Source organism: Oryx dammah, unplaced genomic scaffold (assembly GCF_014754425.2).
Source record: "Oryx dammah isolate SB20612 unplaced genomic scaffold, SCBI_Odam_1.1 HiC_scaffold_13, whole genome shotgun sequence".
Classification (NCBI taxonomy): Eukaryota; Metazoa; Chordata; class Mammalia; order Artiodactyla; family Bovidae; genus Oryx; species Oryx dammah.
The window spans coordinates 53,757,664-53,828,742 of NW_024070197.1; the positions used below are offsets into that span (position 1 = coordinate 53,757,664).

General features: G+C 48.6%; 1 protein-coding gene across 1 annotated transcript; it reads left to right on the forward strand.

Moving 5' to 3' along the window:
• Window positions 1-14,137: 14,137 nt before the first annotated feature.
• Window positions 14,138-58,391, forward strand: COTL1 (coactosin like F-actin binding protein 1). Its single transcript, XM_040253987.1, has 4 exons — window positions 14,138-14,447; window positions 14,716-14,798; window positions 39,571-39,728; window positions 57,120-58,391. The coding sequence occupies exons 1-4, from the start codon at window positions 14,371-14,373 to the stop codon at window positions 57,228-57,230; spliced, it is 429 nt and encodes a 142-aa protein (XP_040109921.1). The 5' UTR covers window positions 14,138-14,370; the 3' UTR covers window positions 57,231-58,391.
• The last annotated feature ends 12,688 nt before the right edge of the window (window positions 58,392-71,079 follow it).

The following is a 71,079-nucleotide window of genomic DNA, read 5'->3' on the forward strand; positions in this document are numbered from 1 at the left end:
CAGAGATGCTGCCCTAGAGGAGCTCTTATTCACTGCATGACTTTGAGTAAGTTACTTGTCTCTCTGGGCCTCAGGTTCCTCATCTTCAAAATGAACACAGATAAATAAAATGGTGGGACTTCCCTGGTGGTCCAGTGACCAAGACTTCACGCTCCCAATGTCAGAAGCCTGGGTTCCATCCCTGGTCAGGGAACTAGACCCTACATGCCACAGCTAAGTGTTTGTATGCCCCAACTAAAGATCCCATGTACCACAACTAAGACCTAGCGAGGCCAGATAAATAAATAAATATGAAAAAATATATAAGTAGGTAAAATTGTGACTCTTATAGAGCTGCCATAGGGGGGGGACCAGAGTCCCTAAGTCTAAGAATTATCTTGAGGATTAAATAGAACAGGCAAAGCATTTAACAGGACACATTCCAAATTCTTGAGAAATGTTCGTTCTGTTATGACTACTGATCTGCCCAGCCCCTTCTCCCACACCCCTGCCACCTGATGGTAAACAGATAGCATGCATACCTCTACGTCTGGTAGAGTACGCATAGCAGATATTGCTAATTGATCATAGCACTTTCCCACTGAGCCCAGAGGTACTGATGGGATTCTAGGAACAGCATGGAGCAGCACTCTCAGACATCCTTTTCAACATCTCTTCCAAGCTCCCCCATGAGCTGCAGGCCCCCTTAGTTCCTGTCTATAGAGTTCAAGCTCAGACTTCAGGCCCAAGCCTGACCCTTCTTAGGGAAAAGAGCAAGTGCCTGGTTGATACCTTGTCAGCCAAGCAGTTGGTCCTGCTTTGACTTCCTGCCAGCAACTGGCTTCTTAAGAGCTCCAATGGTTCTTGGAGTGGGGTCCGGCTGTGTTCTCACCAGGGCTCCTGCAGTCTTGAATATCGTTTGTCTCCTTTATTCAAGAAAAGTGGATTGTCCCAAATAGTCCTGGCCAGAAAAGTTTGAGTGAAGCCGGGCCCGGCATCCGAAGTGGGAGAGAGACACGTGAACTCGCAGTTGTAATATAGTGAGATAAGGGGAGGGTGGAGGCTGGCACCCCATCGTCGGGACCCAGCGGAGGAGGAACACTAGGTCCCCAGGGAAGGGGCTGCTCCATGGGAAGGGGTGTCATCCTTCTCCATCTTTGAACTGCCTGTCCCTGCCTTGTTCTCCCCCACTGCAGGGACTGACCTGGACAGCCCACTCTGACTCAGCAGGGCTGTCCTCTCTCTGGATCGACCATCATTTTGGTTCTGGTGGTTGCATTCATTCAATCATTCATTCAGTATGCCACGTGGTTGCAACACGCGGTGTGAAGATACCAGAGTTCAGCCCTTGCTTCTACCACTTGCCAGCTGTGTGACCTTGGGCAAATTACTCAGCCTCTGTACCTTGCTTTCCTCCTCTGAGAAATGAGGTTTACAGTAGCGTCTACCTGCCTCCCCTTCCATGGAGAGGGCTTAGCATGATGACCTGTGTGTGATAACTGGCTCACTGATATTTTCATTCACACATACATCTTCAGATCCCCAGAGACTTTTTTTTTTCCTCTCTCTATTTTTTTTGCTCTGTTGGCATGGTTAATTCCAGGAATGAACAATTTTTTTTTTCAAATGCTAAACTTCCCTGGCACCCCTGAGATAAAGCTTTTCTGTGCATGACAAAACTGTGGGGCAGTGACACCTGAGCTGTGTTTGAAAGGGTAAGTGGGAGATTCTAGGCAGATGAGAGTGGTGAAGGGGGTCCCAGGCAGAGGAAGCAGCATGTGCAAAGACCTGGAGGAGTGAAGCAGTGGACAGTTGAGGAGGAACTCTGGTTTGCTGGACATGGGGTGCTTGCAGGGGTCCATGGAGGGGAAGCTGGACTCTATGAAAACAGAAACCCTTTGGCAGTGAGCTGGGTGCCTGGCTAGGGTGGTTGAAGTAGCTTTACTTGTGTATATATGTATGTATTATTTTATTGAAGTATAGTTGACTTACAATGTTGTGTTAATTTCTGCTGTACAGCACAGTAGTTCAGTTATATGTGTATGTACTTTCTTTTCCATTATAGCTTATCACAGAATATTGAATACAGTTCCCTGTGTCTGCTGTAGGACCTTGCCCCTACCCTCTCCCTCTGACCCCCTTGGTGAGCTGGTACCAATACGGCCCTGGCTAGAATATCCTTCCCCTGCCCCTTCCTTCTGAATCAGTCTCAGAGAATTCTTAACACCATAAAGGAAAAAAGAATTATATCAGTGATGCCAATTGGCAAGTGGGGTGGGCTCTGGTTGTTACCCATCTGCTTGTGCTCAGATTCATTCTTCACCTTCTCTGTGTCCTAGAAGTCTGACCCTGATGGAAAGCATCACCTGGGCTCCCTTCCCTGTGACTTCCTATTGGGTTCAACCAGTGGGAGGCACCAGATGGAGACTGGAGGGCAGGAGGAGAGAGGTGGGGAACTCCCTATAGTCCCTAGATTCTCTTCAGGGACTTCCCTGCTGGTACAGTGTCTAGGAGACTCTGCACTCTCAATGCAGGTGCCCCGAGTTAGATCCCTGGTTAGGGACTAGATCCCACCTGCGCAACTAACGGATCCTACGTACAGTATGAAGCCACAACTCCTGAGCCCCTGTGCTTAAACTACTGAAGCCCGCACGAGAGTCTGTGCTCCACAAGAAGAGAAGCCATCGAAATGAGAAGCTCATGCACTGCAACTAGAGAGTAGCCACCTGCTCACCACAACTGAACCCCACGTGCAGCAATGAAGACCTTGTGCGACCAAAACTAAAGTTAATTTAAAAAGGGACCCTGCGTGCTGCAATGAAGACTGAAGACCTGAGTGTCCCTCCTAAGACCCAGGGCAGCCAAATAAATAAATGCATTCTCATGCTCAGTCGTGTCCGACTCTTTGCGATTGCATGGACTGTACCCACCAGGCTTCTCTGTCCATGGGATTTTTCAGGTGAGATTACTGGAGTGGGTTGCCATTTCCTCCTCCAGGGGATCTTCCCCACTCAGGGACTGAACCTGTAACTCCTCTGTCTCCTGCATTGCAGGCAGATTCTTTACAGCTGAGCCACCTGGGAAGCCCTAATAAGTAAAACAATACAAAAGTAAAAAAAAAAAAGATATATACATACACACTTATTTCAAAAAATAAATCCTCTTCAGAATACATCTAATGTGCCTTCTGTTTGCTGTCAGCACTCTGACTCCAAACACTGGGAAAAGTTGCCTTTCAATCTATTTATCTGTCAGTTTTCCAAAATGGCTTATAGAATAATCTGCTTTCTCCCTCATACTGTCAACATAGAGAACCTGAACTTCTGGTTTAAGGGGAAGAGAAATCTGAACCCTCCACCTTACCTGGTAGGAAGTACATGAGGATGTACAACCAAAAGACCTGGCACTTGTCCTTAAATGTGTGTGGCAATGTCAGCTGGCTGAGCCTCAGGCTCCCCACCAATGAAATGGGCATAATAGAGTGACCCTACCAATCAGTCTGTAGCCAGCAGTATGTCTAGTATTGTGAGATCACAGAAGGACTATTTATTGAACAAAAGAGCACATGGTGGATGACCAAGTAATATGAGCTAATACACACACACAAAAAGGCACTTTGAGTTTCAAAGCTTTTAATTTTTTTCAAAGCTTTAACTGAGTTTCAAAGTTTTAATTTTCATAGTTATTTTTTTAAGACACTCTCTTAACTAGCTTTCATTTAACTGACTCACTAGGTTAATGAACTTGTCCTATTTCTTCTGTGAAACACATGTGCACAGTGAACTCTCCACCTACATACTTCTTTCTCACCTTTCTCCTCTACCCTTAGGCAGAGTCAGTGTGTTTGCTCCCAAACTTGTGTATGGCAGTTGTGTTTATTATCATCAATTATTGATTTCATTAAATGTTACAGAAATCATGGAAACATGAGGGTAAAAAGAAAGCATATTGTCTCTATGAAAACTGAAATGAAACTTGGGAAAACTTGAAGCCACTGATTAAGGAAATTGATATCAAATGAACTGTAGAAACCAGGGAAGAGAAGGTGGAAGGGACTGTGAACTCCAGGTAAAGGGCTTCATTCTGCACATTGAAGGTTTTGAAAGATTCTTTAGGTTCTCTAACCACCATAAAGAATGGGAAACAAGAAATCATAGTAGAAAGTTATAGAAGGTCCATGTAAGAAGAAAGATACATGGCTATAAACAAGAATGAAATAACTCCATTTGCAGCAACATGGATGGGCCTAGAGATTATCACACTAAGTGAAGTAAGTCAGAGAAAGACAAATACCATGTGATATCACTGATCTGCAATCTAAAAAATAATACAAGTGAGCTTATTACAAAACAAACTCAGGCATAGCAAATGTATAATTACCAAAGGGGGAAGAGGGAGGAGGGATAAATTAGGGATTTAGGATTACAGATATGCACTACTATATAAAACAGGTAAACAAGAACCTACTATCTGGTACAGGTAACTATATTCAATATCTTATAATAATCTACAATGGAAAAGAATCTGCAAAAGAGTAGATATAAATATAACTGAAGTACTTTGCTATACATCTGAAACTAACACAATATTGTTTTTTTTTTTAAACTAACACAATATTGTAAATCAACTATACTTCAATTAAAAAAAATACACTGGTGTATTTCAGCCAGCCTGTGCTCAAAGAAGAACGTATACATATACTTATTGCTGCTGCTGCTGCTAAGTCTCGTCAGTCGTGTCCGACTCTGTTCAACCCCATAGATGGCAGCCCACCAGGCTCCCCTGTCCCTGGGATTCTCCAGGCAAGAACACTGGAGTGGGTTGCCATTTCCTTCTCCAATGCATGAAAGTGAAAAGTGAAAGTGAAGTTGCTCAGTCGTGTCTGACTTTTCGGGACCCCATGGACTGCAGCCTACCAGGCTCCTCTGCCCAAGGGATTTTCCAGGCAAGAGTACCGGAGTGGGGTGCCATTGCCTTCTCTGGCAGGCTGCTGTTACGGGGTGCTAAAAGCCAAAAAGATGCTTATTTTAACAAATACCCCAGAAAATTGTGGCTTTTTATTTGCATGTTGTTCACATTTATTTATTCTTCTCTATAGACCTCCTCTGGATAATAGTTTCCCGTAGCCAGCATAAAATAAACACTTCGGGAAAAATTTTATTTGACCCTGAAAGTATATTTTAAATGTCCTAGGGAAAATTATTGTTTAAAGGAATTAAATGATAGCTTTTTGTTTGTTTGTTTGTAGTGGAACCAAGAACCAAAATTTTCACATATTATATTTGCTTAAAGTCAGGCAGATCTACATACATGTTTCTGTCTGTGAGAAACTTACAGCCTGTGAACGACTAAACACATCATACCACACCAGGGGAAATAAAACAGGTTTTCACAAAGCAAGTTTAAAAGCTTAACTGATAATACCGGATCCCCTGGGTTACTGAAACTTCTTTGTCATGTCAAAAGTAGAAGCTAGTTCAAAATAGCAACCGTCACTAGACCAAGAATTAACTCTCACAAATCCTTTGCTGTGATGGGGAGCTCACTACCTTCCAGGAAAGCCAAATTCAGTTCCATCAGAAAAGAGTTTTCTTCTCCTTTTTTTTTTTAATCAATATATTTTGAAAATTGAAGTGTAGTTGATTTACAATGTTGTGTTAATTTCTATGAAAGAGAAGGAGCTTCTTTATATTGACTCCAACTCTGTCTTCCTGTAACTGGGTTAGATCTGCTCCCAGGAGGGTCATATAAGACTACCTTCAGGACTTCCCTGCTGGTTCAGCGGTCAAGAATCCGCTTGCCAATGCAAGGGTTGTGGGTTTGATCCCTGATCTGGGAAGATCCCACATGCCACAGAGCAATTAAGTCCAAGTGCCACAATTACTGAGCCTGACCTCTGGAGCCTGTGAGCCACAACAAAAATCACCACAGTGAGAAGCCCATGCACCGCAATTAGACAGAGAGCAACCCCCGTTCGCTGCAACTAGACAAAGCCTGTGCGAAGCAACAAAGACCCAATGCAGCCAAGTCTTTCTTTCTTTCTTTTTTTTTTTAAAGAACACTATTATCTGCTGTAAGAGGGACTTCCTCCCAAGGAAAGGGGCAGTTCCTCTATCCTCCACAAAACCGCCTTCCTACAGGATAAACCACATCTGTGGCTTCTCATCCCTCCCAGTGTCTGCTGGGGTCCTCCTTTAAGCACAATCCCCACATCAGAATACAATTCTCAAGGCATGGTCTGACCAGCTTGACCATGTCTTCTTCCCTGGTTCTGGACATTAGAACGCCTTCTCCTAACTACCCTCCGCCTCCTCCTAACTACCCTCCTTGACCCTGAAGGGCTAGGGGGATGGTGGTGGAGTGGGAGAAGGGGGTCCCCCTTGCAGGTTGCTGGGTCTGATAGTGGGAAACCCTGGTGAGAGAGAGGAGGGCAGGAGGGAAGAAGCGGCAGGGGCATTTCTACCCCTCTCTGGAGCAAATCTCCAGTAGCCATGCCTTCTCTGAGCTGCAACGTCCCTTGGGTGATCTCAGCTCTACTCTAGTGTCCCCCGACCCTGTCTCCCTGACCCAGGGCTGGTCAGCCATTTCTGGGCTGTGGCTGATTTCTTGGAGTGCTTCACCAACCTGCTGGACTTCTCTGCTCTGTGCTGTAGTCGATATCCTTCATTCAATTCTTCCTGCTTATATACTTCTCCACTCACTGAATGAGATCTATGTACACAGTTTCTGTTTCCCGGTGGAGTTTTGTGTGCCACTTCTAGCAAGGCAGTTTAGAGTTTCATACTGATTGGAAAGGGGAGGGGGAGGGTGGCTGGCACTTAGAATATCAGCTGCTTTTTGGGACTTGCCTGGTGGCCCAGTGGTTTAGACTCTTTACTCCCAATGTAGGGGGCATGGGTTTGATCCTTGGTCAGGGAAGTAAGATTCTCATGCTGCACGGGTGCGAATAAAAAAAAAAATTTTTTTAAGTAGTTGTTTTTATTGCCTTTGATATGATTTCCCACATGTGGTCCTCACTTCATGGAAGAGGAGACTGAGGCTCAGGAAGGGAATGGCAGAGCCAGGGTTTGGGAGAGAAATTTTCTGAACCTTCAGCCATTAGACCACACTGCCCCACTCAGAGGCTTGGCCCCACCCTGCCCTTACTCACTAGGAGATAAAATCCTAGATCATGTTGCCCTTCCAGTGTCTTCTTGCTGGATTTCTGGAGTCCAAGCGGAGTTCTCTCTGAGTGACTCACAGTTCCTGAGAAAGACCATTTGGGAGGAGGTAGGTATTGCATTCCCTCTGTCAATAGCTCAGCACCTTCACTTCCCAAAAGCTCCAGGGGCCCTCTTTTCAGAGATTTGACAATGAGTGAGCACAGCACTGATTCTATAAATACCTTTTTCTATAAATATCTATTCCATGTAAGGCACCTGCTTCAGAATGACAACCACCTTGCTGAGAACAGCAAATTTCAGGCTTATGTTTTATTTCCATCTCTAATTACAGCTGAGATGGGATTTCTTCCTTCCTTTCCTTCTTTTAATGTAGAGCCCCAAGGAAAATGTGGGAACCAGGACACTGACCTCCAGAATTTTGTAGGTTATTATTTGCAATGACAGAAACAAAGTGCATGCAAAAATGATGGTCTTAAAAAGTCAGCATGGTGTTTCCAGTATGGAGCACACATAGCTGAGCTGCTCTGGGTCAGTTTCACTGTGTCCAGACTCTGCCTCTTCCCGGGGAGGCTCAGACCCCTGACATCACGCCACCTGGGTTCTAACAGTGTCTCTGCAAGGTTCTTGCTGTGTGACCTGGGGAGATGGTCCACCTCTTAGCGCTTCAGTTCCCTCCTTTATGTTGCGGCGGTTAGTGACACTGTCTTCTTGGGCTGATGTGAGAATTACTTGAGAAAATGGTTGTATAGCACTTAGCATGGTGGCTGGCACAGAGAACACAACCCATAGGAAGCTATTAGTCATTCTGCATGAGTGCTAAGTCTCTTCAGTCGTGTCCGACTCTTTGCAGCCCCATTGAAGGTAGCCCACCAGGCTCCTCTGTCTGTGGGATTCTCCAGGCAAGAATACTGGAGTGGGTTGCCATGCCCTCCTCCAGGGGATCTTCCTGACCCAGGGATCGAACCTGTGTCTCTCTTGTCTCCTGTGTTGGCAGGCAGGTTCTTTACCACTGAGCCACCTGGGAAGCCCCCTGATTACTATCCCTAATACTGCATAATATAGTTACTATATCATGAATAGGGTATATAGGTGCTGTATTAATAATATACCAATATAAATTATATAAGTTGCCCATCTGGCTTAATGGTGGCACTCAAAAGAGACAGTACCAGTGAATTGCTGGGGAACCCGCCTGCGCTGGTCTCTGACCATTGTCCATTTTCTGGGTCATGAACAGACTTAAGAATTTATTTGTCTACTGTCTCATTGCCCCTCACCACTTGCTGTCCCCTTCTTCTCCCCTGCCTAATATCACAGGGATGGGTCCCAGCTTGTCCCATTTATAAATATAGATATTTATTTATTTATTTACTTGGCTGCATTGGGGCCGGGCTGACACATGTGGCATGTGACCTTTAGTTGTGGCATGTAGGATCTAACTCCCCAACCAGAGGTCAAATCTGGACCCCTTGCTTTTGGAGTGTGGAGTGTTAGCCACTGGATCACCAGGGAAGTTCCCTTCCTTGTGTATTTTTATTATTTTAAAAACTAATTTTATTTGTTTGTCTCTGGCTGTGCTGGGTCCTCACTGCCGCGTGAGTTTCTCTCTAATTGTGGTGAGCGGGCTTCTCCCTGAGGTGGCTTCTCTTGTTGCGGAGCAGAGGCTCCAGGGCACAAGGGCTCAGCAGTCTCGGCTCCCGGGTTCCAGAGCACGGGCTCAGTAGTTGTGGCCCACAGGCTTAGTTTCTCTGTGGCATGTGGGAATCTTCTGGGATCAGGGATCGAACCTGTGTCTCCTATACTGGCAGGCAGATTCTCTACCACTGAGCCACCAGGGAAGTCCTCTTTCAATAATTTTAAATTTGGTTACCTGTCTTTTATTTTTATTAAAACATGCCTGAATTCTACTAACCCTGGGCTTTCCCTTCACGGAGTCATTGCTTTCTCTCCAGTGTCCAGGCCTATTTGAACTGAGTTTTCATTTGAGCCTCCCTGGTGGCTCAGATGATAAAGAATCCCTCTGTAATGCAGACAATGCATACAGGAGAACTGGGTTGCATCCCTGGGTCAGGAAGGTCCTCCGGAGAAGGGAATGTCTACCCACTCCAGTATTCCTGCCTGGAGAATCCCATGGACAGAGGAGCCTGGTGGGTAGAGTCTGTGGGGTCACAAAGAATCAGACATGACTGAGCGACTAACACTCACGTGTTAACAAGAAGACTATCCACACCAAAGTGGCTTGTCTCCCTCCAAGACGGTAATTCCCATGAGGGCACGGAGCATGTTTGTCTAGTTCAAATATGCATGCAGGCAGCTCTTACGTGTAACATTGTTACTGCTCAAGTTTAAGAATCTAGAGATGAGATTTCACAAAAAGATTCAGATTTTTTGCTTTTCTTAGACAACTGGAAGCCTTGGCCTCATCATGCTAAGATTCCTGCATAGCAACTGGGACAGATCTGAGAACCAGCGGCCCCCTTTAAAGGGCAGCTCTGAAGATGAAACTGACACCCAGAGGAGAATGACATTCAGGAAAAAATGTTCTTAGACTCTGTACTTGGCTCATTGACATTACGTGCCTGCCCCCTACAGGCAAGTGTGTTTGTGATCCCTTTAGACACACAATGGGCCCGGTGCCAGGAATAAGTGAATGAATGGATGGATAGATTTTGAATGAATAAATGAATGAATGAATTTATGCCTGCTCTCAATTTTTTTTTTTGGTCCCACCATGTGGCAAGTGGGGTTTTATTTCCCTGAAGTCGCTCAGTCATGTCCGACTCTTTGCAACCCCATAGATTGTAGCCTACCAGGCTCCTCTGGCCGTGGGATTTTCCAGGCAATAGTACTGGAGTGAATTGCCATTTCCTTCTCCAGGGGATCTTCCCGGCAATAGTACTGGAGTGAATTGCCATTTCCTTCTCCAGGGGATCTTCCCAACCCAGGGCTCGAACCCAGGTCTCCTGCATTGTAGACAGATGCTTTACTGTCTGAGCCACCAGGGAAGTCCTTTATTTCCTGAGCAGGGATCAAATCCAAGCCCCCTGCATTGGAAGTACCGATCTACTGGGTCACCAGGGAGGTCCCTCTCCCAATTCCTAACAGAGTAGCTAGCACATTGTTGTTGTTCAGCCCTTAAGTTGTGTCCAGCTCTCTGTGACCCCATAGACTGGACTGCCAAGCTTCCCTCTCCTTCACTATCTCCCAGAGTTTGCTCGGACGCATGTCCATTAAGTCAGTGATGTCATCCAACCATCTCATCTTCTGTACCCTCTTCCCTGGCTGCCCTCAATCTTTCCCAGCATCCGGGTCTTTTCCAGTGAGTCAGCTCTTCGAATCAACTGGCCAAAGTATTGGAGCTTCAGCTACAGCATCAGTCCTTCCAATGAATATTCAAGGTTTATTTCCTTTAGGATTGACTGGTTTGATCTCCTTGCTGTCCAAGGGACTCTCAAGAGTCTTCTCCAGCACCAGAGTTTGAAAGCATCGATTCTTCAGCACTCAGCCTTCATTATGGTCCAACTCTCACATTTTTACATAACTACTGGAAATGCCATAGCTTTGACTATATGGATCTTTGTGATGGTTTGGGAAAATGATGTCTCTGCTTTTTATTACACTGTCTAGGTGTATCATAGCACATAATATATGTCAAATATTTTGATTTGATTTTTTCTAAGGAAACGTGAGTGATTTTTATATTGTGTGGATCTCAGATTTAAACAAATATTCACACAGCGCATTTATTACTGGTGTGCAGTTTATTGTTCTGCCTTAGCTGGGCATGTTGACTTCACAATGCTGAAAATCAGGTTTTGTTTACATTACACTTTCAGTCCAGTAGAGGGCGACAGCAACTACGAATAGGAGAAACAGTTAAAGGTGGAACTGTCAAGGCACCCAGGCAGGGTCCCTGAACTCTAGAATCAAATTCAGGCTAGAAACCACTTTGTTGTTGTTGCTTAACATTCTTAATATATAGTGCATTCATATGCTCGAAAACAGAACAGAATAGATAGAAGTAAAATGGTATATGGTAAAATCTCTCTCCTTCTCCTCTTCCCTTTGTACCTGGCTTCCTTCCTCATCTCGATCTCAGGTACAACTCTTTTTATTTTTCTTCCGTGTGTTCTTCCAGAGGTATTTATGAACAAACACAAATATCACTGTACTCCCTCCCCCGACTTTAAAAAGGTAGCCGCACAAGAAGCTGTTTTGAGCATACTGTTCTGTACTTTGCTTTGTTCCATCATGATGTAGACTGTCTATCATTAATGTAGACTACTGATCTATCAATAACAGTGCATAAAGAGAAGCCCCCTACTCTCTTTGTTTTTCCAGCTTCAGATTTCTCCATGGCACACCTGTATCATTATCTCTTCATCCAGCCCCCCATCAATGGGGGGGCTTCTGCTACTAACAATAAAGCTCCATGATTCAGTTCAGTTCAGTTGCTCAGTCGTGTCTGACTCTGTGACCCCATGGACTGCACCACTCCAGGCTTCCTTGTCCAACTCCCTGGAGCTTGCTCAAACTCATCCATTGAGTCAGTGATTACTTGAATGATGATTACTCAATGATTACTTGACTGTGTCTATAGCAGCAGCCATCAGCTACAGTTGCACATGAAAATGATGAAAGGGGATTTAAAACATCCCACCCCTTAAGTCATACTTCAGATGAACTACATCAGAATCTCTGAGTGTAGGACCAAGGCACACGGGGCGCCCTATGTCCTGTTGATGTTTCTAGGGGAAACTGGCCAAGAGCATAGAGATTTGCAACTTTGCTAGATATTGACAAGTGGCTTCCATGCCTGGTTGTGCTAACTTGCACTCCCACCAGCTTGTATGAGATGGCCTGGGTCTTCATGGCTTCATCAACAAAGCATGCTTGTCAAATTTTGCTTTTTGCTAAACTTTTTTTTTTTTTTTTTTTTTAAAGTTATCTCAGTTTTGCTTCAATTTGCATTTCTCTTATTAGGGCTTGAGACTGAGCATCTTCTCATTGTTTAAGATCCTTCTGATTTGTCTGGTCATATCCTGTGCTCACTTTTCTTTTCTCTCCCTTCTCTCTCGCTGTGCCAGAGGGCTTGCAAGATCTTAGTTCCCCAAACCCAACCCTCCTCACCTCCCCAGGAGTGGAAGCATGGAGTCCTAACCGCTGGACTGCCAGGGAATTCCCTCTTTTTTCTAGGTTGGTTTCTCTACATGTCAGCAAGATAAATTCTTCCTGATTTGAGTTGCAAATACTTTCTACTGCTCTACTGCCTTGTTTTGTTTTCCTTTTTTTTCCCCCTCGAAGAAGACTTTTTACATATATGAATGTATCTATCTTTCGTTATGGCTTTTGGATTTTGAGTCATGGTTAGTTTGGTTTCCCATTCCAGTCTTATAAAGGAAGCTTCCAATGTGTTCTTATGGCACTTTTGTGGCTTCCTTTATTTACAGGCAAATCTTCGATCCTTTTGGAATTTACCCTTATCTGCAGTGTGAGGTATGGACCCATCTTTGGTTTGCTTTCTAATAGCTAATTATCTCATTATCTTCATCAGGGAGTAAGATAGGAGCTTCTTTGAGCTGTATCCAACTGGAATTGTTTTTGCCTTTTAATTTATAGCAATACCAACTCCTACTTTTCCCACTCACCTTCCCCCATGTGTCTGTTCAATGCTTGATTGATTTTTGTTTGTTTACCATTGAGAATTAATTTTATTATTAATTAAACATTGTCCCTGACCTTTGGGGTTTCTATTTACGATTTATTTTAGTTGATAACCAACAACAATGACCTTTTGTTGAATGTCTAACATATTTGTTTATAAGTTTCATTAAACATTAATCATAAAGCAAACCTGTGATGTCAGTTGTAGTTGTTGTTTAGTCACTAAGTTATGTTTGACTCTTAGGTTGTCGGTACTATTACTATTCCATTGGAGGAAAGTAATCAGAGAGTTTTTGAGGCTTGTCCAAAGGCCCACAGTTAAGAGGCAACACTGGATGCAATTCAAGGGCCGGGTCTTGGCGAGTCCAGCCTTTTTACTTGCCTCAACCCTGTAACTGGTCTTTGTGGAATGATTGCAGGAGGGAATGAATGAGTGAGTCAGTGAGGGAAGGAAGAAGACAGAATGAGTCAGCTCCTGCCCTCAGTGGAACCCAAAGGGGGAGATAAGATGTGAATGCAAATAACCAGAGCACAAAGTAAACAGTGATCCCACCCGTGTTTTGGAAGCAGTCCACTTTCTATCCCCTCTTATTTAATAATCTTACTTCTTTCCAATTTATCCCTACCTAGAAACCACGGAGCCCAACACTGGGGCAGGGCAGTTTGATGCAGTAAATCACCCATGTGGAGCTTCCCTGTGGAGCTCTGCAGCCCAGGAGCCCTGGTGGGGAGGAGGAAGGTAGAGGAAGGGATAGGGCGGAGGGGGGATGCAAAGTGAGAGAGAGAGGAGGAGAGAGGACAAAAGCTTGAAGACAAGGAATAGGGAGGAGGTAAGCGAGTTGTTGTTTGAGGGGGATAAGGAGGACTAGGGGTAGGAGATGGGGGAAGGGAGGGGAGCTGGGAATAGGGAAGCAGGAGGGAGAAGGGGTTAGGGAAGTGGGAAGAGCAAGGGGAGGAGGTGAGGTGAGGAGCGGGTAGTGAATGAGGAGGGAGACTCAAGGAGGGAGGAGGGAGAGGGAGTAGAGAGAGGGAAAGGAGAAACAGGACTTGGGGAGGAGGAAATGGGGGAGGAGTTAGGGGAGTGGGAGAACAACGAAAGGGTTGGGGGAGGGAGAAGAGAAGAGGAGGAGGGAGGAGAAGAGGGGAGGAAAGAGGGGGAGGAGGGGGAAAAAGCCCCCCTCTCCAGCCCTCCTCGCAGGGTTGCGCAACCCACTAGGGCTGGGATTGGCCGCTGGTGAGTAAAGACGCCACGCCCCCGACACGCGCTACGACCAATAGCAGTAGGGGGCGGGACTTAATGCGTCCTGAGAGGCCAATGGGCGGAGGGGGGCGGGACTGTGTGGCCTGGGTCTCGCTCGCGCTCCTCGCGCACTCGGAGCCACCGCCGCTCTCGGAGCTCGGAGCTCGCCTTCTCTCGCTGCTGTCGCCAACCGCCCGCCCGCCCGCCCGCTTGCCGCCCGCCTTCTGCGCGTCCCCGCTCCGCTCCGCTCCGATCCCTGCAGCCGGCCCCAAGCGCGCTCATCTGTCGCTGCGAGCACGGTATCCCCACTGCGGCCCCGCGGCGATGGCCACCAAGATCGACAAAGAGGCTTGCCGAACGGCGTACAACCTGGTGCGCGACGACAGCTCGGCCGTCATCTGGTGAGGAACTTTGCATTGCTCTTCGAGCCCCGCTGCCTGAGCTCGCGAGGGGCCTGGTGCGCTGAGCCGTCTTCCAGACGGGACGGATTAAGGGTCATCCCCGTGCGGTCTCCCCGCAGCCTTAACCCGGGACAGCGTGGAAAGCCAGCGCTGGCTTTTCGCTAGCCAGAGCATCTCTTAGATTGTTCTGTAGAAGCTCGGCACCGTTCAGGCACCAACGCTGATGTGTATGTGTATGTGTGTGTTTTTCTCTTCTCCCAATCCAAAGGGTGACTTTTAAATATGACGGCTCCACCATCGTCCCCGGCGAGCAGGGAGCGGAATATCAGGACTTCATCCAACAGTGCACAGGTAGGGAGACGCGCCTTCTGGGGGACTCCCGGTCTTTTGGAACAAGGTCAATGCTAGGGAGGAGCCTGAGGCTACCCTGGGCGCCCCCAGCGCTGGAGGAACCAGATTGGAGCGTTCTAAAGCCTCCACACGCCTTCTCTTCTCTGGGCATCCAGAACAACCAGAGGTGACCGGCAGCCCGCTCCCTCTCACAGTAACCTTTTCAGGCGGGACAGCTCCTTTGCCCCCATGGTCACTAGCTTTCCATCGTTAACTCATGGAGTTCCAAACTCCAGGGTCCAGCCCTCCCGGGTTTCCCCTTTCATCAGTCAGAGAGCCAAAATAAAAACAATCCTGGTGCTTATTGAAGGAGAAAGGAATGGTTAGCGACAGCCCCCTCCTTTCTCCTGCCATCATTGTCCATGTGCTGGTGATGTGTTTTTGTTTGTAGAATATAGAGCAGAATATGAACATGTACATACCATATGATCCCATTTATGTGAAATTTTAGAAAAGGCGAAGCTAATCTGCAGCGTGAAAAGTCAGAAGAGTGGTCCCGCTTGTGAGTGGCTAGCCACTGACTGGGGGAGGCACATGGAAGGTGGGGTGGGGTCTCAAGGGGTTGGGAATATTCTGTACTTTGATTTGGGAGGCAGTTACAGAGGTGTGTACATATAAGAAATCTGTCAAGCAAAATCTTTAGGATTTGTAAACTTTGTGCCTTTCCCTGGGTTGTCTTGAATTATTAAGTGGAAAAAACACATGCATGTACAACCGCAACCTCCAATCCTTGCCCCCCAAAACACACCATTGAAGCAAAAGGCCCAGCATCACTGGTAATAAGGCCCTTTAAAGCTAAGATTGGAGGACGGGCTCTTTTTCTGGGCTCTGGGCTCTAGCTTGGAAATAGATATTTTCAGACAAAGGCAGTACGGCCTGAAAGTTAGGGTGGGGACCTAGAGTCAGCATGGTGGGTTTGAATCCCCTTGTGGCCGCTTTCTAGCTGTGTGGTTTGGGGCAAGTTACTTAACCTCTTGGGGCCTTGGTTTCCTCCCCTGTAATCTTAGAGGGCTGTCGAAAGATAGGTGAGTCAGTGCCTGTACAAATGACATGGTTGTTTGTGAAATTAAAAAAAAATACAACACTATGCTCAAGACCACGCAACGGCCCCTTTCCTTTATTCAAATGACTATTTTGAATTTATTCTAATTCGAAGAATATCTATAAAGTGTCTGCTGCGGGCTGGGTGGTCCTGAGATTTACCATCCCTGCCCCCCCCACAAAAAAAAATCTCCCAACTAAAACATCTCCCAGAGCTACCTCTAGACCTTCACTTACTGCTTTTGGACAGGATTGTTTAAAATGTTGTTTAGTTAAGACGTGTCCAACTCTTTTGTGACCCCCATGGACTGGAGCCTGCCAGGCTCCTCTGTCTGTGCAATTTCTCAGGCAAGAATACTGGAATGGGTTGCCATTTCCTTCTCCAAGGGATCTTCCCGACCCAGGGATGGAACCCAAGTCTCCTGCATTGGCAGGCGGATTCTGTACCACTGAGCCGTCTGAGGAACCCTTTGTTTAAAAGCAGATGTGTAAAGTACTATTGCAACTCACATCTACTGAGGTGCACGGGGCCAGGATTGAAAGCCAGGCCTCTGACTCAGGAACCCTGTCTCTCAGCCACCTCTGTCCTTTCACCACCGTGATGCCTGCTTTCACAAGTGGGGTAAGTGCAGACTCCTGGGGTTTGGTGTATAACTGGGAGGTTCAGCAGTATTTTTTGCCTTGCCGGCTCTGAGCTTTTCTCACAAGCCAGCTTCCTTCCTCTCTGGACAGTAAAGTAGCAGTTTCCTCCTGCTAGCCATCCATCATCCCCACCCCCAGCCATCAGACTGGGGTCTTCTCCTCCCACCTACCCCCCCAGCTTCTGAAGCTATTGTTCTGTCCATTGAATAGGAGAAGGTGACCCCAGGAATAAAGAGCATCCTGTGAGTGGATTCTGAATTGGGGAGGCTGTGGTCAGAGAACACTTCTTCCCTCCCTGGGGCTTTGTGGTTTGCTATTCCAACCCTTCCCCCAGTGATAGGGATGGCAGTGGGGAGGGCCTGGTGGGAGAACTAAAAATGCTTTCCCTGCTGCTTGTTGAGATTATGAATGGGCCGTGGGATCTGAAGGCTCCGTCTGCTCTGGCTGGAAGTCCGCCTTCCTTCCCCAGCCATCTGTTGGACAAATGTATAGGCGAGCTATGGTTGCCGTGTCTGCTCCTGTTTGTCTTAGGAAAGCCTGTTCCATGCTGCCACTGTGTCCTCCTAACCCAGTGACCAAGGATTCGGAACGCTGACTAGTAACTTTCTATGCGCAAGTCACTGCACTGGGCACACCTTGTCTCCGTTTCTGAGCTTGCTTCCTTTCCGTAGGTGGGGAAACGGAGACCCAGAGAGGTTAAGTGACTTGCCTGCAAGTCACAGCAAGGTCGTGGCAGGCCCGGGCCTTGAACCCGGGCAGGGTGGCTTTGAGGCCTGTGCTCTTGACCTCTTCTCACTGAGAAACTGGTTTAGAGGCTCATTTCTGAGTCGTGGAGCATCTTTGCTGTACAGCAGGTTCTGGTCGGGGCTGGTGGGATTGTTGGCAGTTAGAGAAGGCACGTTTGCCCATTCCTGTGACGCGGGGAGGCCTCTCCGTGGCCCTCATCTCTGGCCAGGTGTCCTGACAAGCCGGAGGGTCTAGTGCTCTTGGTCTGGCATAGCTTTCCTATTTCCAAACCTCTCACAAGGTCACTGGGGACCTGGGAGCCTAAAAACAGTACCTGGTTGCTCCTCCGTCTGCCCTGGGGGAACGAGGGGGTTGGAGGGCCCCCCACCGCCACTGTGGGCTTTCTCTCCTTCTTGACATCCTCACCCCCCCCACCCCCATCCTTGCTCTGAAATACCCTCTTTCTCCCCTCCTTTGCCCTCTGGCTACTATCTTCCTTCTGTCCTTCCCCTGGGTTCTTCGGAATGGAATCTGCCCATTAAGCCTCTCCCTGTCACCCCTCCTCCAGCCCCCTGGCTGGCCTGTCCTTGTCCCCAGGCGCTGGTTCCTGAAGATCATGACCTGGAAGGCCGCTGGGCCTCCTTTGTCCTCCGGTTTCTTGCTGACAGGATCTGGAGCCCTCTGGGCCCCGCGCTGGCTCTTCCGGCACCGGCCTCACCTGGCCCCTTCCTTCTGTACTGGCCGCTCCATCACCGCCTCTGCTCTTGCTTCTTACCCCAAACTTCAGTCCCTGTGGGATGGTTGGGTGTGTCAGGCGCAGTGAGAGGAGCCCAGTGCAGTTAACTTACCCACTCCCCCACCCTGTGGTTGGAAAATCCAGGTAAAGTACTAACTTCAGTTAAGGCTGTCCGAACTCACCCCCCTGTCCCAGCCCTGTTTTCCTCCTTGATCGCTTGTCTTGGGGGCAGGAGGGCAAGTTCTCCCTGAGTGGTGACGTGATAACCTTTAACCACCTGGCTTCCAGGCTTCGGGGAGGAGAGAGAGAACGACTGCCACCGATTTCCGCAGAGGTCTCCAGACTGATAGACTCTGACTGGGTTCATGTCCGCATGTGAACTAATGCCTGCGGTTCTGGCTGACTATACCTGGATCAGTGCCCATGCCTGGAGTGGGGGAGGGGTAGCCCCACCAAACTAGAGGTAGAGTTGGGGAGGGTGGGTTCCTAAGGGAAGAGTGAAGGCGACGGCATGCTGCTTGCAGAAGAGGGGCAGACCCAAAAGAGGCCCATGGCTGCCCTTTATTGCAACAGTCTCTCAGCCCATGGTCTTTCTTGTCTTAAATTCATTCTATCCCCCTCCACCCCCCAAAATGGGAGTGAAAGTGAAAGTGAAGTTGCTCAGTCGCCTCTGACTGTTTGCAACCCCATGGACTGTAGCCTACCAGGCTCCTCTGTCCATGAGATTTTCCAGGCAAGGGTACTGGAGTGGGTTGCCTTTTCCTTCTGCAGGGTATCTTCCCAACCCAGGGATTGTGTCTTTTGAATTGGCTGGTAGACTCTTACCACTGAGCCACCAGTGGTAAGCCTACAAAGTAACTTTTCCTAAATCGTGGGTCTCTTCAAGTTCCTTCTCTGCTCATTAACCATCTATAGCTCCCATCTGCCCACTAAGTACAGGCTATCTACTTGGCCTTCCAGTCTGTCTGTCCCCAGCTGCATCCCCTGTGCAGTAGCTCTCACAGCCTCCTTTGTACACCTGCAGCCTGACCCTGTGTAACACTCTCAGCCTGCAGGTCAGTGATTCCCTCTGGGTGGAATTCCTCTCCCCTGTATCTGTCCATCTGGGACTGAGCCAGCAAACCCACCTAGTGCAATCCCTTTTGTATTTCAACAGCCAGGACTTTTGGAATCAGGGAAATTCTAAATTCGCATCCCAACTCTGTCTCTTGCCATGTGACCTCAGGCATTTCTTTGTCTGTGCCACAGTTTTCTGGTCTGTAAAATGGGGGTTCTGATGGTGCCTGCCTCTGATGCTGACTGAAGGTTCACTGAAGTTATATGTCTAAATGGAGAGCCCAGATATAGTGAGGCAGTTGGCTGTTGTTACTGTTACTTTTTTTTTTAACTCTCCTAGTCATATTGGTTGTTGTTACTATTACTTTTTATATCATTATTTCTGTTCTCCTAGCGTTTAGGATGGAGAAGGCGATGGCACCCCACTCCAGTACTCTTGCCTGGAAAATCCCATGGATGGAGGAGCCTGGTGGGCTGCAGTCCATGGGATTGCAAAGAGTCGGACACGACTGAGCGACTTCACTTTCACTTTTCACTTTCCTGCATTGGAGAAGGAAATGGCAACTCACTCCAGTGTTCGTGCCTGGAGAATCCCAGGGATGGGGGAGCCTGGTGGGCTGCCATTTATGGGGTCGCACAGAGTCGGACACGACTAAAGCGACTTAGCAGCAGCAGCAGCAGCAGCGTTGAGGATGACAGTGTCCTTTCTGCTCTGAAGTTTCTTGTGCATGCCCTAGCTCAGCACACAGTCAGCACTCAACTCTGAGTTCACTTAGTAGAGGTGCTAAACTCCAGACTGGCACATAGTAGGTGCCATATGGGCATGCTTGAGACCTTTGACCCAGGTCTGCATGCAGTAGGTGGTCAGGACAGGGTAAGAGGGGTTAGCACAGTGGTTAAAGGTCTAGGCTGCTTTGAATGGTCTGGGTTCAAATGCTTGCCAATCATGTGACCTGAATTATTCACCTGCTCATCCTTTTGCTATATATAATGTGATTAGGAGGATTAAGAAAGCAAGTTCATGGTGCCAAGGATGCAGTCTGTTCTCCATAAATGGTAGTCACTGTGATTGTCATTTCATTGGTGGAATTTAATTGATGTGGAAGTAAAGTATGTAACCAGAGAGATGAGGGGAGGGAAGAGATGATGGGGAATGGGTACTGAGCTGTCTGAGGGTCTCTGGTTGCCCTGACAGAGCCATGGGGAGTGGGGAGGAGCCAGGGCTAAGCTGGGAAAGGAGAAAGGAGTCATTTGCCAGACTGCCTGGCCGTATGATCTCTCTGATCTCTGTAGGAAGGGCTTACAGAGCATGTGTATGTGTTGGGTCAATGGCTCAGGGTGTCTTTAAAATGTTTTTTTTCTTCACCTTACAAGTAGTACAGGTCTGTTGCAGAATATTCAGAAAGCAAGATTAAGCAAAAGGAAGAGAATAAAAACCAGATATAATTCAAATGTAGTTTAACACTCAGAAATTTGTTCATTCATTCATTCATTTCCTCCTTCCTTCCTTCGATTGACTACTCTGTAGGTTACTGTTCTAGGCACTGAGGGTAAATCTAGAAGCAGAGAAAGCCCCTGTTCTCATGGTGCTGATGTTTTATTGTCATCATCCAGCCCTTAAAGTGGCTCCTAATCCATCTCTTGTATAAATGTAACATTGTTTACCAGATCTTTTATTGATAAACTGACCCCAAAATACTCTGTTGCAAGCATTTTTATTTTAGAAAGAATCTAGGCATCTGGGAATGAATCCAGTTTTCTGTTGGTACAGATTTTAGAGCCAATCAGTTACGAGCATCGATGGTAGAGCCAGGGTGTCTTGCTTTGACTTGTAGCCTTGCTGTGCTGTGTGACCTTGAGTAAGTCTCCAGATTCTCTGTTTCTTCATCTGTAAGATTCAGTTAGTGATTGCACACAGGGTACAGGATTGCTAAAATTGAGGATAAATTGGCATGATACACGTAAAGCTTATAGGCAATGCCTACTGTACAATGGGTACTCAATTAATGTGGTTATCAGTAACATAGAACCTTGCAACTGCTTCTCAGGGACTGAGTTTGGCAGCAGGATGGTTAAGGAAAATGGAGGTGTCTTTACTGTTAAAGGCAAAAACATTCATTCTAATGCTTGTTAAAGAACAGTAAGGCAGAGACTTCCCTGATGGTCCAGTGGTGAAGACGCCCACCTTCCAATGCAGAGGGCATGGGTTAGATCCCTTGTCGGGGTATTAAGATCCCATATGGTGCATAGGAGAAGGCAATGGCACCCCACTCCAGTACTCTTGCCTGGAAAATCCCATGGATGGAGGAGCCTGGTAGGCTGCAGTCCATGGGTCGCTAAGAGTCGGACCCGACTGAGCGAATTCACTTTCACTTTTCACTTTCCTGCATTGGAGAAGGAAATGGCAACCCGCTCCAGTATTCTTGCCTGGAGAATCCCAGGGACAGGGGAGCCTCGGGGGCTGCCGTCTATGGGATCGCACAGAGTCGGACACGACTAAAGCGACTTAGCAGCAGCAGCAGCTTGGTGCATAGCACACCAAAAAAAAAAAAAAAAACCAAGAACAATAAGGCAGACTTTATTCAGAGGACTGTTGTGATAGGTGTAGGGACTACTACAAGGGAGAGAGTTCAAATTCAACTCTGAACACCACAAGGAAAAGTGGGAATTTGGAGTCAAGGAGCCAGGTAGGGATCAATGGCTGGAAAGTTACCAAGAGGAAGGGTCTGGGGTGAAGGGAGAGCTGGCTAAACTGACTTAACAGGATTCTTGCTGAAGGCATGCCAGGAATCAGACATCACCGGGGAAGAGTGAGAACAAGGAGTCTGATTAGATATTGAGGGGTGATCAGATATAGCGGACAGGGAATTCTGGCTCAGTTGACTTGGTGGGATCCTTCCCAAAATCAGTGAAGGCTGAGACGAACACAGAAGTCCAGAAGTTGAGACCCAGGTGAAAAAGAGCTCAGAAGAGCGTGGTTAGAGTTCAGTCAAAGAGAGACTCTTCGCTATTATTGCAAGAAGGACAGGTTGGGAAAGAGACAAATTCGGCCTCTGCGTGTGCCGCTGTACAGCACACATACGTATGGCGGTCTCTCTATTTTGCTCTTCTGCACTGGATTTTTTTCCCCCAAGCTGCACATATGCATTTTTTCCCCCTCTAGCTTTACTCAAATTTCTAAATTTGAGTGAGAAAGGAAGGAGAGAAATTATCTAGTGAATCAAAGGGAATATGAGGTCAGAAGAAGCTGTAGATCTGTGACAGGGCTTTGGACCTTGTAAAGTGCTAAACAGTCTGTCTGTCATGCAATCAACAAACGGCTATTGATTGACACATCATTTCTGTTGCTCCAGAAACAATGCTGGGTGGTGATTCTTCAGTGGTACCTGAATTGCTCTGGAAACATTATTTTCACAGTTTTCTGCAAAATTCAGTCTCCCGCTGCCTTCTTGGCTCATGCATGTGTTGTTGGGGGATCCTGAGCCATGTTGCGTGGCTTCTTTGTGTCATAAGATGCGTAGGCTTTGTAACAGCTCTTCTGGGTGATATTTCCATTTGCTGTGGAGTTTGTGGCTATACCTCCGTGGAGAAGGTTACTAGATATCCCTTTTCCTGCTAAGTAGGGTGTCTCTGCTTCAGCGAAAGTGTTCAGTTAGTTGAAATGAATTGAGTTTTCCCTCCTTGAAAGTCTTTAGATGTTAATGCAAACTTTTAGAAATTATTGCTGGTGAATCATGTAGATGTTACATCCATCTCCTCATCTCCCACCGTTTCTTCACCTCGTTACATCCTGGCATCCCACCACCCCACATCTGGAGCCTGGCACCCCATGCCCAGGTCTTCGGTCACCTCCTGGTGGTTACATGGAGTGGACGTATCTTTGTATTTGTTCACTTTCTCTCCTTCTAGCCTTCGGCAGTGACCGCTAGTTACTAAAAACATGGTTTTCCCTTCCGTCTGCTTCTGTAGTGCAAAGCTCACCTACTTCTCTTTTCCTGTTTCTCATCTCCTGCTCTCACTTCTGTCTGCTGGTTCTGCTTCCCTTTCGTGCCCCAGAAGTGTGGGTGTTTCCCGGGCTCCACCCATGACCCTCGCTTTTCCTTCTCCGAAGCATTTCTTGAGTGCCAGCCCTTTGCCCAGGACTGAGTTGACTCCTTCTGAACCTGGTGACCTTGCAGTCCAGGTAAGGGTGGGGAGGTGGGGAGAGCTTTTCTCTCCCCTTAACCTTTTGTTGCTTTTGCCCACAAGGTCCAAATGCTTAGAAATGACCCAGAATGCCTGTTAGGATGGGATGCTCAGCAGCTCACCCCTCTCATGCACATCCCAACACATGATTCTGACTCCATGGATGCCAACTGCCCTGCACTAGGTAGGCGCTTTGCATGTATTAGCTCATCTAAATTTTCTTACCCATGAGTGGTGTGTATGTAATAAGAACAATGACACCAGAATAGGAGTCATCTCCATTTTATGGATAAGAAATCTGATTGTTTCCTCAGAGAGTCCAAAGTCTCTTGTTAGACTCACAGATGACCAAGAACAAACTAGTAGTTGCCAGTGGGGAGAGGGGAGGGAGGAGGGGCAAGTGAGGGGTGTGTCCCAAGTCGCTCAGTCGTGTCCAACTCTTTGCAACCCCATGGACTGTGGCCCGCCAGGCTCCTTTGTCCATGGGATTCTCCAAGCAAGAATACTGGAGTGGGTTGCTGTTTCCTCCTCCAGGGAATCTTCCCAACCCAGAGGTCAAATCCAAGTCTCCTGCATTGCAAGCAGATCCTTTATCACTGGGGAAGATAGGGGTAGTGGGAGAAAAATGATTATTATGGGATTTTATGAATCATGTGGGGAACTTTTGAAGATTGTAAAGCACTACAGAAGTTAAAGAATCTTTCATTCAATAATAAAATAATAAAAAATCACTTGCTTGTGATGGTTCAGTAGGTAGAGAAATTGGACTTTGAATCCAGGTCTGTGTCTGAGGCTGCACCGCCCTGCCCTCCCCCTTCCTTGGAACTTGTGCACAGTTTTCCTTCTTTTGGCCTGTCCTCATTGGTCTTGCTTTCCTGGAGGACTTCTATACATCCTTCAAGGCCCAGTGTAAATATCCCCTCCACTCAGATGGCCTCCTTGCCTTTGTGATGTTCATCCCATTCTGCGGTGATTACATGTGCATCTGTTTCTTCAATTCAATGGTGAGATCGTGGAAAGAAGGACTTTTGTCTCTCTGGTGGTGGTAACCTCAATGAAGCATCCTCACCCCTCACGGTTACCTAGTCTTAATCTCTTTTCCCCCAGTGGTTGTGTCACTCTCTTGTGTGGACCCAAGTCATGGGTAGCAAGCCCTTAGCAACTCCCCAAGCTATATCCAAAACAGGAGCTTTCTGTTATCTGGTGTTTGACTCTGCTGCTAGATAGAATCTGAGCTCCTGGGGGTAGAAACCTGGTTGGCCTGGTTCTCTGCTGTGCTGTCAGCACCTGGAACAACACCTGATCTCCCCAAGTGTGTGTTGAATAGATGAGTGAACACGGTCCCCTGAGATGTTTGAGAGCTGAGCTCACCCCTGGACAGTCCATCGTGCCCTCTGCCAACGTAACAGCCCAGTGGCCTGTATGGAGAGTCTTTAGGTGCTGAGGCTCTGAAACCCTTGTTCCCCTCTGGCCTCTGGCCCACATTCCTGCCCTGGAGCCCCTAGGTATTTTCCTGTTCATCTGAATTTGATGCCTTGGCTTTTCGGATTCTGCTCATGGCCTCAGCAGGGCCAAGTCCCCAGAGGCTTGTGTGTAAGGCAGGGCTGTTAACCTTAGCATTTTCTGTTTTGTTTCATCAGTGCATTTGAAATTAACTTGCCTGACATCCTGTTTTAGTTCTGGACTTAATTTCCGGTCACCTGTCTCATTTTTCTTCATGCACTTATTCTTTTTTTTTTCCTTTTTTTAATCATTTGTGCATTTCTGTAACTGTCCTTGCCAATCATAAGTTATCATAATCCTTAAAAATAACAACTAACACTGGGCTTTTATTGTGTCAGAAATTGTGCTGAGGTCATTGTATCAGTTTCCTGTGGCTGTTATAACAAATGACCACAGCCTCAGTGGTTTAAAACAACATAACTTCTCGTCTTAGAGTCTGGAGGGCAGAAGTCCAAAATCACCCTCACTGAACTCGCATAAAGGTGTGGGCAGGACTGTATTCTTTCCAGAGGCTTGAAAGGATCTACAGATTCTGCATCCCTTGGCTTGTGGCCCCTTCCTCCATCTTCAAGGCCAGCAGTATCTGGATGAGTCCTTCTTATGAAGTCGTCTCTTTGATCCTTCTGCTTTCCTCACTTCCATATTTGAGAACCCTTGTGGTGACATTGGGCCTACTCTGGTCATCCAGGACAATCTCCCCATGCTGAGACCCTCAATTTAATCACACCTGTAAAAGTCCTCTTTGCCATGTCCAGTCACAGAGTCACATGTTCTGGAAATTAGAGTATGGACATCTTTGGGGGCCACTGTCTTGCCAGCCAGAGTCATTTAATCCTCACTTTATTTCATGACACCATGGCCCCATGTGGTACCAGGGTCCTATTGTCATTCCCATTTCACAGACAGGAAAACTGAGGCTCAGAGCTGAGAAAGCACCGACCCTGGGTTGCGTGGGGGTGGAACTGTGTTCCTTACCCAGTGTCTGCCCTTCTGGCCACCACTCCTGACACCCTGCTGCTTCCCAACACGTGCAGCTGAAATTCTTTTGAAACAAGGAGGGAAGACCATGGGTGAGCTCTTTTTTTCCCTTCTCCTTCCTCCCTCAGTTTTGTTGAGAAATAATTGGCGTGCACCACTGTATGAGCTTAAGGGATACAGCATGATGGCTTGGTTTCCATTTATCATGAAATGATGAACTCAATAGGCTTAGTTAACATTCATCCTCTGATATAGATACAGTAAAAAGAACAGAAAAAATATTACTTTTCTCCTTGTAATAAGAACTCTTAGGAGCTATTCTCTGAACAGTTTTCCACAAGCTCTTTTTCTGAAAGCCAAGGGGCAGACCGGAGGCCTGTGCCTCTGGCTGGAGGCACATTTCTAAGAATACACAGCTCAGAGGTAATTTTTCTGCCTTTGTTCAAGTGGAAAACCTGTGATGGTCTCTGGGGAGCAACACTCCTTAATCAAACGTCTCCATTTTTCCTAGGAAAGATTTCTGACTCTGCTGCTTTTGACTGAAAGGATGGCCCTTGGAGGTCATCTGATCTGACCTGGAAGTAGTTTTCTTCCCTTTTTTGGGCTATAATTCTACCCTGACTCTAGAATGGAGTGTATTGTTTAGGATTTGAAAATAAAGGAAGCTGCTGGCCAGGGGCCCCTCTGGGTCACATGCTGGGGCTTCTGGGGAGGAGGGAAAAGAGTCAGACTTTGTGCAGCCCCTGTGAGCCCACTGCCTGATCAAGGAGGGCCTGTGTTCACTCTGGTGAGCTCTTGTAGCCCTGAACTGGAATGCCACTTGCACTGTTTTTTAAATTTTATTTATTTACTTTTGGCTGCGCTGGGTCTTGGTTGCTGCAGCTGCATGCAGGCTTTCTCTAGTTGCGGCGAGGACGGGCTACTCTTTAGCTGGGATGCGAAGGCTTTTCATTGTGATGGCTTCTCTTGTTGTGAAGCATGGGCTCCAGGTGCATGGGTTTCAGTAGTTACAGCATGTGGGCTCCGTCGCTGTGGCACACGGGCTTAGCTGCTCTGTGGTATGTGGGATCTTCCCGAGCCAAAGATTGAACCCATGCCCACTGCATTGGCAGGTGAATTCTTATCTAGTCTTATCTGGACAATCAGGGAAGCCCATTTAAAAAATATATATTGAATATATATATAAATATATTGAAATATAGTTGATTTACATCACTTGCTCTGTTCTTGATTTGGCAAAATCTAACTGCTATGTGTTTGATTTGGGGAAAGTAACTTTTCTTCTTTGGCACTTGTTACACTCACTATCCAACAAATGTACATTGAGGACCTACTATGTGCCAGGGACTCTGGACACTAGGGAAGTTGAGCGATCCAGATCACAGAGCTTACATTCACAGAAAATGCAGGGGAAGCTAATAGAGAATCTAGCAAATGTGATCATTTCAGAATGAGATGAGTGCTAAGAAAATGAAATGAAGCAATGGGCCAGAGACACATTGTGGGGAGGCCGCTGTTAGCCAGGGTGGTCAGGGGAGGCCTGAAGTGGAGGGGACACGAAGGCATTCCTGAATGAAAAGGAACTGGGCATGAGGGTACCTGGGTGAGGAGTGACCTCAACAAAAGGGGAGGGCCTCAGACCATGCATCCTGTAATGGTCCAACTTCCAGAATATGTAAAGAACTCATACAACTCAACAAGACCAGTAACGCAAGTGGAAAGTGGGCAAGGGATCTGAATGGACATTTCTCCAAAGGAGACATACACATGGCCAGTAAACACAGGCAGAGATGCTCAGCATCAGTAGTCGTTAGGGGAATGGAAATCAAACCACAATGAGATGTGACTTCACACACACTAGGGGGCTGTGATAACAGGTGTTGTAAGGTGTCGCGAGTCAGAACCTTCGTGCATCGCTGGAGGGAAAGAGAGCTGGTGCAGGCACCGTGGGAAACAGTTTGGCAGTTCCTGAAAGGCTAAGCCTAGCTCTTTCACGCCTTAGTGTCTACCCGAGAGAGATGAAAACACACAAAAACTTGTGCATGAACGTTCACGGCAGCATGATTCACAGTTGCCCCAAAGTGGAAACCACCCAGTGTTCATCAACTGTGAAGGGATACACAAAATGTGGTCCATCTGTTAATGGAATATTAATCACCCACAAAAAGGAATGGAGTGCTGATTCATGAGACAACATGCTGCTGCTGCTGCTAAGTCGCTTCAGTTGTGTCGAACTCTGTTCGACCCCAGAGACGGCAGCCCACCAGGCTCCCCTGTCCCTGGGATTCTCCAGGCAAGAACACTGGAGTGGGTTGCCATTTCCTTCTCCAATGCATGGAAATGAAAAGTGAAAGTGAAGTCCGCTCAGTCGTGTCCAACTCCACGACCCCACGAAATGCAGCCTACCAGGCTCCTCCATCCATGGGATTTTCCAGGCAAGAGTACTGGAGTGGGGTGCCATTGCCTTCTCCAAGACAACATGGGTGAACCTTGAAAACATATTGCTGAGTGAAACATTATGCTGAGAAGTCAGACGTGAAAGGTCTCATGTCGTGGAATTCCATTTATTTCAAGTTTCCAGAGCAAGCAAGTCCATGGAGATATAAAGCAGGTTTAGTGGTTGCCAGTATTGAGGATGAGGGACAAAGTGTGACTATTCATGGGCACCAGGTCTCCTTTTGGGGTGATGAAAATATTTTAAAATAGACAATGGTGATGGTTGCACAATCTCATGGATATACTAAAACCCAGTGAATTTTACACTGAAAAGGGGTGAATTTTATGGTTTGTAAACCTCTCAGTTTTAAAAAAGTAAAGAAGAAAAAGGGTGGGAGGAGGGCAGAAATCCAGCAGGGCGATGGCCTCACAGTGTGCAGGGAATGGGGTCAGAGGTGGGGCTCAGGGCCATGGCCACGACTCTGATTTTGCCTGAACAGCCTGCATTTTATTCCCATGACTTTTGTCCACGACCTTGTGGAATTTTGCCTTTGGCCTTCCTGTGGTTCATTACCAGGTTGGCATCTCTGGTTCTGCCATTTTCCTCTTCATGTCAGACTTGCCTTTCCCCAGGGCGGCTGTCTAGGTCCGTGTGCTCCAGATGCGCTCAGCCCCGCCACGTGCTCGCGCGCCTGAACTTGCTCTCGCGCGCTCTCGTTTCCCGCCTCCTCTGTGCGCTCTGCCGTTGCCGTCCACATCCTTATTGTCACCCTGTACCATTTTTAGTGCCTCTGGCTCTGTGCCAGGTTCAGTTCTGAGCTTTCCTTTCCACAATTCAGATGAGGATTGATGATGAGACCCGGCACCAGTCCCCACGGCTGGGTTTTCATCTTCCAGTCCAGTGCCTGGCACCGAGCTGGTGTCCAGGCGGGTATTATGTTGCTGGCAACCTTTCCTCAGAAGTGGGTCCTTAAAATGGGAAAGTCTGTCTTGGATATTCTTGTGGGTTAGTAGCTATGTGAATCAATAAAAGAGTGGGATGAGTCAGCTGTAAATGTGTGGGCGAACTCGAGGGCTTCAAGTGTCAATAGCCACAGTGGGGTGAAACCCACTTGTATGTTTGTCCCCACCACACAGGGGGCTCTGAGACAAGGACTGAGAAGCTACCCCTCCCACCCCCAGCTTAGAACATGGAGGATCAGAGAGGGGATGCCATGGGTCCCTGGTCACATAGCAGAGAGAGGCAGAGCCAGGGCTTGAACCCTGGCCTCCTGCCTCTCTGAGCTGCTGAGGGCTGGTGTCTGCTTTGCTCTTCTGGGGCACCGTGCTTGGTGATGTGAGCAGGGAAGGGAGAGAAGAAGCCCCATGAGATGCAGGCATTGCTAATCCTAGCAACACTGTGGTGTTGGGCTGCCTTTCCCATGCACTTTTATTTACAGGGCACCTTTGTCCAGATCAGTCAGTTGCTACCTGACGGTTCTCATCTGATTATTTCTGCTGGTCTCTTCGTTAGAAGGCACACCTTTAAAATCTGGGGAGGGGATTGGTTTTATTCTTACAGGAAAGAATCTCCCACTGAAGTGACCCAGCTGAGGACTGGGGACTGAAATGCTTCTAAGCTCCTAAGATAGATGGGCAGAGGCTCCTCATTTACTCAAGAAATGTTTGAGTGTGAGCAGTGTGTCAGGCACCGTTCTGAGTCCTGGAGATGTCCTCCTAGGGGACAAAATGCTTGTCCTCCTCGCATAGGGATGAGCAGACTGCAGGAGCCCTAAGGGATGTCATTCTGAGCCATTCAACACTTGTTTTACACCCAGTAATAATAAGCTAATTATATGCCCCTCTAGCCTGTGGCAAGTCACAAAGAGAGCGGCTGGTAGAGGAAGGCGTTTTGAACTTGCCCACTGAAGCTGGTGCTCTTGTCTTTGGAGTTCTGTTAGAATTTAGCTCTTAAGTTGTTAACATAGCCCACTTCTTCCTGTTTACCCTGTTAGCTAGATGAATTCTAGGTCATCCTTCAAGACCGAGATCAAACATCGAGGCCTCTGTGAAGCCTGCCCTGATCACTGCCCCCAAGGCAGAGTTAATTTCTTTATTTCTTTGATGTTCCCATCTGCCCTGTGATGCCTTGTGGTCATGGTGCTAACTTCACTGTATTCACATGCTTAGTTTTTCTGTTTTTGCCCTGCTAGATTGTGTATTCTTGAAGGGTTCGGACTGTATCTTATTCAGCAGTCTTTGAAGCACACATTGTCAACAAGTGTTTGTCAAACGACTAACAGCAATGGAAGAAACAGAAAAACTATACGAGAATGCAGAGCATGTACCCCAGGGCATTTAGTGCTCAGGCAATCAGGCACTGAATCCTTCAGTGTCTCCAGAGTGTCTCCTTGTCAACGAGGCCATCGTGTACTCATAGCCTCCAGAAACTGGTTGCAACCACTGGTTCTCTAAGTCAGGAGATGCAGTTGGTTGTAGCACACCAACTTCCGTTTAAGGAAGTAAAAGTAATCATTAAAAAAAAAAGTTCTGGTGCTTTGTCACTGGGGGAAAACCTTTAGCTGTCCTGATCGGTTCAGTCTCCAGATCGGGTCCTTCCCTGAGGGTTCTACTGAAGTAATCATCTTTCTTTTCCTCTGGCTATCCTGTACTCCATTTTCTTGTGTTCTGTGTCAGACTAGGAAAGCGGGGTCATTCATTTCACAAGAATCCAGTGGGAAAGGAATCATTTGAGATATCTCCTGCTTTGAGGAAGGGTGGGACAAAGAGTCAATGTGCATGGGCTGTGAGAGCTCATATGCAAGGACTGTGTACACACGCATGGAGCCCTTGTCCTCTGTGTCAGAGAGGGGCCGTTTCCCCCACTTCCAGGTCCTCGTCTGTGGCTGCCTGGGCTCCCCTGTCAGCAGCCCACTGGAAATGATGCAGCTGTGGCTTCTGTCCAGCTGTCCCTCTGCCCCAGGCAGCAGGATGTTTGAATTCTTTCCTGTTTCCTTTCATGCCCACTCTGGGGAGCTTGCTTGGTGGAAGCTGACAGCTCAGCTTTTTTGGTGTGTGGGTTGTTTTCTTCCTTACTGAACCTTGTTTGCATAACTTCTTAGGGAGTCTATATAAGGTAAGGGCAGCTTCAGCCCGACTCTGGGGCAATTTCCTGCTGTCTCCTTCTCCCTTTCTTTTGTCTTGCTCTGAACTTCAGTGTTGGGTGGAAATTATGAAATGGTTTCTTCTCTCTCTCTTTTTTCTTTCTGTTGACCAGTAGATGTTTTGTTGGGTGCCTGCTGTGTGCTTGGCACTGGAGATGTGACACGAATTGGACAGGTATGGAAGCAGCTAAAAATATCAAAGGACGTGCCCCCAACCTTTTGCTTAGGTTCCATAGGGAGTTTACTAGGCTATTTTGGTGGTGAGGCAGTTTTATTTTTCGCTTGTTTGTATTTCTAGTTATTCTACACCTCATATGTGTTTTGTGTGTAATGAAAAAAAATTGCTCAAAACATTTGCAGAAGTGTGAGAAAGTCACACTGCTTGGCTCGTGGCAGCATCTCAGTCTCCTTTAGGTTTTGTCCTCTGGCCAGTGCCAGCTGTGGGAAGAGGCAGAGGGGAAGACAGGTCTTTTGGGGAGGAAGATGAGGGCCCTGGACCCATGTGGATCCTATGTCAGGGTTGCCATGGCGAGAATATTGAGTGTGACGAGGCAGACTCTGCCCCCTCAGTGATTCCGAACCTTAGGAGATTTCCAGTGTGGCTGGGAGGTGTGGAGGAGGGCAGGGAGTCCTCGAGAGCTTGGTGGGGATTGTGTGTCGTTCATAGTTTTGGGGAAGATTTTTAGAGCAGCTTATCCCTGAGGCCTTGGTGATTCCAGAGACACCTGACCTCCCTTTTTTCTTCACTCTTCCCATGCCCTCTGCGGTCACGTCTCTCTCTTTGTATCATGCTATGTCCTTCATCTCCCCTTGCAGGATCGAGGAGGGAGATAGAGGAGGGAGGGGAAGGAAGGGGCTGCAGAGGAGAGAGCACCTAGTGACCACTGCTGGCGTTTCTGAGCACAGTTCTGCCAGGCAGCGTCCCAAGAACTTTACATGCAGTGACTTTATGCTGCAGATTAATGTACTTAATACATGACGACGAGAAGCCTTGAAAAGGGGAACAGGACTTTGAACCAAGTGGGCCCTGTGTGGGGTCTCTAGGTCCTGGGGGTCCTTAGGGCTGTGGGATTGGCTGGTGCAGGAGATGTTTCACACGATAACCCATCCTTGACCTGTGATGAGGCTACATAGACCAATGAAAGGGTCAAGTTCTTTTGAGAAGGGACTTCTATTAACACCCTATAAGGACAATCTCTTCATGGACAAGACTCTTCCTGGGCAGGAAGGGGAGGGTGTCCACAGCCCTGAACTGAGGCCACCACAGTGAGGGCTCAGAGGCATTGCCCAGAGCTCATTGATGGTCCTCAGGGACGGGGGTCCCGACCTTGTTTTGTCATTGGTTGATGGCTCCCCTGAGATGGGGCTCCATGTGGTTTTGTGATGCATTTGGGAATCCTTGTTAGTGATGGCTTATGTCAGTAGACACGCAGAGGTCACCGAAAAGCTCTGTTACTAGTGCCATGATTCAGCAGCCCTTTTTCTAGAGACCACTATTCTTTGTCTTGGGCTGTGGGATTCGAGGTGAGGGAGAGTCTCTGGGGGACAGTCCCGGTGGTCTTTCATGGTGAGATGCTCAAGGAACCATGCCTCGAATTCTATAAATTACAACATTGAGAAGACAGACCATACAGGAAGCTCCTTTGTATGATCACTTCCTTAAAATGAAAGGGTGTGGGTGGGGAGGGTGGGGGTGGGGCTGAACTCTGGGCATTTCAGCTTTTCCGCCCACAAGACCCTTGTTTCACCCTCTTTCCCAGCCAGGGGAGAGCAGGTCCTCCGAGTTGAAAACCCCATCTTCTACTCTCCTCACCTCATCCTCTAGGTCAGTGGGTCTCAGGCTATGGAGGCATAAGAATCTCCCCCAGGGTCTCTTTGAAACTCACTTCTGTTTAAAAATGGCCCCATTCCTAGAGTTTCAGAATTCAAGTCTAACGAGTTCCTAGGAAATGATGTTGGTGCTGGTCCGAGGAACACACTTTGAGAGCTGCTGCTCTAGATGGAACCAGGGAAAAGAGATGTCTGGTTTCTTGTCACTTCACCTCTCTGAGCCTCAGTTTCTCTATCTGTGAAGTAGGATTGTGGGCAATGCTGACCAGACGGAGAGGCTGGGATGAGAAAATGTGCAGTCACACATAAATGCTTAGGATGGCACCTGCCACATAGCAAGCGCTCAGTGAACAGCTTCTGTTATCTTCAGGACCCTCGTTGGTCTTATCTGTGCCCCCTAATGCTTGGCACTGTGCTTGGCATACAGTAGGCCCTCAAGAAATCTGCATGAGATGAGCGGTTCCATGACCATGTGCCTAGGAGGGCCCCTGCTTTGAGACCCAGCAGAGTGAACGTTAATTGGTGAAGGCAGAAAGCAGGCTCAGAGGCTGGAAGGCAAGGAGGCTATCCCCTAGGGTTCGGCAGTGGAGGCCACTGTGGACCTCATTTCACCAGACAGGTGGGGAGAGAAATATAGTCACCAGCCCCATTAGCCAAGCCTTTCATGCTCTTTCTTTTTCATTTAACCCTCAATATGCCTTATGAGATATATGTGACCCATTTTGCAAATGAGGAAATTGAGGCTTAGAGGCATTCAGGAATCTGGTCTTATCACAGAGCTGGGACAGAGTGGGGATGAGTTTCCAGTGGATTCCAAAACTTGGACTCAACCCGATGCTGTAGACCAGAATGTTGAAACTGAACGGTTCAGGGGGCAAGCAGGTGTAGACAGCTGTTCTGGGACCTCTCTCAGAGGGGGCTCAGGGTGTGTCCTCTGATGTGAATTCAGGGCCTGGGTCCCCCCATTGGGGTTATCCAGAGCTGCACCTCGACTCCTCTACCCCTTCAACCCCAGACTGGAAAGATGTGCCACTGAGTCTCCCGAGTGCCACCCCGGGGGTGGCAGTAACCTCAGGACCAATCTTCTAGCCAAGTTTGCTGTCCTAGTGTGTAGGCTCCATCACATACGTTCACACTCATGCATGAGCATGCACACACACAGAGACGGGCGCACACAGACACGCTTCATACACACGTACGTGATGAGGTCAAGCTCTCCCTTCCAGATGATATACCCATGCGCACATCCGTGTTTGATCTGCCCAGTTTGTTCAGAGGAGGGAAGTTAGTGACTAAATGAGAACTTCCTCCTGCGTTGACTAGCTGGAGGTCAGATGGGCTGAGAACCTACTTCAGGAGGCGTGCGGGCTGGAGGTCTGTGTGGGCAGCTGTGCAGAGGTCTCCCAGACCAACAGGTTTCTCACGTCAGACTTTCCGCTGACTTTTCAGTGTCATGCCACATCCCGAGCAGCGGACATTTGTAAGCAAAATGACCCTCGGATTTTCAAAAATGTCAGCAATCTTCTCGGCCAGACCATTGTTAGATAAGCACCAAACAGCCACCCAGGAAAGTGGTCTCTCCTGCTGTGGTAATTTAAATGACATTGGCCTGCAGTTCTGGAAGATCTTACGGCTGGCCGTGTCCTCGGGGGTGGGGGTAAGGCGTCTGTCCTGTGACAGGTCCTAGGCTGGTACTTGGGACACACGATTTGTAACTTTCTCAGTGGCTTTGGCCAGTGACGGAGCAGCTGGATCCAAGTGTGGTCACGGGATCCCAAACATCCAGACTGACCAATGAGGTAAAGGGAAATAGAGTGGTTGCTGTGGAAACAGGCTGCAAGTTCTTTTGCTGGTGTTGTCTTGACATTAGCAAGTCAGGAGGCATCAGATGTGTGGTCCGCCTCCCTTCAAGTCAACGCTGCAATTTAATTAAACACTTTGGAACTGCTTCTCCTGTTCCTCCACTAACACTACTCAGAAGAGCGTGCTGGCTTCCCAAACGCAGCCTCCAGTGCCGGGAAATACCGGGGAACGAAAGGGCTCCTGTACCAGCCGTGCGTGGCTGTGTGAGTTTCAGTTCCTCAGCCCCACCAGCCCTATTTCCTGTGCTCACACCTCACCCACAGCTCCACTCCAGGGAGAAGGTTCTGCCGGGTCGGGCCAGACAGGTTTCACAGCATCTCATTTTATCCTCATGGCTGATGTAGAAGAGAGGTATAAAATCACCTCATTTGGAAACATCCCAAAAGTCCATCAGTGGGTGCATGGATGAATAGAACAGAATGTGGTCCATCCATACAGTGGAGTATTATTCAGCCATAAAAGGAATGAAGTACCAGAATTCCCTGGTGGTGCAGTGGATAGGAATCTGCCTGCCAATGCAGGGGAGTTCAGTCCCTGGTCTGGGAAGATCCCATGTGCTGCGGACTGACATGCCGTGTGCCACAACTGCAGAGCCGGAGCTCTAGAACCTGTGAGCTGCGGCTACTGAAGCCGGCAAGCCCTAGAGTCAGCACACTGCAGCTGCTGAATTCTGTGCACCTAGAATCTGCTCCACAACAGGCGAACCCACCGCGATGAGAGACCTGCACACCACAATAAAGAGTAGCTCCTGCTTGCCGTTCCTGGAGAAAGCCCTTGCAAAGCCATGAAGACCCAGTGGAGCCAATAAATAAATAAAACCTTCAGGCTATTAAAAACAAAAAAGAGGAATGAAGTTGCCGATCATGCTGCCACATGGATGAACTTTGCCAACATGCTGAGCTGAAAGAAGGCAGACACAAAGACCACATAGTGTAGGGTTCCTTCCATCTGTGAAATGTCCAGAAAAGGCAAATCCAGGGAAAGCAGCTGAGTGGTTGCTTAGGACTGGGGGGACGGGGGAAGGGTGAGGAGTGATGGCTGGTGGGTAGGGGGTTCTTTTGGGGGGCGATGCAGATGTTCTGGAATTAGACTGTGGTGATGATGGCACCATATTGCATATGTCCTAAGTGCCACTGACTTGTGTGCTTTCAAATAGTTAAAATGGTGCATGTTTTCTGGTGTGACATTTACTTCCATAAAAGAAAAAATGGGGAGGACCAAAAAATCACCCCATTTTTCAGATGAGGCCAACTGAGGCTCAGATGTTTGGAGATTAAGTCAGGTTCCTCAGGGAGTTAGAGATGGCACTCATGTGGTCTCCTGTTCCCAGACTTCTCCTTCCTCATTTCCCACAGCCAGTCGGTCACTTGTTGTTTGCTTGCTAAGTCATATCTGACTCTTTGCGACCTCTTTGCAGCACGCCAGGCTTCCCTGTCTTTCACTATCTCCCTGAGTTTGCTCAAACTCATGTCCATCAAGTCAGTGATACCATCCAACCATCACATCGTCTGTCACCCTGTTCGCCTCTTGCCCTCAGTTTTTCCCAGCATCAGGGTCTTTTCCAGTGAGTCAGCTCTTCGCATCAGGTGGCAAAGTATTGGAGCTTCAGCTTCCGCATCAGTCCTTCCAATGAATATTCAAGGTTGATTTCCTTTAGGATTGACTGGTTTGATCTCCTTGCTGTCCAAGGGACTCTCAAGAGTCTTCTCCAGCACTACAGTTTGAAAGTGTCAATTCTACAGCGCTCGGCCTTCCTTATGGTCCAGCTCTCACATGCATACATGTGAGACGTATATCGGTCACTAAGGCATGTTAATTTGGCCCATGAAGTGTCCCTGAGGCCCGTCTCTCTTCTCTGTCCTCACCGCTTTGTCACCCACCAACCCCTGTGGTCAGGTCCTGGGATGGGCTCCCACCAGCCTCCCGTGGCCAGGTTGGGGGGGGGTGGTTCCCTAAAGGAGGAGGGCTGGGCAGACACACCAGAGACACCCCTTGGCTCCAGGCTGGCTTGTCCTTGGTGCATTACCTTGGGCATGTCACACGACCTCCTGGCTTCATCTCCCAAACGGTGGTTTGGATGTAGATGATGGTGACCATGATGCCCCCCGTGGCCCACCTCCCTGCACCCTTATGAAGACCTGATGAATACTAACCCATGAACTGAAGGGTGCTGTGCCAGCGTGAATGGCGATTATGATCTGTTTCCTTTAAGAAAAGCCTGGATATAGAGTTTGAATCTGGAGTCTGCGCCCTGTGAGCACTGTGTCTTAGCTCCCCTGGGTCAGATGGTTCCCTGCTAGACTGGCTGGCTTGTTGTCTAGGATGAACTTGGGCTTTGAGGTACTAACCAGCCAGTGTGGACTGTCTCCATCACACCCAGAGGGCTGGTGGTCTTGGTGGCTCAGACAGTAAAGCGTCTGACTACAATGCGGGAGACCCGGGTTCAGTCCCTGGGTTGGGAAGATCTAGAAAAGGAAATGGCAACCTACTCCAGTATTCTTGCCTAGAAAATCCCATGGACGGAGGAACCTGGTAGGCTACAGTCCATGGGGTCGCAAAGAGTCGGACACGACTGAGCGACTTCACTTTCACTTTATACTCTGTGTGGGATTCCACATGGAGGCACCTGGAATGATTCTAGGATCAAGACGCCTTGGTTTTTGTTTCTTTATTTATCGGCTGCTTGAGAGCTTTCTCTGGTTTGAGAGAGAGGGGCTGCTCTCTAGCGGCAGTGCTCTGGCTTCACATCGCGGTGGCTTCTCTTGTTGGAGGGCACAGGCTCTCTAGCAGCAGTGCTGCGGCTTCGCGCTGTGCGGCTGCTCTTGTTGGAGGGCACAGGCTCTCTAGCGGCAGTGCTGCGGCTTCGCGCTGCGCAGCTGCTCTTGTTGGAGGGCACAGGCTCTCTAGCTGCAGTGCTCTGGCTTCACGCTGCGCGGCTGCTCTTGTTGGAGGGCACAGGCTCTCTAGCGGCAGTGCTGCGGCTTCACGCTGCACGGCTGCTCTTGTTGGAGGGCACAGGCTCTAGGCCACGAGGGCCTCAGTAGCTGCGGCACAGGGGCTGCAGGCTGCAGGCTCAGTAGTTGCGGTGAAGAGGCTTAGCTGCATTTTGGGACGTGGAATCTGGCCAGAGCAGGATCAAACCTGTGTCCCCTGCATGGGCAGGTGGATTCTTAACCACTGGACCACCAGGGAAGCCCAAGATGCCTTGGTTTTAGAAAGTAAAGTGAAACCTCAAAGCGTGATCCTTTGACGAACAGCATCGGTATGACCTCGGAGCTAGTTAGGAATGCAGACCCCAGGGTCCCATCCTAGACCTGCCGAATTGGAATCTGCGTTTAAGCGAGATGTCAGGTGATTCAATAATACAGTGCTTGGGAAACGTAGCTCCATGAGTCATTGGGTCCCTGAGAAATCCTAAAGCCAGCAAGGAAAAGCCGTTTGAGAGCATGAGCTGAATCAAGGGTCAGGTACAGGATGATTAACCCCAAACCAGCAGCACCGACTCGATGGACACGAGTTAGTGATGGACAGGGAAGCCTGGCGTACAGCAGTCCATGGGGTCACGAAGAGTTGGACATGACTGAGTGACTGATCTCACTGAGCAGCAACCTGCATCCCAGCCATCACCAGGGAGGGGCTGAATCACTGATAACTGCAGTTGACATGTGAACTGTTTAGGGATTAATCTGAGTAAGGATATGTGATGCCCTCAACTAAAAGGGCTGGATTTTGGTGCAAAACTGAAAGGGGTCCTGATTAAACGGGGACATAAAGTATGTCTGGAAATTGGTGCTCACCTGGCTGCATCTGGGGGTGGTCCGTTCCCCAGGCAACACTGGGTAATGGCTGGAGACGTTGTTGGTGGTCATCCTGGGCTGAGGGGTGTGATACTGGCATGGAGGGAGCAGAGGCCAGGGTTGCTGCCCAGTCCTCCAATGCACGAGACGACCCCACCAGGAAGACCCACCCAGCCCCAGATGACCGGAGTGCTGAGGTAGAGACACATATGCACGCACTCGCGCGCGCACACACACACACACACACACACCCCATGGAGCAAGCATAACACAGCTAGTGGAAAAATGCTCAGAATTCTTTATTGGCCTAACTGTCTGGCCACAATCTAAGAATGTCCAGGGCCCCCAAGCTGAGTCCCAGGCCAGAGCAGGGCCACTGTCTTTGTTCACTGCCCCCCGACCCCAACTCGGTTCCTGTCTCTCTACTGTGTGGCTTTCCTGGTCCAAACAGGGCCTCAAAGATTTGGGATAAAAACAGTTGACAACCTTGTGCTCCCTGAATCGGATTCAGAATTTGAGGCATGACTGTTTGAGGGGAGGGCAGGGTGGTGGGCGTGGCAGCCAGAGAGGCCTGGCTCCCTCTGCCTCTGCAGCCGCGGGAGCATCCTGGGGCCCTTCTGCGCCTCCGCCTTCCGTCTGTGAAGTGGGCATCCCCGCCTGCAGCACTGTTGTTGGGATCGAAGGAGCGAACGGTGGCTCCTTCTGTGTCACTCTGGGTGCCCTTGAGGTTCAGAGCCCTGCCTGGGGGGTGTGGATCTGGGTGTTCTAACCGAGCCCTCCTTTTGCTGTTGGTGCAGATGACGTCCGATTGTTTGCCTTCGTGCGCTTCACCACGGGGGATGCGATGAGCAAGAGGTCCAAGTTCGCCCTCATCACATGGATCGGCGAGAACGTCAGTGGGCTGCAGCGCGCTAAGACCGGCACCGACAAGACCTTGGTGAAGGAGGTGGTGCAGGTAACCATCTTTGTGTTCTCTTAGGGTCTGGGGGGTGGGGGTCACATTCTGCAAAGCGTCACCATCCAGTAGGGACACGAGGGGCTGGCTTGGCTTCTTGGTCCGTGACTTTGAACGTGGCGTGCTAAGTCCCTGGACCACTAGCGACTGGTGAGAGATACCCCAAATTGCTTTCTGGGTACGGTAGCCGCATTTGCGATCCAGACCATCGAATACTAGAGACGTGGTGGCTGGTGTCTACCTTTCCGGGTGGGGCAGGCAGCTCACGGAGAAGGAGGCTAGAGGAATGACCAAAATGGCGCCCCTTCCTGTGGGTGACGGAGGGCTTCCAGCGTGGCCGTGAGGACGCAAAGGGAGAGTTCACGAGTGCCCGCTGAATGGTGTCTAGCACACAGTAGGAGCGCAATGACACTTGGTGAATGAATAAATGCCAATCACATGGGCACCAGCAGGGGTTTAAAGATGACTTTGATGACCCTAGAATGACAAAGGCCGCATCAGTGCATCAGCAATGGCAAAGACCCCTAGACTGAGTAGCTGGGCGCTGGTGGCAGCTGATTTACTCCTGTGTCCCTGTTAGACTAGAGGGAGAGGGGAAATAGTGTACCCTTGGTTTTGTCCCTGGGGTTCTAGACAGCTCCACTGTAGAGCTTCCCATTTTAAAGTTTTTTATTTTTGCATTATGGACATAACAAAAATTGACACTACTGGAAATTTCCATAGCAGGTCATTTAAAGCTAGGGCATGGGGTCATGCTGAGAAAAAAAGAAAAATTCAAATTCTAGGGCTTCCTTGGTGGCTTAGTGGTAAGGAATCTGCCTGCCAGGGCAGGAGACATGAATTCAATCCCTGGGCCGGGAAGAGCTCGCATGTTGTGGAGCAACTAAGCCTGTGCATGGAAACTATTGCGCCTGGGCTCTAGAGCCGGGAGGCCGCGACTACCGAAGCCTGTACGTCCCAGAGCCCGCGCTCCTTAACAAGAGAAGCCCTCGCACCCCAACTAGAGAGTAGCCCTGGTTCCCCGCAGCTAGAGAAGAGCCCCCGCAGCGGTGAAGACCCAGCACGGCCTGAAGGAGCAAGTCAAAAAATCATGGAAAAAAATCCAAATTCCAGAACGATAGACTGGGGCGAGGAGGTGGAGGGGAGAGGGTTTTCTCCCCACCAAAGGGATCTCCATCTTGCAGAAGGATTTCCCAAAACCCATGATAGGGGGTGGATGGCTAACTGGTACAGGGCTTCCTTAGAGGGGATGAAAATATTCTAAACTGTTCTAAAATCTGTGGTGTTGGTTGCTCATATCTGAGAATATACAAAAAGCCATTGCATCCTAAAAAATAAGAAACGCACACACACAAAAATCTGCCGAGTGCAGTGTGGTGTCCTGAATTAGATCCAGGACAAACTGGTGAAATCTAGAAAAACTGGTGAAATCGGAATGAAGTCTGGGGTTTAGTTAGTAGTCATGTTCCAGTGTTGGCTTCCTGGCTATGATAAACATACCATGGTAACTTAAGATGTTCACAGTTGTCAAAATGGCTGTGGGGTACGTGGGAACTCTTGGTGCTGTCTCTTGCAACTTTCCTCTGAATCCACTACTATCCCCAAATAAAACTTCTGTTAAAAAGTAACAATAGGAGAGAACTCCTCTCATTCCATTATTACGGCCGATTTTTCCTTCTCTCCTCCCAGCCCTGTGGGTGAGCACACTCTCCTCTGCATTGCTACGGTCACAGCCTGTGAATCACACCTAATCAGCTTCTTTTCCCTAACATAACGTAATTACATAAATTATGTGTCTGTAGAGTCTTTGTAATGAACGTTTTTCTGGCTGCCGACCGTCGGGTTTCACAAGTGTACTGTGATGGATTGAAAATCCCCTTGGTGTTGGCCTCTTGAGCTGCTTCCCATTTTTATTGTTATAAATAATACTTTCCAACCAACATTTTAATACGTGCAGCTCCTTCCCGCCCTACACTGAATCGTTTCTTTAGCGCGCCCTTTCAGGCAGGGGAGTGTTCCAGAGTTAACAGGGGTGAGAATCCCTTTAAAAAGGAATAGGCTAGGACTTCCCTGGTGGCCCAGTGGTTAAGACTCTTCACTTCCAATGCAGGGGGCACAGGTTCAATTCCTGGTCAGAGAACTAAGTTCCCACAAGTGCTGGTGTGGCCAAAAATAAATAAAATGAAATTTTAAAATATTTGAGCCAAAAATTAAAAAATACCTATATATTGCACATTAAAAAAAAAAAAAAGGCATAGGCTGTCAAATTACCTCCTAAAGGGCTAGCACTATGCCTGGGATGTGGTAAATGTTCCATAAATGTCATTCACTTCCTAGCCTAATCAGCGTTACCAGCGAATACTGCAGCTGGCACCCTTTCCAGCCCTGGCACCCTTTCTTTGGGCAGCTGCCTACTCAACCCCTCGGGCTGTTTTTCTCCTGGACAGTTGGAGGCTTTAATGGTTAACCAGCTTTCAAGGATCTCCTTTGTAGCAACAGAATGGAAAATGCAGAAGAATGCATGTCCACGATCAGAGGTCTCCCGCTGGACTCCACCATCCACGCTTAGCCCTCTCATCAGCCAGCCCGGCATGGCCGGAAGAACAGCACAGACTGGGAGAGGGTGTTTGCTGGGGTGCGTCCAGTGGGGGCAGTCTTTGAATCTTGCAGAACCCCTGTTTTCTTTCCATTTTTAAGACTGTGGTAAAATGGAATAACATAAGATGTTAGCCCTTTTAGTGTGCCGTTCAGTGGTGTGACATACATTTAGTGTTGGGTGGTCACCGCCATTGTCCAAAAACTCCAGAGCTTTTAAAATCACCCCCAAAGGAAACTCTGTCCCTAGTAGCAGTCTGCAGAGTTCCTGTTACATCTAAAACTCTTCTCAGTTTGGTGAAATGGGTAGAGAGTGGTTTGGGGAAATATGATTCTTTGGTGGAGAGACTTCAGTTGGGAGTATTGGTTATAATTCGTTTGTAAACTCTAACATATTGCAGCAAAATGGGAATTGCTTGGCTCTCTGAGCTAGGAAATGCAGGGGTTGCCAGCTTACGATGTGGCTTGATCTGGAGCTGAAGCCGTAGCTTCTTTTCTTTTCTCTTTTCTCTTTCCTCTTTGTCTGGCCCCAGGTGGCTTCTGTGTAGCGGGAGAAATGGTCCAGGCCTGGTGGCTGTTCTGGGTCTTGATCCCAGGGGAAGAGAGAGTCCTCCTCCCTTAGTGTCAATCATTCCCTTAAAGTGATCCAGTTGGCCCAGCTGAGGCCACATGCATGTCCTGTGGGGCCGGGAGGTGTGGAGCCTCATGACTGACAGCTCTGAACTGATTCCAGTTGTTAAAAGAAAAGGACGCTGGTATATGAAGAGCATAGCGGATGCTTGCTTGATCTTGAACGGCAGGTGCAATGTGATATTTTGACCATTACCTTTTGCATTTCCCACCTCTTCATTTAAAAAGGTTTATTACCTGAAGCTGTTACAAGACCTCACATTTATACTACAGTTGTAAATACAGCCATTTATGTTACAAAGGGTCGATTTTACTGGTGTAATGATATCTTCCAACAGTCATTAAAATCATGCTGATGCTGGCAGGCCAGTTTCCCCCTCTGCTTAGTGGGGACTCAGAGCAGGTGTTCCTTAAGGGGTCTCCAGATGGCCCTTCTGGATTCCTTGTCCTGGGGACAGGATCACATCCCCAGCTGCCTTTTACCACCATTTTCATGTGAAGAATAAATGGATTGAGTTTTAATTTAAGATTTAATTTAAGCCTTTTTTTTGGTAATAATAAAAATACTCCACATCCTTATGCTTTGTATGAAACGTTCAGTTCAGTTCAGTCGCTCAGTCGTGTCCGACTCTTTGAGACTCCATGGACTGCAGCACGCCAGGCTTCCCTGTCTGTAGAGAATGTAAATGAATGTTGTTGTTCAGTTGATAAGTCGGGTCCGACTCTTTGCAACCCCATGAACTGTAGCCCACCAGGCTCCTCTGTCCATGGGATTCTCCAGGCAAGAATATTGGAGTAGGTTGCTGTTTCCTCCTCCAGAGGATCTTCCTGACACAGGGATCGAACCTGTGTCTCCTGCATTGGCCGGTGAATTCTTTACCACTCCACCACCAGGGATACCCGTAAATGAACGTAGAGCCACTGAAATCAAGAAGCGTGGGTCTTCATGCCACCTGCCTGCTCATGGGCAAGTCTCTCTCCCTTCCTGGGCCTCAGTTTCCTCATTTAAAAATAAGTTGGTTTGGGACTTCCCTGGCAGTTGACTTTGCCTTCCAGTGCAAAAGGTGTTGGTTCAGTCCTTGATTGGAGAGCTAAGATCCCACATGCCTCCTGGCCAAAACACCAAAACAAAAAACAGAAACAATCTTGTAACAAATTCAATAAAGACTTTAAAAATGGTCCACATCAAAAAATTTTTTTCTTAAAAAAAAAAAAGAATTGGATGAGTTGACCTGCTGTGTCCCATTCTGTTTGTATATATTCTGAAATTGTTTCATTTGTTTAGGGGGTACTTTGTTTATCACAGTGTATTACTTTTACAGGAACCTTTTACTTTGTCAGTAGAAGAGACAGTGTGCAGTGCAGTGGTTTGGGGGTGTAGCCTTTGGAGCCAGATGGAGTGAGCTCAGGTTTCAGGCCTGCCATTCAATGTGCAGCCCCAGGCAAGTTGCTCTCCTCTGGGCCTGATGTCTGAAGCAGGGCTGGTATAGAATCTGCCTTCGGGGGTTGTTGTGGGAATTGAATGAGCAACTGTCAGGAAACGCAATTAGAACAGTGTCTGGTAGCATCCTGGGAGTGTAGTTGCAATTACTCCCAGCTTTCCTGGTTCGACACCACTGTGATACACAGCTTTCTAGTTTCCCTGGGGGCTGACAGGTCCACGTGCTGAGTCCCTAACCTGGGGCATGAATCTTGCTTTTGAACCATCCTGCCTAACTATCTTACAAATGGCTTGGACCAAAGTCACATCTGTCAGCAACAAGGAAGATTCCAGCCTCACTCACCGTTGCTGGTGCTGACTTCAAAACAATCCAAACCTCACCTGGGGCCTGTGCCTAGGTTCATCAGCTAGGAGAGTAACCCTAAGCGTAGCCCTGAGCAATAAGACTTGCATCAAACCACGGCTAACAAGCAGCCAGCCTGGGGCTGGAGCCCCAAGGAGTCAAAAGTCAGGAGGTTTAATGGCGGGTCCCTAGTCTGTGTTCAGAGCCAGGCTGAGATGCTGAGCTGTGTCTGAGGCTGCTGGAGAACAGGACGAGGCCAGCAAGGCTGGGGGCAGCAGCGGGGTGCCACACTGGGCGATGATGGCACCCAGACTTGGGCCTGGAATGCGCTGAGTGGACAGGGTGCGTGGCTGCCTTGTCACCGCCGTCGTCTGCTGCACAGAAATGCCTGGCTGGTGCCTGCGACACAGCACCCAGCCCATTGTCCCGGCGCCGCCGCAGAGTGAGAGGGACAATGCAGCGGCCCCGCCAGAGACCAGCCCGCGCCGGGCCAGGCTGTCTCGATTTAGAAACAGACTCGGTCGATGGAGCATTGTGCTGGCCTTGCAGAAGCTCTGTACTCACGTGGTCCTTTTATCTCTTTTTTTATTTTTGAACATCATATGAATGCTCACGGAACCAATTACCCGCAGGTACATCTCAGCTTTCAGCTCTGGGAAGAGAACAGCAGGGAGTATTTCCTCTAAGGGGAAGTGGAGGTGGGAAGGACGGGGCTGTCAGTGACAGCATGGAGCCATCGGTGTAACGTGTATCCTGAAGGCTTCTGAACCCCAGGAGCAGGGGCAGTTTACATGCTGGACCCATCCACCCACAGGGCCAGGACCAGATGTCCTAACTCTCTTCCGGGGGGGTCATGTTTATGTACAAGTGTGGTAGTTATGTTAATAACAAGAGTTTTACTGTGCCCTTGCCTTATGCCTGGCACTTTGAAGGACTTTCCACATATTGAAATTATTTCTTCTTCACAAGGCCAGTTCTGCCATCATCTGCATTTTATAAATGAGGAGTCTGAGGACCGGGGAAAGTTGGGGAATTTGCTCAAGGTCCCCTGTGCTTGCAGACTAGCCAGGGACCCCGACTCTGTCACTTCAGCCCACTACACATCTCCCAAAGTCCTCTAGCACCAAGAAGAATGTTCTGAGGCCAACATACCTTTTGGAAACTACTTTTATAGGCTCGCATGACACATGAAAGGCTCTGAGAAAATCTGCAGGAAACAAACATCTTACATTTATTTTTAAAAATACTGACCTGGTTCTCAATCTTCCTTGATGTTAGAACTTTTTTTTTTTTTTTTTTTGAAACTGGAAACTGAACATCATTTCACAGTCTTTCTTTCTTTTTTAAATACTGCTGTGTGAAATGGAAGAGATCATGGGCCTAATGGGAGTGAGATCCAAGTTGATATTCCAGCTTTACTAACCTTTCGCCCTAGTGAAAGTGAAAGTTGCTCAGTTGTGTCCGACTCCTTGCGATCCCATGGACTATAACAGTCCACGGAATTCTCTAGGCCAGAATACTGGAGTGGGTAGCCTTTCCCTTCTCCAGGGGATCTTCCCAACACAGGGCTTGAACCCAGGTCTCCTGCATTGCAAGGGAAGCCCCTTCCCCCTAGGACCTCAGGCAAGTAACTTTATCTCTAGAAGCTGTTCTCACTTAAAGAGAATGTAGATTCTCACAGAGCTGTTGGAAGGATGAAAGAAAAACAAAGTGAAAGGTTTCTCCTTTTAGTGACTGATGAACTCCTATTCATCCTTCACAACCCTGATTTTTTATCCCATTCTCCTACCAGCCTCAATCAGAATTAATTGCTCCTGTGTTTGTACTCTAGCTCAAATTCCTTGAATTATAATTAAGTGGCCCTAGAAAGTAATCTCGAGGGCAGGGACCATGGCTGCTTTATTTGCATTTCTCATACCTAGAAAAGTACTAAAACATGATAAAATGTGAAGAAATAGATCTGTTCACGTAGGCTCTAGTCTGTGGCTTATTCTTATTCTAGGACAAAAGCTAGTAAATGTTCAACAACTGCTCTTCGGGCTGAATTAAGCTGTGGAAGCCATTTACACTCAGGGAGGGGCTTGAGGGTAGACTGGAATTTCCACAGGCTCCTCTTTTGTTTCAGGGGAAAGCAGAGGTGAGAGTTGTTTGGATCAGCGGGGAGAACCCCTGTACCTTGGTGTCGGGAGATTAACCGGGCTGCTGCCCCTGCTTGCAGAGCATCAGTGCTGCGCACCAGCTTAGATGCCTCATCCCTCTTTGAAAGGGCTGTTTTTATGGGGAGCTTTATGCTTCTTCAAGCCTGTGGTTTGGCCGTTTATTCTTCTCAGAACCAGAAAGGGCTTTTTGTGCTCACCTGGGCCTGGACTCACACAAGGGGGCTTTCCGGTGATCGAATCCTGTACTGAAAACTTAGGGACTTGCCTGGTGGTTCAGTGGCTAAGACTCCACATTGCCAATGCAAGGGGCGTGGGTTTGATCCTTGGTTAGGAAACTAGATCCTATATGCCACAACCAAAGTCTGGCACAACCGTATATATATATAACAAAAAGACAGACAGACAGACACACACACACAGAGACACTAAAGTCCCAAGCTGCCTGTGAATGGTCGTGCCGGGATCCTGTGCGGAGGGCAGGTGCCATCATGTGTCCAACGTACAGATGAGGAAACTGAGGCTTGGAGGGGTGCTGCCTCAAGCCAAGGATGAGTGTCAAGACAGAAGCCAGATGATGCGGCTCAGGAGCCATTTTAGTCGTGGGGAGGGCAGTGGGGAACGTGGTTCTATGCTCTTGCTACCAAGAGGTTAAAAGCTCATGGGAGAAAGAGGAAGATGCCCACACCCTGAGCCTGGCATGTAAATGCAAGTCACTTTCACAAGTTGAGAGCTCTGCCAGCTCTCAATGGGTTTAGTGATGGGCTGGGTGCCCATCACTAAAACCCTAGATGGGTCCCAGCCCTGGGCCAGCCGGCCTTGGCATGGTGCCTGCCTGCCGCCACTCCCCACCCCTCAGTGGTCAGCCTCCTGATGTCCACACAGTGGTTCCTGACACTCACAGCAGACGGTTTCCACGGACTGGGGACATCAGACTAGAGCCGTGCAGGTCTTTACTGAAGGAGCCCAAGCGCTGAGTCCAGACATGTCCCCAAGTGTGACCCGCACACCCAGTGGTGCTGTTGAGAAGGCTGCCTGTGCCCTCGACCTCTGAGCCTTTCAGATCTTCCCTCCCTCAGTCTCTTGCCTTGCGGGACCACCCCTACCTCTGTCCTTCTCTTGTCGTAGTTTATCCCCGGCACCCTGCCTTTTGAGAGTCCCTCCTAGAACAAGCTCCAGGCTCTCTGTTATTTCCCCTATGGTGGTTTATCCCCAGGCTGTGAAAAAATGGTTAGGACAAAATTAAGGACTTCCCTGGTGGCTCAGACGGTAAAGCCTCTGTCTACAATGCGAGAGACCCGGGTTCAATCCCTGGGTCGGGAAGATCCCCTGGAGAAGGAAATGGCAACCCACTCCAGGACTCTTGCCTGGAAAATCCCATGGATGGAGGAGTGTGGTAGGCGACAGTCCATGGGGTCGCAAAGAGTCGGACATGACTGAGCGACTTCACTTTGCTTCACTTCAAGTGATGGTTAGTTACACAGCTAAGTCTGCTGAGTCCCCTGGAGCCCTGGGTGGGTGATATGTGTTATTATAAAACATTGCAGAGGTGCAGGGTGTGTCCTTTCATGTAACATTTCATAGATGTTTTCGGTTTTCGTAATTTTAATGGCTGAATACTATTCTGTTCAGTCGATGTGGGATTGTGTGCGTGTGTGTGTGGTTTTCATCCTCCTGATGAAGACCTTGGTGTGGAGTTAGACATGGGTTTGGGCCTCAGCCCCACCCCATGATGTGTGTGGCCTTGTGCCAGCTGTTTCACTTCCCCGAGCTTCAGCTTCCTCTGAAAATTGGGGATGATAATATCTAACTCATAGAATTGTAAAAATTAAATAAAATACTGTGCATCCTAAGTGCCTGCCATGTAGGAACTGTTCAATGTAGGTACTATTTGCTTATTTACTCAACTTTTGTTGAAAAGTGGAAGCAGTCTGGTATTTACTGACAGTGAACATCTGTGAGTATACATGTTGTAATTTTTTAAAAATTCTGTTGAATTTTTCCTTTGGGAAAAATTCCCAAAAGTGAGTATTGCTGAGGAGCAAGAAATACTAACTAATTTTTATGGTGGAGCAATATTCCATTGCATGTATGTACCACAGCTTCTTTATGCGTGCATCTGTTAATGGACATTTAGATTGTTCCCATGTCCTGGCTATTGTGTAAATGGTGCTGCAGTGAACATTGGGGTACATTTGTCATTTTGAACTATGGTTTTCTCAAGCAGTTATACTCCAAGTTAAAAAAAGAAAGAAATGTTAGCCACAGCTTCAACCAGGCAGAAATTGAAGTCCTAAACTGGATTAATATTTCTTGTCAGTTGATTGATAGCAGGGGCTATTTGGAGGTGTGGATTAAGAAGGATTCTGAGGTTAAGTCTGGACTCAGTGGGAAAAGTGCCATGACTGATTTGTGATGTCTGCTGTGGGTACCAGAGGAGAGAGTGGAGCTTGTTCCTTCCTTCTTTTTTTTAATATATATTTATTTATCTGGCTGTGTTGGCTCTTACTTGCTGCACTTGGGGTCTTCTTGTGTCATGCAGATCTTTCATTGCAGTGCTTGGGTTTAGTTGCCCCATGGATTGAACTCATGTCCCCTGCACTGGACCACCAGGAAAGCCCCCAATTCCCACATTCTTACCATCCTTGATCTAGATGGAGCCTTGTCAGAAATCAGGCAAAGTGGAGTCAGGGCTCTTGTAAATATCCATGCTCAGTGTTGGACCATTACCTTGAGTCCACTCGGAATGCCACCACATGCTCCTCTCTCGTCCTTTGTCCTCTCCTGAGTGAAATAGGGTCGTGTCATTCCTGACCTGTGACAGTGTGCAGGTGCCTTCATTCCCAAGTTCTGTCAATCACTGGACCAGACCCTTTCAACCGGCTTGTTTTTCCCTTGTCCTTGATGACTCATGCCAGTTACAGGAACCTTTTCTTTTTTAGTAAATATACCTCACTAGAAGGACTTTTAAAACCTTGGTCTCTGAGACTCTGTAGAATAGTTGTAGGAGGGAAGGTGTAGGAGACCCAGGAGGGGTTGGCAGGTTTGAAGCTGTGCGTTTTCATCTGGCCCATGTTCCTTGGAGGGTGCCTTTTCTCTTAACAAGATGCGGGCTGCTGGGGACCAATTGCTTTTCTTCAGCACACCAGGGTCTTTGGTTTATAATTAATCTTCGCCCACTTGGGGAAAATATACATTATTGTGGCCAGCATGTGTCCCATCCACCCTCTGCCCCATCTCACTGCCTACACACGCTGCCCCACCTCACACAGGTGGCAGGGGAGGTTCCATCCCCCCCATTTTTGCAAGAGTTTGGGATGGGCCTGAAGCCAGCACACAACCTGCTTTCTGAAAGTCATACTCAAATCCCAAAGTTGACATTTCTGTGCTGGTTTCTCTCACTGCTCCTTGGATTCTGGTGTCCAAGGTGGAACTTTGTCCCTTTGAGCCTCCAGGGCTCTGGAGGCTCAGGTGCAAATCCGAGGATGGCTGGTGGGGAAAGAGATAGCAGACCCACCGTCCAGACCGCTTCTTTCATGGAGATGGAGACCAGGGCCTAGAGCCATTGACTGCTTCCTGCAGGGCTTTTTAGAGCCCTCCTGGTTCTTTTTCTCTGCTCTGAGACTGTCAGAGGGACCTGTTAGTATCAGATTTTGACTTCCCAGGGCCTCAGAGAGTGTCTGGCATATAGTAGATGTTCAGCAGGCAGGTATTAATTGGAAGAATGATTTGCATTAACTCTCGTTATCTTAGGATATGATGAAGGTCACCTCTCCTCCCTGGCGCCACCTTGTAGAATTGGGCATTGCTGGCATCACAGACTTAACTCACTTTTTCTCCCCAGACTTTCCCGGCATCTGTGTTCTCTGTGTAGGGTAGCAACTCATCATGGTCCTTATGTTCTGGGTAGAAGACCAGACACACTTCTGCCCCCACGGACCTCCTCTCTGTCTTCCCGTGGCTAATTCTGTCCCCAGCTTTTGAGTGAGCAGCTGGACTTGCTGTCTTCCTTCTGCAAGGGTGAAGAGACCCTGTGTCACTATCTCACTTATTCTGAGAAATTCCCCAGACTTCCCTTCATTAAAAAGTAAACAGTGAGGATGGAGAAGTTAGTGTGGGTGAGGGAAAGGGAACTTAGCCTCACCCTATACATTTGCTCCTGAGAAGGCAATGGCACCCCACTCCAGTACTCTTGCCTGGGAAATTTCATGGACAGAGGAGCCTAGTGGGCTGCAGTCCATGGGGTTGCTAAGAGTCGGACACAACTGAGCGACTTCACTTTCACTTTTCACTCTCATGCATTGGAGAAGGAAATGGCAACCCACTCCAGTGTTCTTGCCTGGAGAATCCCAGGGGTTGGAGAGCCTTGTGGGCTGCCGTCTATGGGCTCGCACAGAGTCGGGCACGACTGAAGCAACTTAGCAGCAGCAGCAGCACCATACGTTTGCTCTGAGCATTTCAGAAAACTTCTTTAGAGCTCACAGACTGCCCTAACAATCTTGAGAATGAAGAAAATCCATGATCTTGTGAAATATTACCTAATCCTTCTTGAGCACTTGCTCCGCACTACGCACACTCATCAGATCCTTACAGGATGTAGGTTCTCTTACTGTCCCCACCTGAGAGAGGAAACTGAGGGTCAGGCAGGTAAGTTTCTGGGGAGGGTCAGACTGCTGGAAATGCACAGGGCAGCCGTCTCAGTATGTGGCCCAGGCCACTCCCAGTACATTTTAGGACCAAAGCGGGGGCTTAAACCCAGGCAGTTGGGGGCCATTTAAAACCGAGATGATTTTGGGACTTCTCCGGCAGTCCAGTGGCTAAGATTCCACCCTCCCCATGCAGGGGGGCTGGGCTCAATCCCTGATGGGGGAACTAGATCCCACGTACAACTAAGAGCTTGCATGCCGCAGCTAAAGAACCCACGTGCTGCAAAGAAGATCCAAAGATCCCGGCTGCTGCAACTAAGACCCAGCACAGCCAAATAAATAGTATTTTAAAAGTAATAAGAGTGAGATCATTTAAAACCAAGGATGGGAACCTATAATATGCACTTTTTAGACCAGCCTTGCAAATAGATTCTTGACTGTGTATAGAGCACCCCTTCCTAATCCTTGTCCTTCTCCAGAGTTGCCCTCCTTGGAAGCAGACCAATGTCCATCCTCTGTCTTTGAAGCATGAGCTTAAATGCTCTTGAGAAACATCCTGGGGACAGAATGTGTCCTGAATTTGCTCAGTGTGTGTCTCCAAGCCATCTAGGAGTCCTGGTTAGCTGGATGAGGCGTCTTCCTTTGAGAAGTCCTGCCCTGGCAGAAAAGGGAGAGACCCTGTCTGCAGGCTGTCAGCCAGGGACACCGAGTTCCCAGACATGACAAAGATCTTTCTAGAACTCTAGGTGACAGTGCCCCCACGCCAGCCCATGTTGCTTTGAAGTCCTTGGCATTTGGCTCCGGCAGCCTGAAGGATGTGATGGCCGCTGGCATGGGAGGGGCGCACAGCCCACCGGGTAGTATGTCGGGGCGAGAGGGCCTGTCCCCAGGGCCCTAGTGTGATGCTGCTGTGTTCCCTGGGATGAATCACTCCCCTCTCTGGGTCTTTTCCTTGCTGCTGCTGCTAAGTCGCTTCAGTTGTGTCTGACTCTGTGCAACCCCATAGACGGCAGCCCACCAGGCTCCTCTGCCCAGGGGATTCTCCAGGCAAGAGTACTGGAGTGGGGTGCCATTGCCTTCTCTAGGGTCTCTTCCTTTTTCTCTATCAAATGAGGGAGTGAATGTCAGGGTGTCAAAGGCTCTTTCAGCTCAATACCCCCTCACCCTGCCTTTCTTTGGTTAACCAAGGTACACGTAGAGGAAAACCCATATATCTTAGGTGTACAGTTTGATGAATTTATGAATTCTAAAATTTGGAATTTTTCTACACACCCGTGAAACTACCGCCCAGATCAAGACATGGATCCAGCACCCACCCACTCCTGCCCCAGAAGGCTCTCTTCCCCTTGAGCCAGATCAGCTCTAATATTTTATGATTAATGTGTCTGCTTGACTGAGCACATTATTCTTTTATTTATTTATTTTTAACCTTTTATTTTATATTGAAAGATAGCTGATTAACAATGTTGTGATAGTTTCAGGTGCACGGCAAAGGGACTCAGCCATACCTATTTGATTATTTATTCATTCAGCTGCTCGGGTCTTAGTTGCAGCTCACGAGATCTTAAGTCACAACATTCGAACTCTTAGCTGTGGCATGTGGGATCTAGTTTCCTGACCAGGGAACGAAGCCAGGTCCCCTGAATTGGGAGCATGTAGTCTTAGCCACTGGACCACCAGGGAAGTCCCTGAGCACGTTATTCCCTCAGGCTCTTTCCTGTTCTCTCTGGATCCGGACTGCCACTGGCCATGTGTGGCCGCAGAGCATGTGAAGCCTGGCTTGTCACGCTGCTCTGTGCTGAGTGCACTGGCTTTTTGAGATTCAGTATGGAGAACAAAGTTACTTGTTCTGGTGTGGCTTCTAGTAAATTTACGGTTCCCTATGTGTTAGCGTTGCTCTGGGCCGCGCTGGTCTCCTTTCTGCGAGGACGTGCGCCCTGCAGCTTGCAGCCTTCGTGTGGCCTGCCTCTTCTCCAGGAGGTGTTGGTGGTACCTGGAGGGTGCCAGGGACTGTGGTTGAAAGTCCAGGGTGTGCGCATGGCGGGGTGGGCGGGGGGAGGAGGCTGCTTTCTGTGGATGTGTTCTTTGTGGTTTTCAGTGTGGATGAGTCCTTGCAGGCCCCTCAGGTCGTGGCCTTTGCTCCTACATTGAGGTCTGGCTGTCCACAGAATCATTTTTGCTGTTTCTGCCTGGTTTTGAAAGCTGACATTTAAGCCCACTCCCCAGAGGTGGTGGCGCCTCCCTTGCCATGTTGAATGCCCACTCTGTGAGGACCCTGGAAGGAACGGAGGTGGAGGAGTGTACAGTCATTTGGGGTTTGCGTAGGTTGACTCAGACCTTTGGGGGACTTTCTGCAGAGTTCACACCCTGAGGGGATCTCACCTTTTTGAAGCCTCTGCCCTCCACAAACTCCACCCCAACATCCTGTGGTGGGGAGCCCCTCCAGGCCCGCCAGGACCACCTCTATGTGGCCAGCCACTTCCTGTCTGCCCTCTGGAGGGAGGGGGCTGATTCCAATAGTAGGAATGGATGAGGCTGCTTGTCTCTGTACTTTCGTTTGAAAGAATCAGTCTTGGCAAACGTGTCAAAAAATTTTGGTTTTAAGCATGTCTCAAATTCTCAAATGTATATAGGGTTTGAGTTTTATTTTTGCAGTTTGAGACAGATTTTTTTTAACGTAATTTTGTTCATTTACATTTATTGTTATGCTGTATTTCACTGGATTCTGCTATCCTGGTTTGCTTCTTTAGCTATGATTCGATTTCCCATATACTTGTGGTTTTAAGGGGGACTGTGCTGTGTGCGCTTTGACTGTGGATTTCTTAGACCTTATCAAACCTCTTCTTAATCTACATTGTCTAATGGCTAACAGACACAAGTGCAAGTGTTCTTATTTCTCTAGATAGCCGTATATAGCTATCACGGGCAGAGGAACTTTGGACTTCCTTCTATAGCATCTTGAGCTGTGGGGCTTCCTCCTCCTGGTTTGCTCTTTGCCCCTTCCCCTGCTGCTGGGGCTCAGGTTGAGAAACACCTTATTTCTGGGTTCCCTTTTCTGGCTCTGCTGTTCCGCTGTGTTCACTCTATGCTGATGACTTACACAGACCCTTAGCAGCACAGTATGGCGGACTGGGAGTAGAAAAGGATGTTTAGTCATCTGGGCTGATTACACAGTCTCTCCAAGTCCAGCCCGTGGAACTTATCTTTAAAAACAACAAAAAAAGCTAATATACTGAAGGAGGATAAGCGAGAAAATGTGTGAGGCTGCACCTGGCACCTATTAATTGCCTGATAAATATTAGCCTCCCCTTTCCTCCTTCCTGTTCGTATTCTTGGTGGCTTGGCATGTTTCGTGAAACTTGACCTTGAGATTGCTTCTGGGTTAGTCATTCTTTTTTGTTTCTTTCTCCCTCTTTTAAAAATTGAGGTGAAACTCACATAACATAAAATTAACCACCATTAAATAATATACAATTCAGTGGCATTTAGTACAATCTTCACAGTGTTGTACAGACACTACCTGTATCCAATTCCAAAATATTTTCATCACTCCTAAAGGAGATGGTGACACTTTTAAGAAGGCCAGCTTTAGGACGTCCTTCATGGTGCAGGGGATAGGAATCCATCTGCCAATGTTGGGGACATGGGTTTGATCCCTGGTCCAGGAAGATTCCACATGCTGTGGAGCAACTAAGTCCATGCGCCCCAGCTACTGAGCCTGTGTGTCTAGAGCCTGTGCTCTGCAACAGGAGAAACCACCGCGGTGAGAAGCCCGTGCACAGCAACGAGGACCCAGGGCAGCCAAAAGTAAAAATAATAATAAAAAAAATAAAAAGAAGAAGGCCAGCTTTAGAGTCAGCTGTACTTGCTAGCCATGTGACTTTGGGCAACTCTCATTATCTCCAGCCTTTGTTTTGTCATCTTCACAATGGAAATAATTTTGATTATTAATATGTTACAGGATTTTTTAAAAAGCAGCTTTATTATGATATAATTTACACACCACAAAATTAACTCACCCTAAGTCTACAGTTCAATTATTTTTAGTAAATTTACAGGGTTGTGCAACTATTATTGCAATTCAATTTTCGAGCATTTCCATCTTTTTCTGTTCCAGTCTCTAGCTCCTTTTGTCTCTCTGGATTAATGGAATCATACAATATGTGGTCTTTCACGTCTGGCTTCTCTCACTGAGCGTAATGGTTTTTCTTTTTTTTTGAGCTTAATGGTTTTAAGGTTCATCCCTGTGGTAGCCTGAATCAGCACCTCACTCCTTTTTATGACTGAGTAATATTCCATCGTATGGATAGACCCTATTTTGTTTGCCCTTCCATGTGTTGATGGGCATTTGAGTTGTTTCCACTTTTTGACTGTTATGAATAATGTTGCCATGAATGTTTGTGATTACAAGTGTTTGTGTGGACATATGCTTTCATTTCTGTTGGGTAGCTATCTGGGAGTAGAATTGCTGAGTCATGCTAAAAGATTTTAAGAATTAAGTTTGTTAATGTGTGGCACTGCCTGGTCACTTAGGCCCTTTGTATACAGTGGTCATTGTTTACATTATTTCCTCACGGACTCTTTTTTTTAATGTGGACGATGTTCTGACCTTCAGACTTGTTATTCATATATTGGTAACTTCTCCATATTCTTACCTGTCACCATCCTGACATTTTCCTTATGGCAGTTTTATAATGCATGTATTCAAATACCTGTTGACTCTTCATGGCTTAGATCACCTGCTTCACTCATTCAAGCCACACACAATTGCGAGAGCCTCGTGTGTGCTGGGTCTGTGGGGTTTTATGGTGGACACATGTATACCACAGCAGCTACAGCCGTTTGGCTCATCACTACAGCCCCATCTCATGGCACCGTGTTTGTTGAGTGAATGCACACAGTTCCTCCACCTTCAAATAACTGAGTGTGGCTGGAGAGCCCTGCACAACCTTCACTGCATCCAGTGTCTGGGCTGATCACTCAGACCTAGGACCAGAGGCCCCACTTCACAGGAGTGTCTGAAGCTATCTTGTACCAGCTGATGACAGCCAGTCATGCGTCTCTTCCCGGCTCCACTTACAAGCCCCCGTTGATCGTTTGTAATCAGCCAATGTGGGGAGATTTATGCCAGCCATGGAAATGGGTAGAAGGCTACCATCCACCCCTAACCCATTTTGTGAGACAGCCTGGTGTTAAACATTGACCAGCAGACCAGCCTGCCTTTCCAACCTCCTCGTCAGTTATTCTCCTAACAAGATGGGTTTTCAGATGAGGAAATGGAGGCACGGAGCGTTGAAGGAACTTGCTTAAGGCCGCACAGTTGGAAAATGACAGAGCCAGAATCTGAACCCAGACCTGACCCTGGCCTTTCTGCGTGGTCTCGGGATCTCTGATTTCCTGATCTCTGGCCACGTTTTTGTTTTTTTTTCCTCCTGCAGAACCGTTCTGCCCCTAGATTTTCGTTTTGATCATTTCTTAGTATTTTAGTTGCCAAGACTTCCTGGTGTGTTGCCTGAGCAACACTCACATCCCGTCCCCTCTCTTTTAACGGGAACTCTGTGTTTTATTTTGTTCCTGCAGAATTTCGCCAAAGAGTTTGTGATCAGTGATCGGAAGGAGCTGGAGGAAGATTTCATCAAGAATGAGCTCAAGAAGGCGGGTGGAGCCAATTACGACGCCCAGACGGAGTAACCCCTCACACACCCCGCCCCTTGCCAAAGTCATCTGCCTGCTCCCCAGGGGAGGGGACCGCGGCCTCAGCTACCAGCCCACCAGCCCACCAGGGAGAGGAGACGCAATGAGAGGCGACGTCCACCACCCCGTCCAAAATCCAGCTCCCCTCCCCACTTCCCTTGTGCACCTGCTGTGTCCTAGCCCCCGAAGCTCATTGAACATCTTTCTTTTCTCTTTTATTCTTTCTCCCCACCCTTCTTTCTTATTCTAAAGAAAAATCATTTTGATGCCAAGGTCATGCACATCATCAGATCAGAGGCGCCTCCTGTGGTGACCCTTTCCTGATATTTCTCTGACGCACAAGCAGCCTGCCCAGCTTCACCCACCAACCTCGTGTCGCTTCTGGCACATGGGTCACACTGCTATCTCGGTTTTCCTTGGCGCCTGCCTGCTTCCCGCTGAGGTGACGGCTGTGCCGGGAGCCGTGCCCCTGACAGCGGCCTTTACAAGCACACATGCATCCCGCTGGCCAGGCTCACGCCCCTGAGAGTCGCTCCAGAGTCCCCCCCCCATCCACCCCCATTCCAAGTTGCCTAAGCTCCATGCCCATCCAAGACGGTGCTCGGTGGAAAGAAGCGCAGGCCTGACTCAGACCAGACGAGAAGAGAGAAAATTTGCCTTAAAAGTTGCCTGGCTTTGCCAGCGGTCTGAAGTGGCCCGTTCCCACCCTCTTGATCGAAATCTCATGATGTCATGGAGTAGGGGCAAAGGTCTAAGTCCAGATTCAACAAGAGGAGTCTTTCAGGGGTCACCTCCTGGGCTCCCCAAGTGATGAGGACGTTAGGGAGAGAGGCCCGGGGTGTGGGATGGGAACTGAGGTCCAGCCAGTCAGCAAGCACAGCAGGGAACAGAGCGTGTGCAGCGGGAGCCCCGCCCTAGCGGGACCAGAGTCTGTGGGTTTAATCCTCGGTGGCGTCAGAGCAGCCCAAGGATTTCCTTTTTTGTCAAAGAAAGATGCGATTGGCTTGGTTGTTCATGAGCACGTTTGGTAGCGTTCTTTTTCTCTTTTCCTTGCTCATTTCTTTGGGGGAAGTCTGTGCTGCGTTGGGGTCGTCAAGAGCATCTGCACTCAAAATGGTTTACAGAAATAAACAGTTTTTTTGTTTTTCAAAAAACAAAGCTGTCTGATTGGTGTTATAAATCTCTCTTTCCTGGAAAAATGAAGGCAGTTGTCGTTTCAGATTTTAATTGGCCTTCACAGAGCTCTTGGGGGCTGGTTGTATTCATATTCCATAGCTTGTTCAATTTTAGCAATAACTGTAAGAAATTGGTGCTGTTTGGGATTTCTCTGGCAGTCCAGTGGTTAGGACTCTTGAGTTCGTAGTGCAGGGGGCATGGGTTTGAGTCCTGGTCGGGGAACTAAGACCCCACATCCCATATATGGCGTGGCCAAAAAAAAAAAAAAAAAGTGCTGTTTGCATCTCCATTTTATGGAAACCGAGGCTCAGTGATTCACCTGTGGCCTCCCAGCCGGCAGGTGGGAGAGCTGGGATTCGAACCCGAGTGTCCAGGTGGCCCTGGTGCTGTGGCTCAGGACCGGAGCAGGGAGGCCCAGCCCCGAAATAGTGATGAGACGGTGGGACTGCGGCATGTCTTGTGTGGTCAGACCCCTCCACTCTGTGCATTCAGGGAAAGCTGTGAGAAGGCGTACCCCTTCAGCTGGGCTATGACATGCTTTCTGAGATTGAGCTTCAAAACGAGATTTCCAGCACTCCAGCCCTGCTGGGAGCGCAGAATCAGGCCAGAGGAGTTTCAGAGGCACAGCCGGCTTTGGAGGAGCTGTGAGTGGGGCGGGGAGGGTGCGGGGAGACCAGGAAGGAATCCTGCAAGATGTGGGCAAGGCCCAAGGTGGCCCAGGGCCCGTCCTCAGCCAGGCTCCTCTGCTCACGGCTGGGCGACACTGGGCAGGTTGGTTAACCTCTCTGAGCCTCAGCTTCCTCATCCGTGAAATCCTTAAGGAGCAGTGAGGATTATGAGGATGTCTGGCAGGGCTCGGTCGTCATCCATCAGGCCTGCCACTCAGTCTTGACAGCTCTGGGTGCCCCAGTTTTTCCTAAACATAGAACAGAGGTAGTCAAAGTAGGTCTCTGGCTTCCTGGCTTTTAGTGCTGGTCGGAGAGCTTGGATAATTACACATGTAGATAAGCCCCCTCAGGAAGAAAATTACAAAGGCACTGGGGCTGGTTAGGGGCATCAAGGAGGGCCTCTCTGAGGAGGTAACGCCTGAGGTGTGAAGGGGAGGAGGGAAGCCGGCTAAGGAGTCTAGGGAAAAGGAGACCAGGGACAAAGGCTCTGGAGGGATGTTTGCCGAGAAGGCCAGAGAGGGTGGAGCTGGGTTTATGTGTCAGGGAGCTGGGATTGTAGTTGATAACCGCAGCTCAGGCCTTTGCTGGGATTTCGGAACTTGGCTGATGGGATTTGATGTCCTCGAGGGCAGAGAGACCTTGCCTTTATGTCGTTGAGAGTGAAAGTGTTGATCACTCAGTCATGTCTGACTGTTTGCGACCCCATGGAGTATAGCCCACCAGGCTCCTCTGTCCGTGGGATTCTCCAGACAAGAATGCTGGAGTGGGTTGCCATTCCCTTCTCCAGGGGATCCTCCCAATCCAGGAATAGAAACTGGGTTTCCTGCATCCCAGGCAGATTCTTTGCCTTCTGAGCCACCAGGGAAGCCCCCCACTCCACCCCCCCACTCCCCAACTGCCATAACCAGCATCCAGAAGGCATCTGGTAGTGCTGCCTGGAGCTGATTCCATCCAGCTGCTCCCAACGCTGCCCAGGGCATGGGCGCTCCAGTCTGGCCTCCCTCAGGGTCTGGCAGGTCTTGGGGTGAAGCTCTGGGTACTCGAACCTCCTTGCTTACAGACTCTTAATTGCTTGACACACTGGACATTCAGTAGCTATTCCAGGTTCCCCCAAACTGAATGGTGTAAACCAACCACTGTGTTGTTTGGCCCTTGAATTTGTAGAACTGGATTTAGGAAGGGTTCAGCAGGGCGATTTTCACTAGCAGGGTCTCTCCTTTGGCTGTGGTCGGATCAACTGGCCTGGATGCTCAACCTGGCTGTCTCACATGGCCCCCGGCCAGCAGCCAAGGCCAGTCTGTGGCTGAGTGCACCCAACACATCCTTGTGCCGCAGTGTATCAGGCTGTGACCTTTTAAAAAATGTTTTAAATGTATTTTATTGAAATATAGTAGATTTACAATGTTGTGGTAATTTCTACTGTAGAGAAAAATGATTGTCACACATATATTCTTTTTCATATTCTTTCCCATTATGGTTTAACACAGGACATTGCATTTAGTTCCCTGTGCTATGAGCAGGATCTTGTTTTTAATCTGTTCTTTATGTAACAGTTTGCCTCTGCTCACCCCAGACTCCCACTCCATCCCTCCCTCCCCGGCCCTTGGCAACCACAAGTCTGTTCTCTGTGTCTGTGAGTCTGTTTCTGTTTCATAGATAAGTTCATTGGTGTCATAATCTAGATTCCACATAATGATAGTTGTCTTTCTCTGTCTGGCTTACTTCACTTAGTACGATAACCTCTGGGTCCATCCGTGTTGCTGCAAATGGCATTATTTCATTCCTTGGTATGGCTGCGTAGCATTTCATTGTGCATATGGACCTTAACTTCATTCAGGGCTGTGGGCTTGCATGGCAGCCAGTACTCCCCAGAGTGAGCATCCCAGGGCACCTGGGTGCGGCTGTGTGTCCTTTTCTGACCAAGTCTCCAGGGTTACATGGCAGCATTTCCACTGGACTTTAGGGGGAGGTGGTCATGAGCATCACCCCCCCTCACATTCAAGGGAAGGAGTCTTGACCCCACCTCTCAGCAGGAGGAGTGCCAAGAAAGGAGTGCCATGCCCCCTTTCCTGAAAAAAAGCACCTCTCCTGCTGTGACCAGGCACTGTGCTAGGCCCATGCCTCGTGCTCTGGGGACTTGCACGGGGCTGGTGGAGGGCAGAGGAGATCTAAGTGGAAACCAGCCAATAGCTGCTGTGCTAGTGACGGTTGTGCCCTCCAGGGGCAGGAAGGGAGGGAGGTGGTGAAGGGGTGGGAGGTGGAGGGTATTAGTGCTCTTTGCTGACTGATCCTTAAGGGGAGGCTTCTGCTTCTCAACTTTGCCAGCCTCCCCACGGACCTTTACTCTCCAGGGGGCTATCTGAGGTTGGCAAGGGGGTTGCCCAGCCCCAGGTGCCGCCATGGTGGGGGTGGGGGGCCTCCCGCTGCCCCTACCCCTAGGATGTGCTGTCCCTGTTCTCATCTCCCTGCTGCTTCCTGTTCCCCGCTTTTTAGTGAGTCACAGAAGAGAGGTGCCTACAGAGCCAAAAAAGGTCGGCTGCCAGGACATGACTCAAGAGAGACTGTGAGACGGGAGGGAGCTCGGGCTGAGTGGGGTCGGGGGTGGCCGGCCAGGAAGGCTGCACCTCAGCTTCCTTCTCATGGCTCGTCTAGCCCATCAGAAAAGCCCACCCTAAACTTAGAAGGGAATTTCGCTTGCCAGTTACACCTACATCCTAGTCCTTTGCTAATCCCCGCCCCTCAGCGCCTCACCACTCTGGGATCAAGTGGAAATTTCCCAATGGTTGAGGTGGGGGTTGACCAGGAGCCCTGCTTGTCCCTCCACTCGGGACTCTGTCCACTTCCTCCTTGGACCCCTGATCCCTCTCCGGCACCCTTCCTCCTCTCTGTCTGAACACCCACCCTCTCCCTCTAGAAAGATGGGCTCCTGCTCTGACCTGCTTCTTCAGGAAGGTCCCCCATATCCTGTGGGGTCGGTTGAGTAGTGGTCCACCGAAGATATTAACACACCTGTGCCCTGGAACCTGTGCATGTGTGCAAAGTAGCTCAGTCGTGTCTGACTCTTTGCAACCCCATGGACTGTAGCCTGCCAGGCTCCTCTGTCCCTGGGGTTCTCCAGGCAAGAATACTGGAGTGGGTTGCCATGCCCTCCTCCAGGGGATCTTCCCGACCCAGGGTTGAACCCACGTCTCTTACATCTCTTGCAGTGGCAGGTGGGTTCTTTACCACTAGAGTCACCTGGGAAGCCCCCAGAACCTGTGTGCAGGAACTTATTTGGAAATAGGCTCATTGAAGGTGTAGTTATGACCTACCTAGACAGCATAGCAAAAAGTAGAGACATTACTTTGCCAACAAAGGTCCATCTAGCCAAAGCTATGGTTTTTCCAGTGGTCATGTATGGGTGTGAATGATGGACTCTAAAGAAAGCTGAGCACTGAAGAATTGATGCTTTTGAGCTGTCATGTTGGAGAAGACTCTTGAGAATCTCTCGGACTGCAAGGAGATCCAACCAGTCCATCCTAAAGGAAATCAGTCCTGAATATTTATTGGATGTTGAAACTGAAACCCCAATACATTGGCCACCTGATGTGAAGAACGGAATCATTGGAAAAGACCCTGATGCTGGGAAAGATTGAAGGCAGGAGAAGGGGACGACAGAGGATAAGATGGCTGGATGGTATCACTGACTTGATGGACGTGAGTTTGAATAGACTCTGGGAGTTGCGATGGACAGGAAAGCCTGGCGTGCTGCAGTCCATGGGGTCTCAAAGAGTCGGACATGACTGAGGGACTGAACTGAGCTGTAATTAGTTAAGGATCTCCAGGTGAGCCATCCTGGATTTAGGGTGGGCTTTGAAGCCGAGGCCAGAGAAAGCAGAGGGAGGCTGTGAGAAGATGGAGGCAGAGACTGGAGGGAGACAGTCCGAGGACGCGTGGAGCCGCAGGAGCTGGAAGGGGCAGGAAGGACTCTCCCAGAGCTGCTGATTTCTGGAGGGAGCCTGGTCCCGCTGACACCTCCACTTCAGACTTCCGGCCTCCAGACGGCGAGAGTCTAGATTTCTGTTGTTTGAAGCCCCAGTCATGATCGTTTGCTCCAGGAGGCTTAGGAAACTCTGCTCTCATTTACTCCTCCCCTCCCCCACTCACTGTGACCCTCTCAAAGGCTGGGAGCTGTCCCCAGGGCCTTACACATAAGGGGGTGCTCAGTCAATAGTCCATGAGTGGGGCTCCCCTGGGGCAGGCGTGCCTCTGCCTGCCCTCCGAGCCCCACACAGAACCCAAACCCGCTTAGAGTAGGGTCAGACTTGGCTCGCGCTCAACCAGGCAGAGGGCCCCAACGGCTTCCCCTCCTCCTCCAGCTCCTACCTCTGGCTCTGCCAAAGGGCAGGTGTGTACCTCATCTACCTGTCTACCAGTCCCTCCCACCTGTCCAGCTACTCCACCTCTGGGGGCTCAAGCCCATATCCTGATTTCTCGTCTCTTATCATTGCCTCTGGAAGATTCTTAAGATGTCTTTGGGAGGCTGCTGCAGAGGCTGGAGTGTGCCCCCAGGCTGGGCGGCTCCCTCGGGATGGGGCAGGAGAGGGCAGGTTGGCCCTGAGGCTGAGAGCTGCACCAGAGAGTCGAAGCTCAGGTGAGGACTCGGCCTTCCGAGACTGGCACGTCCCCCAAAATCCACGCTGCAAGCCCAGGGAGGGGGCAGTTCTGCCTGTCTTTGCCCAGGATCTGGAAGGGGGGCCCAGCACCAGCCAACTCTGGTTTGAGGGAGCTGCCCAGCAGCTGGGGGATGAGGGAGGAACAGAGGACTAACAGCCTGCTATGGGTTATGTCTGGTAAAGCCAAGAGAAGTAGCGCAGACGTTATACGCCCTGGGCTCACCCCCGCAGGCCTGTGTCTGATGTCACCGCTGAGGACATGCAGAGCCGTGGACAGCATGCACAGGCAAGACAAACTGGTCTTTCCGATAAGTCTCCAAACCTAAAGGTGGGCGCGAAAGGCAACTTGCAGAGCAATGAGGGTACAGAGTGGTAACATCAGAGCTAAATTTTCAGGCTAAATAACACGATCTGTTGGTTATGCATACACACCCATGAGCAAAAATACATCCAATGCTGTGAGAATGGGTAAGCCAGGGGGAGGGGGACCTCAGGGAAACAGAGGGTCAGAGCGAGGCTCAGGCTGTGTCTGTTTGGTTCATTTATTCCAAAAAAAGCTGAAGAAAATCCGCGCAATGGGAGCACCTGTGTCACGGGCACCTGGGGGTTCGTCAGGTGGTTTTCTCTGATCTCCTGTCTGTTTTGGAGTATAGAAGTTTCAAAACGTTTGAAAAACAAAGACGCAAAAGAATTCACCAAGCAAGGGCAGGGAGGAGGGACAGAGAGGGCCCCCCTGGACAGGTGGACTTGGAAGTATGATGAAGGGACGGGGCTGTGGACGCTGGGAAGAGCCATGAGCAGGTTCTGAGAGGCCCTGCCCAGGACGGACAGCCAGGCTGCTGCCTAACAGCGTGTTTTTTTTAAAATTGAAATATAGTTGATTTACAATGTTGTATTCTTTTCTGCTGTGCAGCAGAGCGACTCAGTTATACCTGTACATACATTCTTTTTCATATTCTTTTTCCGTTACAGTTTACACAGATGTTAACTATAGTTCCCTGTGCTTAAACAGTGGGACTTTGTTTATCCGATCTGTGTGTAATGGTTTGCATCTGCTAACCCCCGACTCCCGCTCCCCCCGTCTCCGACTCCCTCGCAGCAGCCGGCTGCTCTCTATGTCTGAGTCTGTTTCTGTTTTGTAGATAAGCTCATTTGTGGCATATTTCAGACTCCATATGAAAGCGCTGCCATAGGCTGTTTGTCTTCCTGCTTCTGACGTGTGTCCCTTAGCATGATCGTCTCTAGTTGCACCATGTTGCTGCAAACGGCATTATTTTGTTCTTTTTTACGGCCGAGTACCATTCCATTGTGGATATGCATCACATCTTCATCCCTTATTCATCTCTTCTTCTTCTTCTCTTCGTCCATTGATGGACACTTAGGTTATTTCCATGTCTTGGCTGTTGTGAATAGTGCTACTATGAACATAGAGGTGCATGTATCTCTTCAGATTATGGTTTTCTCCAGATATATCTCAGAAATGGGATTGCTGGGTCATATGGTAGTTTTATTTGTAGTTTTTTGGGGAACTTCTGTGCTGTTCTCCATAGTAGCTGGATCAGTTTACATTCCTGCCAACAGTGTGGGAGGGTTCCCTTTTCTCCACACCCTCTCCAGCATTTGTTATTTGTAGACTTTTTGATGATGGCCATTCTGACTGGTCGGAGAAAGAGATGGCACCCCACTCCAGTACTCTTGCCTGGAAAATCCCATGGATGGAGGAGCCTGGTAGGCTGCAGTCCACGGGGTCTCGAAGAGTCGGACACAACTGAGCGACTTTACTTTCACTTTTCACTTTCATGCATTGGAGAAGGAAATGGCAGCCCACTCCAGTGTTCTTGCCTGGAGAATCCCAGGGACGGGGGAGCCTGGTGGGCTGCCATTTATGGGGTCGTGCAGAGTTGGACACGACTGAAGTGACTTAGTAGCAGCATTCTGACTGGTATGAGGGGATATCTTGCAGCTTTTATTTGTGTTTCTCTAATAATAATTAGCAATGTTGAACACCTTTTCATGTTCCCCAACAGCACATATTTTGAGTTTGATGATCAAACACTAACTGAAGTGGAGCTGGTTGCTATTGAGAACGAATCGTTGGTTTGAAGGATCATGAGAAGGAACGTCCCACACACTCCCAGTGCCCAGCTCCAGGCTGTCTGCCTCTAGACCAAGGATACTCGCTGCCCAGGGGCCTGCCTCGTGTCTCCCCACACCCCAGCTAATCAGCCTCAGCAGAAGGCTTCCACTGGGTGCTTGTTCCTTCCGCCCCCAGGACCGCCCCTGGAGGGAGGGGTGTGGCATATGGTTCTGTCCAGTTCCTGCCACAGTGCTGGGCACACAGCAGGAACCCACTGCATACCAGTAAATGGGTATCACCCAAATAAGCTGGCACTGCAAAAAAGTGCTGTGCTTCTCAAGGGTGTCCCCTGGCACCCACAGCAGAACCATCCAGCATATTTGCTAAAATGCAGATTCCCAGGCCCCAACTCAGACCACCCCTCGCCCCCCGCCCAGGAGTCACTGTCTTTGAGGATCATCCCAGAATCTGCATTTTTAGCAGGTTGATGGAGGGATTCTTAGATACCCTGATAAGGAGGTCTTTTCAGAGGGTAGAGCCTAGTCTTGCTCTTCCCCACTGGTTCTTGGTGGGTGTGGTCCAGGCCCTGCGTGAGCTTGTGAACTTGAGCGTCACCTGGGAACTGGTGAAAGGCGGACTCCACAGCGTAGTCATCGGCCTATTGAGTCCTAGTACCCCCAGGGTGGGTAAGTGGGGTCTGTATTTAAACATGCCCTTAGGTCAATGCTGATACATGGTTGAGGTTGGGAACCCCTGTATTTGACCACATGTTTGGAGAAGGAAATGTCACCCCACTCCAGTACTCTTGCCTGGAAAATCCCATGGACGGAGGAGGCTGGTAGGCTGCAGTCCATGAGGTTGCAAAGAGTCAGACACAACTGAGCGACTTCACTTTCACTTTGAGTTTGGGAACCCCTGTTTTTGACCACAACCCCACTTTCCACCCTTTTGCTAGGAAAAAAGCTTTGATGCCATTTAAAAACAAATTTTGAAATGAACTTAAATTTTTTCATTGTGTAAGGATCACTTGCCATCATGTCTGTGTGTCTGTCTGTGTTCAGTCACTTTAGTCGTGTCCAACTCTTTGCAGCCCCATGGACTGCAGCCTACCAGGCTCCTCTGTCCATGGAATTTTTCAGGCTAGAATACTGGAATAGATTGCCATTTCCTCTTCCAGGGGATCTTCCTGACCCAGGGATCGAACTGCATTGCAGGCGGATTCTTTACTGCTGAGCTACTGGGGAAGTCTGAAGGTACATACTCACCATCATAAAATAATTTAAAAAGCAGAGAGAAAGAAGATGAGGATAAAAATGATCCAGTACTCCACCTCAAGAGAGAATTTTTATTCCAGCTGGGGGTGTATCCTTCCAGATTTTCTAAAGCAGCATATACATTTTTATTTTCAAAAATTGAGCTTGTACTCTGTCCATGTTTTTGTCACTTGCTTTTCCCACTCATCAATATATGGTGAACACTCTTCCACATCACTGGATACCACTGTGCGTGCATGTGTGCGTGCTCAATCATGTTCCAACTCTTTGCAACCCCATGGACTGCAGCCCGCCAGGCTCCTCTGTCCATGGGATTCTCCAAGCAGGAATCCTGGAAGGGGTTGCCACTTCCTCCTTCAGGGGATCTTCCTGACCCAGGGATTGAACCTGCGTCTCCTGCATTGGAAGATGAATTCTTTACCACTAAGCCACCTGGAAAGCTCCCGAATACTACTGTCATCGTCGTTTTTTTTTGTGGCTTATACTGGATAGTTGGACAATCATTAACTTAGCCAAACCTCTCAGGCTGGATTAGAGAGTTGGAATTGGCAAGTTGTGACCCACAAGCTAGATTTGGCTCCTTGATGTGATGGGATTACACATATATAGCTGCACAGTTTGCCCTGAATTTATATAAGACTAGTGAGCCCAGACACTTACTCCTTGGAAGGAAAGTTATGACCAACCTAGATAGCATATTCGAAAGCAGAGACATTACTTTGCCAACAAAGGTCCATCTAGTCAAGGCTATGGTTTTTCCAGTGGTCATGTATGGATGTGAGAGTTGGACTGTGAAGAAAGCTGAGCGCCGAAGAATTGATGCTTTTGAACTGTGGTGTTGGAGAAGACTCTTGAGAGTCCCTTGGACTGCAAGGAGATCCAACCAGTCCATTCCGAAGGAGATCAGCCCTGGGTGTTCTTTGGAAGGACTGATGCTAAAGCTGAAGCTCCAGTACTTTGGCCACCTCATGCGAAGAGTTGACTCGTTGGAAAAGACTCTGATGCTGGGAGGGATTGTGGGCAGGAGGAGAAGGGGACGACAGAGGATGAGATGGCTACATGGCATCACGGACTCGATGGACGTGAGTCTGAGTGAACTCCGGGAGTTGGTGATGGACAGGGAGGCCTGGCGTGCTGCGATTCATGGAGTCGCAAAGAGTCGGACATGACTGAGCAACTGAACTGAACTGAACTGAACTGAGTGAGCCCAGAGTTCTGCAGCATATGACCTGCACAACAATACTCAGAAGCCCAACTCCAAATCTTGAATTGGTTGCCAGTGTTTCAAAATGGAAAGATTTCACATAAAAATCCAACTCTCAACTTTCAACAAATCTGAAGATCCAGTAACACTGGGATTACATTCCAGCAGAGAGATGAGGGGCTGGACTGAAATGGCTGCTCTTACGGATGGGGACGTGTGCATGCTCTCCAGGGCCTTACTGCTCCTAACTCTCTGATTAAACCCCTGGCCAGCCTTTTAAATGAACTCCTTTATGTTATCAGTCTGATCCTATAAGCATTTGAATTTGCCACCCTTGGATGACACTTTTAAATACTTGTTGATTGAACGAATCACTTTTCAAAGCCACAATAGCCTAGAGACGGAAGATGCTTCTTCTGTTTCATTGAAATAACGGAGATGGGGAGTTGCTATAGCAACACTAGGACTGTAGATTGCTTCAGGGATGATCAGAGAGCATCTTCCAAGAAGCAGTGTCCCTCCGTCCCCCAGACCCTGACCTGGTGGGAGTCACTCCCAGCAAGGCTATGGTTACAGTGGCTTTTTAACGGCGGGAAGTAGGTGTGCTTATAGAGCGGAATGTTAGCTTTGACAGGAGCACAGGCACCGTTTAGTCCTGTAGATTCCAGCTCCTCCCCCACGAAGGATTCCTTTTATTATTTATGTCCCCATGCATCCCATATTTGGGAACAGTTGTCTTCCAAACAAACAGCACTTAGGATGTACAGATCTGTTTTCTTATTTAAAAAGAACATCAAAGAGGAATCATGGTAGCCAATGTCATACCATGGTTAAATATATGGGTTCTAATCCTGGTTCTGTCATTCACTTGCTGTGTGACCTTGGCCAAGTTACAAAACCCCTCTGAGTCTCAGTTTCATCACCTTGTAAATAATATCTATCGGGGCTTCCATGGTGGCTCAGCGATAAAGAATCTGCCTGCCAGTGCAGAAGACATGGCTTCGATCCCCGAGCTGGGACGATCCTGCAGGCTCCAGAGCAGCTTAGCCTGTGTGCCACAGCTATGAAGCCTGGGCTTGAGAGCCCTCGAACCGCAACACATGAGCCTGTGTGCCTCAGCTACTGAAGCCCATGTGCCTAGAGCCTGTGCTCTGCAACAAGAGAAGCCACTGCAGTGAGAAGCCTGTGCACCGCAACTAGAGAGTGGCCCCCGGGCAGCAGTGAAGACCCAGGTCTCCTGCATTGAGGGCGGATTCTTCACCATCTGAGCCACCAGGGAAGCCCAAAGACACAGCACAGACAAAAAAAAAAAAAAAAAAGATAATAAACAAAATCGTAACTAACAATAACAACAGCAGTAACAGTCTCCATCTTACAGGGTTGCTGCAAAATATCTGATACAGGGCAATGCGTGAAGCACTCAGCACCGTGCATAGCTAATAATGGCAGCCACTTGATACAGAATAGTCATTAAAATTTTTTTTTCTCTTTCCTTCTTTCTTTGTTTTCGTATTTTAATTGGAGGATAATTGCTTTACAATATTGTTTTGGATTCTGCCATACATCAACATGAATCAGCCACAGGTATACATATGTCCCCTCCCTCCTGAACTCCACTTCTTCTCCCACCCCATCCTACCCCTCTAGGTTGTCACAGAGCCCCAGTTTGAGTTCCCTGAGTCATACAGCAAATTCCCGCTGGCTGTCTACTTTACATTTGGTAATGTGTATGTTTCCATACTGTTCTCTCAATTTGTCCACCCCCTCCTTCCCTCACTGCGTCCACAGGTCTGTTCCTTATGTCTGTGTTTCCATTGCTGCCCTGCAAATAGGCTCATCAATACCATCTTTCTAGATGCCATACATATGCATTAATATACAATATTTGTCTTTTTCTTTCTGATTTACTTCACTCTGTGTAATAGGCTCTAGATTCATCCACCTCATTAGGACTGACTCGAAAGCATTCTTTTTTATAGCTGAGTGATAGTCCATTGTATATAAGTACCACGATTCCTGTATCCATTCATCTATCGATGGGCATGTAAGTTACTTCCATGTCCTAGCTATTGTAAAAAGTGCTGCAACGAACACTGGGGTACATGTGTCTCTTTCAGTTATGGTTTTCTCAGGATATGTACCCAGAAGTGGGATTATTGGGTCATATGGTAGTTCTATTCCTAGTTTGTTTGTTTGTTTGTTTTTTAAGGAATCTCCATACTGTTCTCCATAGTGGCTGTAACAATTTTCATCCCCTTCAACAGTGCAAGAGGGTTCCCTTTATTCCACACCCTCTCCAGCCCTGTGTGAGCTTAGCTGACGTTAATCTGTGCAGCCACACTGAGGTTAGAACAGAGAAACCTGATCCTTATTTCTTCATTTAAGGGCCACAGGGTTCATCCAAGAAATGACTAGAGGCCATGTCAGGGCTCTCCTCGCTACCTTGCAAGTATGTGGTTGGTCCTTGGAGTTGGACTCTGCCCTGTCTCCCAGGCTCTCACCAGGATCGTTGCCCTCCTTTGCTGTAGTTGTCTCCCAGGCTCTCACCAGGATCCTTGCCCTCCTGTGCTGTAGTCTCTCTCTCGGGTAATGACCCTGGGTACTTGGGATTCATTCTAACTTTTTTTGAAAAGTTAAAAATGAATTTCCCAAACTCTCTAGGAGCTCCAGTTCCGGATATGAGTTTGGACGTTGCAGTTTGGCATTCTTGTGAGATTTGGAAGATGGGAATAAGATGGGCGTTGTCTCTCTGTGGCCTGTTTTCCCTTGACCAGCAAGGTCGTGGGGACGCT

What these genes read in the sequence shown, in the direction of transcription:
- COTL1 (XM_040253987.1), top strand. Translation starts at nt 14,371, where the DNA reads ATGGCCACCAAGATCGACAAAGAGGCTTGCCGAACGGCGTACAACCTG. An exon ending in CTTCATCCAACAGTGCACAG is followed by an intron (nt 14,799 to 39,570) that starts GTAGGGAGACGC and finishes CTGTTGGTGCAG; the next exon opens with ATGACGTCCGATTGTTTGCC. An exon ending in TGGTGAAGGAGGTGGTGCAG is followed by an intron (nt 39,729 to 57,119) that starts GTAACCATCTTT and finishes TTGTTCCTGCAG; the next exon opens with AATTTCGCCAAAGAGTTTGT.